The sequence below is a fragment of the Corythoichthys intestinalis genome, chromosome 4 (assembly GCF_030265065.1).
Source record: "Corythoichthys intestinalis isolate RoL2023-P3 chromosome 4, ASM3026506v1, whole genome shotgun sequence".
Classification (NCBI taxonomy): Eukaryota; Metazoa; Chordata; class Actinopteri; order Syngnathiformes; family Syngnathidae; genus Corythoichthys; species Corythoichthys intestinalis.
This window is the reverse complement of record NC_080398.1, coordinates 60,991,138-61,063,226: the sequence shown is the minus strand read 5'-3', so window position 1 is coordinate 61,063,226 and position 72,089 is coordinate 60,991,138. Positions and strand designations below refer to the sequence as shown.

Genomic DNA, 72,089 nt, shown 5'->3' with positions numbered 1-72,089 from the left:
ATATTACCCATTAGGCCTGGCGCCCCCTAGTGGGAACAGGAAATGCCATTTTGTCTCACCACAAATTTTGAACAGCCACAACTTGGCAGATATATATGCATGACAGCTGCGCCAAACGTCCCGGACTTAGTGGGAGTCGTACCCTGAAGGATCCTGTAAGGGTCATTTGCATCAACTCTGCAGCGCCAACTCGTGGTAGCAGAATTTGAGGCCTTAACATGCTGGAACAACAAAATTTGAACATCCATGTGGTTTGCCATAAATTTCAATAATTTTGCATTCTTCTGAAAAATCGTAATAAATGCTTTAACAGCGCCCCTTTGAATTTTTCAAAAATGCCCCTCCTATCAGTTTTTTTTTTTTCAATAAAGAGCATTTAAATTTTGGGAGTTGATACCTTGTGAAAAATTGAACAGTAACCTTTTAACTATATTCACAGCTAAACCATCTGCAAATATCAAGTACATATTATTCTTATGTTCGCAGTACATAATTTCATGTGAATGTTTCATACCTGGTGGAGACACCAAGAGGCGACCACAAAATAAGGGGAGCAGAGAACAGGTACATATTTTTTTTAATATATGGAATACACAAAGTCACAGAAGGTTACAAAGAACTGACTGGGGAGAGGTATGGTGAAAACAATACATTTAAAGCACACAGTCAAAAATTTAAATTTAAATTATTCCATAAACTAAGAATGCAGCAATAGAAAACTAAGAACTAATAATAGCTGAAAAAGAACAGTACAAAGGGAGGAGAGGGAAGAGACTGAGAATATAACACAACTTCAACCTGCATTAAAAACGGTAGGAAACACAGAGCAGTAGTACTGTGAAAAATTAGATGGGAACAAAGATCACAAATAGTTGGAAGAATCATTTCTGAATATTTGGCAGGGATGGACTGTTGTAAGTAAGGGGGGGGGGGAAACTTCGTTTTTTTTATATTTTTCCATTTTAATTTGTTATTCATAAGTACATTTATTTGTATATTTGTTATTTTTACCTCCAGGAAAATGACATAGTCAGCAGGACACTGCAGGGAATTGAACCCCTTTTGTTATTTTGACATTACCTTGAAGGGAGAGCAAAACCTACAATACAACAGCATATTGATCATTGCTGTTGTAATGTAGGCAACCCCCCCCCCCCCCCCCACACACACACACACACTGTTATTCAAATAATTGATTTTAAACTATTATTTATATGTATATATTTGTACGTTTTATTTGTTATCTATATATTTCATTATTTCACTTATTTTTGTCCCTAAAATGACAAACAATGCCCTCATGGTCGCTAAAGTAGGTAGGCACTACTGAAGTCTCAACCTCATACTGTGTTGTTTTCACATACACATGGTCAATCAATGTGCCTCTTTCTGTTGTGGGTTGTGTCACTAGTTGAACATACCCCCCTATCTTCCGCAAATTTACACACGCTCGAGGACTTCAGAATGTCTTCATTAAAATCTCCCATGACAGCAATGGTGTTACTTAGTGGATCTAACATATCAAATAACCTTCTGAGGTTCTCTTTAAACAAATACATGTGATAAGATGAAGGTCAATAAATGACAGAAACTAATATATCGTGATGAACATATTTTCTAACTGCACACTCCAAATTGAATTACGTCAAAGGTGACATTATTTGCACTAAATACGCCAACACCTCCATGTTGTTGGGATTGCAATTTTTCAAACAGAGAATTATTGCCAGAATATGATGAAGTTCGTGGACAGCTGTGAAAAGTATAGCCATCAATCTTTATGATCTCAGATGCTGGAAGGTCCGGTAGCCATGTTTCTGTTACTGCAATACAATTAGGCTGTAAGCGCTGTGTGCACATAGTTAAATCTGGCGCATGCTCAGTCAGGCCTTGCACATTCATCAAAAACACCGAGAAGGTATGTGGTTGGCTTGGTGCGGGTTCAACAAAAAGGGAGGCATCCTCTGAATTGCCTCCTAATATTGTTTTTACAATAAATGTGTTCCTCTGCAAAATCTTGAATAATTAAGACAAGTTGCTCACACGGCTTAAGGCCACATAGGCTTGTCCTGCAGAAAATATTTTATTCAAAGACACCACAGCACTGTCTACTGTTAGGCCCTGTACTTTATGTACTGTACAAGCCCAAGCCAGTTTAAGTGGAAATTGCCGACGTAATCCACCTTTACTAGTGACCTTCTCCTCTTCTGGCTCTATGTATGTAGAGGCCGTCAAATCAACGGAAGCAGTAGCTGATTGGTTCACAGAGAAGGAAACAACCTGATCTTTATCAAACTTGACATACACCTTTTGAGGAAACCTGTGGCATATACTACGAAGCCGGTTTTCTGGCTTAGCAGGGTAACTTTGAGACCAACTTCATCACGTGCGACCTAAGTTTGCAGCTAAGCGAGACTGCGAAAGGTGGATATGTTGGAACCGAGAAGTGTTGCCATGGCAACACACGCCAAACCTGGTCGTCTCAGAGTTAGATCTTGCTTAACCCCAGAATTCTAATTAACCACGCTATATTTAAACAGCACTCCTCCGCGGACGTGTCCTCCTGACAATGACAGCGTACCTGGACGACCCATACGACATTGGCGCGCGGATTGTGAGGGGCTCTCTTCGAAGGGCACTGGTTTTTGGAGACCGCAAGAATCCGCTGGCATACCCGGAAGATGTTCTCCATGAAAGATATAGATTTTCAGCTGAGGGAATTTTTTTCCTGTGCCAACTGATCGAGGCGGACGTCACTAATGTAACCCACCGAAGTCAGGCCCTCACAACCGCACAGATTGTGTGCCTGTCCGTGCGCTCTTTCGCCAGGGACAATATATGCATTCCGTCGGTGATGCTGATTATCTGCACAAGAGCACTGTATGCCGTGCGATTTGGAGTGGGGTATGGAAACGCTTCAAAATGATTGCTGAAATCGCTGAATATAAACGAATGCGGAGCTTTGCTCTCATACAAGAAATATGTAGACTATTTAAACATTGAGAAAACTTGCGTTTTTTTCTGCCAACTCGAAGAGATTAAATTAAATGTCAAATCCACTGATAGGACAGACGCACAAATATAAGTGATATAAATGTTTATTGAATATGCATCTCACAGTCTTGTTTAACTGTGAAAATTCGTTAGAAAAGACGGGCTTTAATTTACTTAACAACGCATGTCATCCCGCATTTCCTACTTTTCCTGAGTCCTCACATACATAACAATTTTGGGGAGGGGAGGGGGGGGTTCGGGCCTTCAAATCAAGTTAATTGATTGGGCTCGTGTCGGGCTGGATTTTTTTTAGGCCCAAACTAAAAAAAAGGACATACGTGTTCATACAGACAATGGGACTAAACATACAATCATCCTGCTTCATGTGGTGATGCGCGATAAATTATTTCTTACTGTTAACGGACTAAATCTTATTTTATTGTCCTGACAGCAGGCTTTATTTCTTTGCATGGACATAAGTAAACTGGCATATTGACGCATTCACAAATCACACGATCTGTAAAATCGCTGTCAACAGACCCGTCGCGCTCTACTCTCCGAAGCGGTGTTGGATTTCGCGGTGAGGGTGGATTGTAATTCCTAATAACGCCGCATGATCATCGCGCATTCCTCCTCCGTGAAGTAAGGTGCCCTTTCCATCGTCACAAGTAGTGTTTGACTCTGGTCTCCACCCCCTTTTACGTGAACGCGCAGTAACTCTGACTAGGTTGACACAGGTTCGACTAATCAACCTCATAATCAGCATCGTAGCACCGATTGACCACAAACTAGACAACCAGGTTTTGTCAACTCCGGTTACCCGCTGGTAAACTGGATTACTTCTGGGGAAGTTGAACTCCGTTCGTAGTATAGGCCACTGTTGTCTGAGGTCACGATATGTGTCACAGTGACACAGACCCCATTTACTAGACCATCCACATTCTTGCACAACATAACACGTGCATTTATTCCCAATAGTAGAGTTTCCTCCAAACATGTGTTATATGCCTTTGCACGATGTCCACTAATCAACTCAAGATTTCCTGTTTTCTTCTTATGAACAAAATCTCGAGCTTCCACTTTAACATATTCAGGGTAGGTCCTGAATAACTCCTGAAAATTGTGTTGATTTACTTATTTGTCAGGAAGATATGCAACTCCTTGAATAAAGACGACCATAGGTCAACACCTGCATTAGTAACATACAGGGGTTTCCCTTTAACGGGAGGCAGCTGGTAAAAGTCCCCTACTGCAAGGACACTGACATTTCCAAATGGTGAAAAATCACCAGTTTGTTTGTCTCAGTCTCCCATGGATGTACGTTAACAACCTGTGATCTACCATGGAGATCTCATCAATGTTTAGGATCTTCAGATCATTGTATTTGGCGCGTAAAGAATTTAACTTCTCTTCACCTAAAGGAGTATACGGCAAGCGTACATCCTTTCCTATGTTAAAGGTGGCATGGATTGTTGATGCCTGAAGATTAAAAGCAGCAATGCCTGTGGGAGCTGTTAATAAAACACACATGCTATCAGGTTGACTACACACAGTAGACAACAATCTTGTTGCCTCATACTGGATGGCCTTGATTAAATGACTTTTTCCAGTACCAGCACCACCTGTAATGAATACATGCAATGGTGCTGGTTTTCCCCCTAACACGTTTTGAATGCACCACTGTCGAATATGATAAAAAATACAACGTTGTGTATCATTCAAAGACCGAACCAATGCCAAACCATCTTTTCTCAACAAGATGTTTCTCTTTTCTAAATGGGAAATTTGTGGGCAATTGACTGCTAAATCAGGAATACATTCTACATGTTCCACATCTGGCTGTTCTTGTTGGGTCCTCAATTGCAGAGTCTCTAAATGCTCTAATTCCTGCTCAGTACACAATTTATACCAGGCATCTTCCAATGCACCATTGCTTTCAATGTCATCCAGTTTATCTTCAAGTTCAAATTTGCTTCTATTGGTCTCAACAACAAACTTGACAGGATGTCTGGACCCATCGAAAAACCTTACTTGGCCATTCTTGTAAAACTGTTCAAAAGTTTAAGTTGCGCATCTGCACGGTAGGGAAGGAACAACTGCATGATAGTACGATAAAATAATTCTGGATTTTTTGTCTCCGAAAAGCGCATGTACCGAACAACAGCAGGCTGTGTTCTAATTCTTTTTGTGGCAAATCCACAATCATTTTTCAATCTAATCTGTATTTGCGATTTCTCGTTTTTGCACAGAATACGATATTCAGAAGCAAAAGTTGCCAGGCACATGTCAGTAAACACAACATCATTTGGCCTATTCTTGTAACGGTCAACCAAACTCGTCATCCAAATGTTTTCAGAGGTAAGATCATGTGATCCTGCCTTTTGCTTTAATACACTTAAAGTTATGAAAAAAAATGTAGCATTTTGTGTAGGTTTGTTGCATTGCAGCCTTGGTCTTTAATTTTTAACACTGAATATGCCATTACTTGTGGAGAAAAAAAAAAAACATCAATAATAGTCCACTTTGATTGACTTTAAATTTTTACCCATATAAACTATTTTGATCAATAAAATAATGTTCACAATTACTATACTGATTGGTTATTCCGCATAAGAAAGGAACTCTGCAGAGCGCAAAAGTGCGTGGACGTGCTGCATTTACTGCCACTTGTTCAAGCACAACAAGTTATATGGAAAGTCTACAGTATGAGACTATGCAGTAACATATCCATTGTATTTCAGAAAATGGAATCTCCAAATAAATTGCCAAAGGATGCTGACAAAAACTTCATGCAGCTGAGACAAAGGCCCCAAATGTGTTGTGTAAGTGAATTTTATTGATGGACTGTAATGTTTTTCTTAAACGCTAACAAGTGTGTAATAAATGGTCACCGTTGGCCAACACTACACTGATTACAACACAGATAAAAAAAAATAACATCGTCTTCAATTGTTTCATTTCGCATAAACTTTCATTTTTTTGGGTGTCTACACTACCTCTTTGTTAAAGAAGAATTATATTATATTCAACACGAACTGTTAAACTATGAAGTTGACATGTGCTATTTCTGTTTCTATGTGCAGTATCAATGCAACGATGAAGGTCTGCCACGCAACCACCTTCATAGAGAAGCCATAAAACTCTCCCACATCATCCTGGACAAAACTTCAACCGACAGTTGAAAACTGAAAGCTGCCCAATGCAGCATACAAGCAAAGCACGGAATTATCAAAACACAACAAAAAGAAATTGAAGAATTAAAACATGAAAAAACTGTTGTTAGGTGAGTGCTTTAATAATACAAAAATGTGGTTTAACATATACAAATATACATTTATTACCATGATGTATGCATGTGTAACTATTGGTGTGTATGAAAACTAAGAATTTTGTTTTTGTGTTCAGACAACTGGGATGAAGTGTCCTGTGAAACTACAGAAACGAAATCACCGTCAGATGAAGATGAAAATACAGCTGGACCATCAAAAAAACTAATTTGTTTAAACATTTTTTGACAGTGCGTATTTGAATTTTAAAATAAAAGTGTGTTTAAATAAAACTAAAGGTGTGCGTTTCATTGCAAACATTATCAGTGCTTATGTAGATTATTGATGACTGTTTAGTCAAGCCAAAACTAGAATATCTACTTTTATTTAATTAAATTTGGTGTCAAAGTACATAATTTATATTTGAATGTTGAAACACTTGTGGCAATTGTGTGTGTGTTAGATATAGGTGACGCTAATTATACCATTTTGAATAGCTAATCTTAAATTTAAATTTTTTTTTTTTTTTTTTAAACACCCCCACACACACACCAGTGACAAAACCCAAGTATAGAATGGAAAACAATGGAAAACCAAAACCCCAGAAATAACTTTTAAAACAAAAATTAATTTAAAAAAAGCCTTAATGATAATTACAAAAACAACAGTGCACTCACATAACGACAGTCATTTTATTTATAGACCATATGTAAAACCACCAATTATTTGGAATTTAGAACAAGAAAAAACTGACCCATTCAAACAGTATCATGAATTTGACCCTCATGTCAAAAAGCCTCATACTCATCACTACTGCTAAAGAAGAAAACAATATTTTGGTGAAAAAAGAACTAAAGTATAAATAAACAACATCAGAGGCAAATAATATGTGCGTCAGTGTTACTTTGTGTAATGTACCGTTGCTTTGAACTGAACTGACAGTGAATCGTTAGCATGCTAGCATCAGTCGCTATTGCAGATGTTATCATTTTGACTGTAAAAATAAAAAAAACAAAGTTATTAAGTTATGTTAAATTCCGTTTTGCTCGATACTAACAAGGTACAGATTTTAGTTTCTTGATCTCATCTCAATCATGGTCACCATCAGCTCAAACCATAACTACATCAAAACACACAGACTTCCTTCCTGTCCGTCAACTATATCAGGGTACCCACGGGTTATTAAAAGTATTAAAAAAACATTGAATTTAAATTTTCCATTATTAAAGGTATTAAAAGTATTAAATTAGCTGTCGTAAGTCTGGAATTTTTTCACTGTGGTTTTAATTTTCAAGAAAATCTCAGTGCAACCTAAATTATATCCGTGACAAAGTTTGTTTTTCTTTAATCCATAACGAAGATGACGCGTAGAATTTTTACGATGCACTGCACCTCGTGCATGTGCGCCGTTAGCATCATTAGCATAAACATCACAACAGCAGGCAATCGCACAGTACTGTGTGCTAACGCAAGGAACTGCTCAGATGCCTTAGTTGTTATGTTGAATGTTGTATGAAAGCCTCAACAAGACAACCAAGTCGAAACAGTTGGACCAGCATGTGAGGTATTGGATCGGCGACCAAGTTGCATCTACTTTGGGTCGCAGTTTATGGGTCATGTGAAGGCAGAGGACATGCTTAACATTTCAAAGTAAGTTGCCAATTTCTCCAATTAAAATGTGTTAGATGCAATAATGTATTTCTGCATGGTTTGCCTTTCGAATGAATGTGAATTTCGCTGTTTTAACTCAAGAGTTAGCCATGTTCAATGGGGTATTGGCAGGTGCACTAGCCTTAGCATGGATAAACCGGAGTCGTAGATTCACCATCACTCTCAGATACACAACACGGTTGACACTGTCTATTATTAGGCTCGAATGTATGACTTGGCACTCGCGAGGTTTCCACCCCTCTCGCCATGTTGGAAGCAGGAAGTTCGGTGTCAGAACTCCGGGAAACAAACAGTGAGGCATTTCGACTCAGGTCGCTCTTTAAAAATGATTGGAAATTATTGTTTGGTAAAGAATTGCAACAACCGATTGAATAGAAAGGAGAATGTACAGCTCGACGGAACCCCATTGAGTTGCTTCCGGATCCCTACATGGAGAAAAGGGGCGAGGGAAAGCTCATATCTGAACTTACTAAACGTCCAAGAATGGCATGGGTGGCCTCGATCTGAAGGATGGGCATAACGTTTGATTCTCCAGTTACACACAGAGTTTTCTCTATGCAGTTCCACTCCAGTGAGTTAATTTCATTTGTCTACGCAAATTTCGGTTACTTTATGCCCCAAGTCGGCCTGTTGTTAGCTATAGCTACAGCTAAACAACTAGCATGCATACATGTGCATTGTCTTCATAAGACAAAATAATTCCTGTCGTTTCTAAATGGAAAAGCTGTAACATGTTGCCGTGAGATAGTGGCAAAGAATTTGTACACAGGCTACATTGTCTGCAACAAATCTGTTTTCTAAAACACAGCATTGAGTTGTCACTTAACTATCACAGCTCAGCACAGCACAAATTCAGATGTTCATGACAATGAAAATGTAAACACACATTGCCTACCTTTGCAAGAACGATGGTGTTGCCGTTTGCGACGGTCATAATGTGCAGGTCCTGCACCGATCCGCAGCAAAACTGTTCGTAACTCTGTAGCGATTTGTAGTTTCGGAATTGCTGATGAGTGTAGTAACTTACACCAAACACTTAATACAGCATGATTTCCATTTCGTGTAGTGGTGGAAGCTTGTCGACATCTTTAATCCATTTGTGTTCGGCTTGCTCGTAAGGGTCAACATTGTTCACATCCTTAAGTTTGCTCACATATCTGTCCTTCGCCGTGGTAACAAGTTTGTCTCTGTATTGAACTGGCAAGTTTTCCTTACTTTTTCCATTTTTGGCACTCGTAGTTGAATTGTATTTGCCGTTTAATGTCCCGTGATGCAGACGTGCTTACAATATGGCTGCGTTGTCGCAAATCTCGCATGATCCCGTGCTGCTGTGACGTAAACGCTCGAGCCTAATTGGAACGAGTGCGGGGTAACGTTGATCTGAATAACATGGCATGGTGATAGGCAAATTATAATGTAGGTGATAGTAAAACACCTCCTGGTATATTTAAATGTTTTTCTTGATGAAATAAGAGTATGGATTTTCTGTGATTAAAAGAAATTTCTTCATGGAGGAAGTCGGCTTGATGTCACGATGACGTCACCTCGCTTAGCAACGTGTCGCCATTTTGTGAAGGGGGTACGCACAGCTAAACATTCCATAGACAAACGTCTGAAATTCATACATTTCAGGTGTTTTGCATCTTTTTTTTTCCTAAAAACGTCTTAAACGTGGCTTACTATTATCACGAGTCACTGCCGACAGACGCGAGGAGGCGATGCAATTTAAAATTAGCGTTTATTGGCTTACAAAGCTGCCGATACAAAGTCGCAGCTGATAGCTGGATAAACAAAGGAATGGCCTGCAGTGGGGTTCGGAAACATCTACAACTACCTCATAAAGTCACCCAGTAAGTTGACCTTTATCATTTACATGGAATATGTACTGTGTGGAACTGAGAAATTTGGTAGTATATACGAAGTGATTATTTCTGCCGTTACCGGTAATTTGCCTCCGAGAATTATTTAGCGTCAACACGTCACGGCAAAATAACCACCATAATTTCCACCACGCCAATAATATACCGATTGACTACTCAGAGCAGAAAAAAAACGCTTTGCGAGTTGCCGGTTAAGGTAAAAATAACCACTGCCTAGTCTATTGAATCGTAGCAGCTAATTGGGGCCAAAAATAATTGATTAAACTCACCAGTAATAAAATGTCGGCTGCAAACGTAAATGTGCTTGGATTTAAGTTCCCACAGGCGAAAATAGTCCACGGAACCGTCTTCTTTTACTGTTCCTCGATTAATTGCGCTCAGCCATTTGTTTCTCCTTTTTTTCCTCACGTGGAAGAATGAAGAACTTCAAATGTGGCTCCGAACTCTTCCTTGTGTGACAACCCGCAACACAGCAACTTTTAGTTATTCCGACGGAAAAAAGGCGGCAATTAAGAGGAAAGTTCAATGCGTTTATATTATAAGTGACTGGTCTTTTATGCCATTGTCAATATGGCGATGCTTTGTTGTGGCTGGTGACGTCACTAAATGCCCGGATGTCCGACTGCCTCTATAGCTAACAAAGGATTAACATGCGTTTTGTATACTTCTTGTAATGTGATTAGGAAAAAAACTATTACCAAGGGAAATGGTCATGTGAAGCTTTTTTATTTTGTGGTAATTAATGGTAAACTACTGCCATTTCGTAGCTGTTTTGTAAACTTTCACTGCCAATTGCAAGCACTTTACAGTTAAGGTGGCCAACTTGACAATCACCTACCTACCTACCACCTAGACTAGGTCCTCTTAAAAGGGAAACCTGTTGTATTGCAAATGTAATTTCTGAAGTTGCTTTACAATAATAGTGTAAAATCCATTTTATCCTGGGGAAAAAAATTCTGTAAGACCTTCTATTTAAATGTGTTTTAATGGTATCTTCAATAAATGTGCATTCTTTTGTCAAACGCACTTAGTAATTGAGGTTAAATTTGATGTTCAGTGCTTTATTTTTTTAAAGATGATTCAATATTATCTAAACAATGGGTGCGAGAAAAGTATTAATTATTAGTTGAAATGGCATCAAAAAAGGTCTTAAAAGTCTTGAATTTAGATTTATCAATCCTGGGGGGACCCTGTATATCTGTTCTACGTGAACATCAAAACAAAACAATAGTTCCTATTTACAATGTACAGGTACACGTGACTCCGCATCAAAGGCAGAATTCGCACATCTTTACATTGTTGGGAGTATTTAAAATCCATCAATTTTAGGACCAAAATGGCTTACAATCCACTCACAGATGCCTAAACTGTAAAAAAGTTATTTTTATATGAAAGCCTGCCACGTGTAGCAATGGCCTAGTCCTATTATAATGACGTAATCACAAAATGTCTACACTACTACACTTGATCTTCGTGAAACAACAATATTAGCTCACTTCTGTTTAAAAAATAAAATGCTAACTGAAGTGCAAAAACAATTATGAAGCATATAATAGATGTTTTGTGCTCAAAATCTATCATTCCTCACTCAGACTTGTGGCACAAATAATACGCCATAAAAAAACAAAGGGGGGGAAAAAAGGCATAGATACAAGAGCTGAAACTCGAGTTTAAAAATTGATCAGTGTAATTTTATTCACCTCAAGGAATCGTTTAATTTTGCTAGCTCCAAGCATCACATTTTGCCCAGACTACTTTGAATGCATGACAACAAAAGAAAACGTCACGTGCGTAGAGAAAGAACAATAAAACCTAACTGCAGCCAACAGCCACAACAAACTAACATGGCAACAAACTACGCCCGCACTATGCTACAGTGGAAGCATCTTATGCAACTCAGAGATATCACATATGTATGGAACTAGATGCGAAATGACAAACTCAACAGCGTTAGCCATGTATATAGAACTAAATGCGAAATGACAGACAGCCACTATCTTAAAGGACACTTCTCAGCTCTGATTAATAACATTAACGTAACTTTACCATACTGACGTAACGTTAGCCCTGCGGAGGGCTAAGTTTCTATTGATAACTGTCAATGCGTGGCTAACGTGTCTTGCATGCAAGCTTTATTTAATCTGTAAAAACACAGCACTGTAGTGTGATAAATGTAGAATAAATAAAACTGTTAATTGTAGTTTTTAAGTGATATGTGTTATCAAAAATAATGACATTTTTGGGTAAAAATAAGTTGTTGTTTTTTTAATAAAATCTAGAAGCTTTTTGAGTAAAAGCCAAGAATTTTGGGGGTCAAATGAAGATGGCCATTTTTTTTATAGGATCTAGAAGCCTTTTGAGTAAAAGCCTTGAATTTTTGGAGGCAAATAAAAATGGTCAATTTGGAGGCCTGAATATGCACGACAACTCACCAAAATTTGCACATACATGCAGCTTTGCGTAAATTTCAATAATCTTGCAACGTTACAAAAAAAATTAACGAAATGGCTCATTGACGCCCCCTTGAAATTTTCAAAAAGGCCTCTCCATTTGGGTTATTTCAACATAGACCGATGAAAATTGGGGAGTCTATACCTTGTCCAAAACCGCTCCCAATAGATTCATTTTGGCTTTGCATAAAGGCATGGCTACGCAGCTTAGTAGCACCTGCTTTTTTAGGAGGACTCTCTTCAATAGGGGCTTTTTCACCAAGGTGTTTGAATGTATTTCTAATCCCAAAAAAGAGGTTCTCAGAATAAGATGTGAGGGAGACGATCTGCCACTACCCTGACCTGCGTGCCGTCCAACATGCGTAAGGTCCGAGTTGCGCCAAAGTGCGAGGGCCCGTTCAGACCAGGCCTAGTTTTTTCTTGTTTCAGGTGAGAAAAAGCATCATTTGACTGTGTATATTAGCGGATTGCTTTAATTTAGGATGATTGTGATGTGTACTGTCTGTTAATATACTGTAGTTCAGAAATACAGTGGTACCTCTATCTACGAAGTTAATTCGTTCCAGGACCTTGTTTGTAAGTCGAAATGATCATATGTCGAGCAGGATTTTCCCATAGGAATACATTAAAATTCCATTAATTCCTTCCACAGCCCAAAAACCTACTCTAAATCCTCAATATATACTGCTGGTACTATTACAAATGGCAATTACACATAGCAAAACAAATAAGTTATAAATAAAAATCGGAATAATATAATAAGAAGAATAATTAATCCTGTAAATAATGTAACGAATCAGATTCTAATGTGGCGGACTAGCGTTTTTTTGCTATACCTGAACGCACTGCATGGCTGACGTTACAGTGAGAGGTCAGTACGGTTGATATAATACTTTCATTTTCTTGAGAGCACAGTCAACTGCGGCGGACAATAGGCGTTTTGTGTTGGATAAGTTCTTAAATAAATGATAAAAACGTGACGACGCTGGCGATTTCCTTGGCGATGTTACCACAATAATAGTTGTCACTTTAACTTGTAAAGACTGGCGAACGGTGGTCGGAAGAGGACCGTGGAGCCGTATTGTTGAGCCACTTCACTGATGCGCACCACACGTTCATATCTTTCTATAATTTGCATCTTCATTTCAAAGGTAAGTTTCACTTTTTTCCTTATTTCACCAATTGTACCAAATTTCTTTGAAACCTGTGTTGATTTCTCACACAAGAAAATCCGACGTGGGTTCTTTTGCGGTGCTGTCATGTCGTCGTATTTCGAAACAAATGGAGTGTCAAATTTTACATCTGATGTCGAAAAGGTCGTGTGTCGAAGCACTCGTATGTCGAGGTACCACTGTATGTTAATCGTTAAGTATGTTTATGTATGACTGCAGATGTGTTCACAATGGTGAGCGGACGACAAGTGAATGCTAGTGGTGTCTAAAATGCAGAAATTAAGTGTTTTGTCAAAAAAACTTTGTTTATTCGTATAATTATTCAAGAATTCGCATTTTAGCGCGAATAAGAGTAATGAGCCGTCTGTGTGCAGCAATGGGAGATGGACGTTGTTTTTTTTCTTGTATCATCTGTACAAGAAAAATGAAAATAAAATTAAATGTGTAGCAACAGACTGAAGCATTTAATCTGTCTGCACCACACTACAGATGCATAGCTATTATTTCAACCGATTGCCACACGCATCATCAGACTTTTCAGACGTTCTCCACCGGGGCCGAATGTATGGAGGGGCCGGGGTGGGCACGGTCCACCTAGACATGAGTCGTGCCCACCCAATCAAAATGTCGGGAATATCTATTGTAGTGTCGCACTGGATATAGAGAACGCACGGAGAGTTGGTCTCACCAACTTTTTTATAGTACGATTAACGGTTACTGTTGGCAGCAACCATTCCGAACAAGCAATCACCAAAACAAGCTGTTTTTCCAAACTAATTTGTTATCCGCGCGCTTTCTCTCTCTCCTCCAGACACATTCTCGCAGTCGGACATCCGGGCATTAATGTCAATATTGAAATGGGGGCAAAATACGAGTCACAAGCAGTTGCTCTGTCGTGCATTTTAGTACAAACGCCTTGAACTTTTGTCTTATTTGCGGTCTTTTTTTCCCGTCGGAATGACTAAAAGTTGCGGTGTTGCAGTTTGTAACACAAGGAAGAGTTCGGAGCCGCATTTGAAGTTCTTCATTCTTCTCGTGAGAAGAAAAGGAAAAGCAAATGGCTGAAAGCAATCAATCGAGGAACAGTAAAAGAAGATGGCTCCGTGGACCATTCTCGCCAGTGGGAACCTAAATCCAGGCACATTTACGTTTGCAACTGACATTTTATTACTGGTGAGTAAACTTTAATAGATTTTTTTTTAATTAGCTGCTAGGATTCAACAGACTAGGAAGTGGTTATTATTACCGTAACCGACAACTCGCAAAGCTTTATTTTTCTTTTGCCGTGAACTGCTCTGATTGGTCAATCGGTATATTATTGCCCTGGTGGGAATTGGTTATTTTGCCGTGACATGTTCACGGCTAAATAACGCTTAGAGGCGAATTATCGGTTACGGCAGAAATAATCAATCCGTATATACTACCAGTTTTCTTAGTTCCATACAGTACATAATCCTCGTAACTGATAAAGGTCAATTTACTGGGTGACTTTATGAACTCCACTGCAGGCAATTCCTTTGGATTGTTTATCCAGCTATCAGCTGCGACTTTGTATGGGCAGATTTGCAGGCCAATACACGCTAATTTTAAGTTGTATCGCCTCCTCGCGTCTGTCGGCAGTGACTCGTGATAATAATGTCATGTTTAAGACGTTTTTATGAAAAAAAGACGCAAAACACAGCTGAAATATATGAATTTCAGAAAACGTTTGTCTACGGATGTTTACCTGTGCTTGCCCCCATCTCAAAATGGCGACACATTGCTATGCGAGATGACGTCATCGTGACATCACGCCGACTGCGAGAATAAGTAGCTAAAAGAATAGGAGCAAAACAAAAAAACAAAAAAAATAAACCCCCCAAAAATTAATGCAGCCTCAACGGGACACAAGCCAGTGTCCTACTTGCGGCGGTCCCAAGCCCGGAGAAATGCAGAGGGTAAATAAAAGCCTGCATTGGGAGTGCCCCCTCAAGATTTCTTAGTGCCCACTCTGGTGGGTAAACCTAGATCCGGGCCTGTTCTCCACTGTCGCACCTGTCTTGAATGTTGCCTGATCGCTAGCTTGCCAATGGAAAAAATGTGAGCGCCCCTTACTGGTTGCGCTTTTTAACGCTACCCTTGTGGCCTTTCCACCCACCAGGTTTTCCCCGAGGTCCTAGCGCCCTTCCAATTAGATAACGAAACTATTTTTGTTAATACTTGAAGATTTGACGGCTGCATCTCGCTCTCAGACAAAAGAGCCATATCTGGCTCGCAAGCCATAGGTTCCCAACCCCTGTTATAGAGCAATGTTTGGCTGGAACACTTTGCCAAATGAAATAATTTCTGCAAATAGTAAACAGTAGTTTAAGTTTTTTCTATAGAGGCATTTTATTAGTAATAAATTCTGAATTTGAAATAACTAACCACCATTAGCCTGAGAATCTCTATGAACGTCAGAAAAACAGCAAACTGGGTCCTTTCTGTACATGTGTGCATGTACTATATTGATACGGATATGGATATATGTATGTAATGTGTATGTATATGTGCATTTATATGTAGATGTGTGTGTATGTGGGTTTTATTGATTGGTTTATTTTTTTTATTCTTTCTGTATGCATTTTTGTTGGTGACGTGAGCACTGGTGTAAATGTTTTGCATGGAGCAGGCTGACTGGACTCCAGGAAGAGTAGCTGTACAGTTAATGGAGATCAAAATAAAAAAACAAATTTGATGTTCCGTGTTTTTGAAAATTTACAGGATTATCAATATAATCTGCCAGCGGAGGCCCAGTCGGTACCCGCTAAAGATTTTTCGGGGCTAGTCCGGGATCACTTAAGCGCCATCGATGACATCAAAAGCCAGGTGATATTGATGACAACGCTGACCAGCAACTAGGAGGACCAACAGCCCTATCCAGCTTTGAAGAACGCAACGGTGGAACAAGTGGACTTGCTTGATCCAGAGCTGACCGTCATCACTGAACTGTACTGGCAACCAAGCGTGAGACAAGGTGCAACCATGTCGCATCACGTTAACCAAGGATATCTTCCTCCAGTACGTAGAGACTTAACACCGCTGCAATGGGAAGGCTGAGTCATGACCAAGAAGAGCATGTTACAAGCATCCTGAATGATCTGTGTGAGAGAGAAAAACATGTCCTCTATTTGTGGAATAACAGGAAGCAGCAACTGGATCAGTGTCGCCAGTATTTGGCATTTGAACGCTGTGCCATACAGGTCCAGAACAGAATTCAAGACATGGGTGAGGTTTACCTGTCCACGCACTGCACCACTGGCTCAAGCATCTGCTTCAGGCAGGAGCTGCTGAAGGAGGAGGAGGACTTTAACATCATCAGCAAGCAAATGGAAGAGTGCTCAAAGCTGCTCATCCGACTGTCAGACGACTACTGCGCCAAAGGTCACAGGCATGCCGGCAAGATCAAGAAATGTGTTTTGACAGTTGACCAGTGCTACCAGGATTTAAACCTACGAAAAGCACCGCTGCAGTCTGGTGAAAAGTAAGAATGTCCAACTAGGCATCGTTCCTGCTACATCGGACATCAAGATGAGGGATGACGACCTTGAGCTCAACATTGGGACAAGAAAGTCTGCAAGCAGTAAAGTGTTTATTTTGGCAGAGCGCTGCCACGGGAAGTTGACTGCTAAGTCCTCCACTGCCCACCACTCCTGGGAGAAGAAACATGAAGACACCTTGCACGAAGAGTACATGATGCCAAGATCGTGTCGTGCACTCAAGCGTGGTCATAAACTGGAGTTTAAAGGAACAGGTCTCTCTTGGAAAAAGTGGCTCAGCAACTGTATGTCGTGGCAAAACCATAAATAAGTCAGTTAGTAGTAAGGCGGCTGACAACAAATACAAGAATGGTTGTGATATAAGAGCGCAAAGAGAACGATGAGAAACACTTGGACCACAACATCATCGTGGTTTGATGAAGAGATCCCCTCTCTGGAACCTGGTGTCCATGATGGACAACTTTAAAATGTAAAAAAAACAAAGCTGTATGGTACCTGTCCAAAAAGTCAACTTTTCATTTATTTTTATACTTTTATGCTATTATACTATTGTATATAATTATGTATTTTAATAAATAAATTGCCATTGATATATGTCAGGGGTCCCCAAACTACGGCCCGCCTCCACATTTGGACCGGCCCCCTGAACAATAAATACCAGAGAGCATTTTTTTTTTTTTCCCCCAGGCTTTTTTTCTGTGAAGAACCCAGAGAGGGTTATTTGGTTATTATCTATTTAATTAATAGTGTTATTGTAGGAAAGCCCCATTGCATGTTTGTACTCTAATTGTTACTACGCTGGCCCTTTAAAAAGTGCGACGTGCGCTGGAGTCACTTTCTCTTCTCCCTTCATTGGCGCGCACGAGTTACCGTCTCTCCTCCCCTCACTGCCGGTATACACGGTTCCCGTTTGACGTCATATCCGCCCCTGCGCCGCCGTTGTTGTTGGCAACAAGGAGCAAACTATTACATAATACAACAGCACTCAAGATGGTTGTTGGGTCCGTGGATGTGTGAACAGAGCAGATGGGACGAAGAAAATTGGATTGTACTCCATTCCAAAGGTCAGACAACATGAAGGGGATTTCACTAAATCGCTCACAGAGGAACGTCGTCGTCTCTGGTTGGCAAATATTAAGAGGAAAGATGAACCCTCGAAACATGTCAGGGTCTGCTCGGACCACTTCATTACAGGTAAAATCTAGTGTGTATTTTGTCATATGTGAGTATCTGAAAAGTACTGGCGTAAGGCAAGCAAGCAAGCTAATGCCAGGGACACACGGTAGGATTGGTTGGTAAAATTCCAGACAGACGAGAGAACCCCATGCAGAACGAGCACATTCCTTGACAAAAAGTTTGGCTCCTGACGATTCTCTTCCCGTGTGTCGCTGGTTTTTAAAGCCGTTATCACACAGCAACCTTCTCTTAATTAGTAATGTTGGGGATAAGTGAAATACTAAGCTGATGTTATTCGTGTCTCTCTAAACGATGTTCAGGTCGCCCTGCTAACATGTACGACCGAACAAATCCTGACTGGGCGCCAACATTGAAACTCGAGGAGATGACTCCTACTGAATCTCCGAAAAAGCATGCTGAGCTTGAGAGAAAGCAAAACAGGTATGTGTAATTCTCAAACCCCCAGATCATTAATTTTTTCGGTGTCTGACTGTAGCCTATAAAGCCCACATGACTTTCTGCCAATGATGTTCAAGTTTTTTGTCAGTAATCTTGCATGGCAACATAATGGTTCCATATATAATGGCTCCTTGGGCCCTCTAGTACTAATAATTATCATTATCAAGGACAACAATAGACACATCACTGTCAGTTTTCATCTAACGGTATTAATGTCACTTGTTTTTTCTCAGCTATGAACATTGGTGTCATTAACATGAACAGCCTATGTGGTTTTGTGTCTAAACAGATTTCAGAGAACAGCAAAAAGGCAGGAAACAAAGATGAGGAACGATGCAGCCAGTGCTCTTCTTCACCTCCAGGACAGCTGCCAGCACACCCCCATGGACATTGTACAACCAGCGTCTCCTGAAGGTCTAGCCGATACTGATGGTGCTGAAGCATCCACCAGCTCCATCGTCCAAGTGACTCAAGTCCAAGAAGACAGTGAAGTCCAGAGACTCTTATCAGAGAACATGACATTACGGGCAGAGCTGGAATCTTTGCTGTTGATAATGCTGATGAAAATGCAATGAATGTACATTAAATATTGATTACAGAATATACTTTTTGCACATTACAGCTTTCTGCAAATGAAATTACAAATGCAAATAACTGATGAAATGAGTTAATAATCAGACAATTAGTGTGCATGTAAATTAACAGACCTCTTCAGATATTCAAATCAAATCCTAATCAATAACATACAGCCTCCCCCAACCCCCTGGTTGGGAGGTAACAACAAATGTAAACAAAAACATCAGATGTGGGCTGCCAAAAACTGTTTTGAAATTATATCTTGGTCACATATGGTGGTCAGTAGTGAAAGTATTTGAAAGAAACGTCATGATTTATGTCTTATGTAAATTTTATGTTATGATTTAATGAGATATTGAAGGCTCTAACTTGTCCATATTGAATATTCCAATTTAAATGTTTTTATATATATATGCAGATGACAGTTAATTTTGCTCTTAGCACAATATTGCTTTTATTGTCCATAGAGGGCATCAACAATAAATAAATAAATAAAAACTATATTTGTATGGATAGGTCTGATGCCACTGAACATTTTGAGTGGTCGCAAGCAAAATAATATTCAGAAATGACTGATATTACACTTCAAAGCAACGTCCCAAAATGGGACGTTTTTTTCCTATGTGTCGCAAAAACAAATCAGCACACAAGGGTTAAGAGGAGGACGCCTTGAGCCTAAACGCGTTTGTGTTTAGGTCATGTGCATCAGGTACGTGCATCAGGTCACGTTGCCATTCCTGAAGTAAGTCATTTATAAGTCCTAAGTTTCGTTGCAGTTGTTAATGCCCGTAGTAGCGAGCGTTCTCCCAACAAACATGGCGGACCGGAAGTGGCAAATTTTATCATGGGAATGGTGTATACATGAGTCCCTTTTTCCTCCTTTCACTGCCTGCAGTTCGTTTCTCAAGCCGCCGTCCTGTTTAGTGGCAATCCAAGTGTTGTGTGTGAATGAGAGAGGTGGGTATATTGCAGAAGTGTGCCTTGGCAGTGCATAAACACATTTGGAAGATGAGTTCGTTAGCCGCCATGAGCTAACCGTTAGCGGCTAGCGCTAATCGTTGGCCCTTTTGGCTACATGGTGGAGGCTGAATTTTGTTTGTTGCCAATTCACTTATCTAAATTGTTATTTTCTTGCTTGATGTGTATGCTCATCATTGTGAATGATTAGCAGTGTATTTCATTTATAATATATTTAATGTTGCTGTTTAGATATGTTTATAGTTCAGTATATGTTTATAGGTTATGTTGTATTCACTGTAACCACAATACAATAAAATAAATCTTATACTCCTTACATCATCATTAAAGGAAACAAATCCTAAACGTCCCCTGCTGATTCTCTGATCAGTCACAACTCCATAGTGTTACGTGCCAAAGACGGCTCGCGAAGGGCGTAACATAAAACAAGCCACACAAATGTACGAGTGGACACAAATTTATTTACAGAGCAATCAAACTCGCAATGAATATATACAGAATGCCGACGAAGCGTGACTTCAGGGTAAGCCAAGGCCAAAACAACAAACAGAAGGAACTACACTTAAACCTCACCCGCTAACTAAACCCTGATCACGTAAAAGGAACAAAGAAAAGACAGCGTCTAACCTAACTTCCTACTCTATACAAAACAGGAGAAAACGGGCTGAACAGAAATGGCGACTTACCCTTACTTGCTTCAGTGCTCTTATTTACAGTGGTGAACAAAAACGATCCAATAATAAATAAACACAAAAGACCTCACCGAAAAAGCGGGAGTGTATCAAAGTAGCGATCAAATGCAAACGAGAGTGAATGGCGAGCAAATAGCTGGCGAGGAGGACCGCGACAGAATACTGTCAAATGCGACCTCCTAGAACGTTGACAGCGGCAGGTTTAAGAAGCTTGGCGCCTTTTTCCGTGGCCAATCAGCGGCGGTGACGTCGTCGGTCCGTCCTGCGTCGATCAGCTGTCGTCACAGTGGGAGGGGAAGCAGCCAATCAGCTGACTGGAAGAATCTCAGAAAATTAACTATTAAATGGCCAGGGCCGTCACACCCCCCACCTTAAAACAAATCTATACCCAGTTATAACTGAAATAGGTAGCGGTAGCGGGTTCGACCCCAAGTATACTTCCAAATTTTGGAGGGCCAATAACGATAGGGTCTTTTAGTCGAGTGGGCGTGCACATTAGCGTTAGCAGGATTTTGTGGCCCCACAGAGTCCCACTCCACGTCACCTACAAAAGGAGGGAACCGGTTACTGACTACAACAGCGTTCACTAGATTCGGCGAACCGGCAGGCCTCGGCAGGGCGGCAGCTTTCACACACGAATTTTGATTTGAATTATAATGCTGCGCCCTTACTAACCTATCCCGATCCTCATCAAAGTTTACTCCAGCTCCCGTAGGTTGCAACTTAACACAATCTACGTTAGGTGCTGTTGGCGACAGCAGTGATTCACATACGGGGTCAGTACTAACTTTCGGAATTGGGAAAACGCTATCTTCCGCCAGATCGTTCCCTAATATAAGATGAACCCCATCAACGGGTAACTGCTTACAAACGACGACCTTTATAGGGCCGACGACTAGCGGGCAATTCAAATGTAGTTTATGTAACGATGCCAGAAATGGAATCATTCCAACACCTACAACTAACGTGTCCTTTTTACACGACGAGACAGCCGAAAAAGGTAACACAGAGGCTAAGATGAAGGACTGGCTTGCACCAGTGTCACGCAAGATTTTTATTGGCACCGAGTTACTGCCATCCGCTAATAGTGAAACTTGGCCTTCAAAAGTGAATGGCCTATATGACTCCTTAATTTCACTAAATTTAACTCCCTCTGCTGCTAGGTTGTGCGGTGCAGAAGATGGTTGGACGCAACCGATGGTTTTGGGCGGACTAGGGGTCCGCCGTTGCTCTTTCCTTTTGAGGACAGGGCAGGCAGCAATTCTATGACCCCTTAAGTGACAGTAAAAACACTCCCCAGTAAAATGAGACACCGAACTAGGCCGCGATGAACCACTAGGCGGCACTTTGTCTTTTTAACGCGGATTTAACCGAAACTCTATCGTGGCGATCAGCAGACCACACGCCCCTATGAGTCAACACAAACTCATCTGCCATAATGGCAGCCTTAGACACGGAGCCCAGCTTTTGCTCATTTAAATACATAACTAAATTTTCGGAGAGACACGATTTGATTTCCTCAAGGAGGACTAATTCGCGCAGCTGCTAAAACGTAAAAACTTTGCTCGCCACACACCAACGATCTAACAAAACTGCCTTCTCACGAGCAAATTCTACAAAAGTTTGAGTAGGCGCTTTTTTACACTCCCGGAATTTCTGCCGGTAGGCTTCAGGTACAAGTTCATAGGCTTTCAGTATTGCAGCTTTCACAGTATCGTAATCCATGCTTTCGTCCATGGAGAGACTTACACACCTCTTGCGCCTTCCCTACTAATTTACATTGAAGCAAAATGCTCCACAAATTTTTAGGCCAACCGAGAGCTGAGGCGATGCGCTCAAAGGCGTTAAAATACGAGTCGACCTCACTCTCGCGAAACGTCGGAACCAAAGCAATATACTTACTGGCGTCAACTGGGTCGGGCTGCTTCATGGGTGCATGCAGGGCTAAGGGGGTGGACGTTGATGGGGTTCGCTCCAGCTCCAAGGCCCTGATGCGTAGGTGCATAAGCTCAACCTCCCTGGTCTTCATCTGGAGCTCCACCTCACGAAGTCGAAGGGCCAGCTGTAAGTCTCCCCCGTCCACCCCTGCCTGGAGTAACGTCGCCGGATTGGCGGCTGGCGGCGGGGCCGCGGCGGAGTCATCAGGGATCATCAGAGTCATCGCTTGGGATCGTGAGCCGGCAGCAGCCGCGCCCACATCCCCCTCAACAGGCGTAGCCACACCCATCTTTACCAGACGCTCCGACAAACAGGCCTTTATTTCTGTCTTGTGCGCGTTTAAAGGGACGGGAATGTTGAATAGGTTTGCTACCAACAGTAGGTCGGCTTTAGTGCAATGATCCAATTTCTCGATGGACGGAGAACGCGCAAACTCGTCCATGTCGAAGCTGGCGGACATAATACTGTGAAAACTGAATACACACAAACGGAAAGCGAACAAAAAATACCACGGCTAAACGAGCACGGGTATCGCACACTGCGAGGTCAAAAAATAAACAAAAAGCGAACACAAAACACCACGGCCAAAAGAGCACGGGTAACGAGCAATGCGAGGGGTCCAAAAATGACCCAAACGAAAAGAACACAAAACACCACGGCCAAAAGAGCACGGGTACAATCACTGCGAGAGGTCCAAAAATGACCCAAACGAAAATAACACAAAACACCACGGCCAAAAGAGCACGGGTACAATCACTGCGAGAGGTCCCGGGTTTGGCTCCCGGACGAGCCCCCAATTTTATGTTACGTGCCAAAAACGGCTCGCGAAGGGCGTAACATAAAACAAGCCACACAAATGTACAAGTGGACACAAATTTATTTACAGAACAATCAAACTCGCAATGAATATATACAGAATGCCGACGAAGCGTGACTTCAGGGTAAGCCAAGGCCAAAACAACAAACAAAAGGAACTACACTTAAAACCCACCCGCTAACTAAACCCTGATCACGTAAAAGGAACAAAGAAAAGACAGCGTCTAACCTGACTTCCTACTCTATACAAAACAGGAGAAAACGGGCTGAACAGAAATGGCGACTTACCCTTACTTGCTTCAGTGCTCTTATTTACAGTGGTGAACAAAAATGATCCAATAATGAATAAACACAAAAGATCTCACCGAAAAAGCGGGAGTGTACCAAAGTAGCGATCAAATGCAAACGAGAGTGAATGGCGAGCAAATAGCTGGCGAGGAGGACCGTGACAGAATACTGTCAAATGCGACCTCCTAGAACGTTGACAGCGGCAGGTTTAAGAAGCTTGGTGCCTTTTTCCGTGGCTAATCAGCGGCGGTGACGTCGTCGGTCAGTCCTGCGTCGATCAGCTGTCGTCACAGTGGGAGGGGAAGCAGCCAGCTGGTGGAGGCGACGATCAGCTGACTGGAAGAAGCTCAGAAAATTAACTATTAAACGGCCAGGGCCGTCACAATAGTGTCGCAGGCTTTATACCACACACCCAAAGAGGGATCCCCAGTCAAATTAACTGGTCTTTTTCAGTTATTATTATTTTATTAACTTTTGTTCCGTGAAGAATCCAAAAAGGGTTATTTGATTGTGGCTTTCTGAAAAACAATACATTTTTACATTTAGGCACTCCTGCAATCGTCACACTTTTTCTGTTAGAAACTGACCCCGGCTCCTCATCAGAGAAGGGAAAAGTTATGTGGTCCCCACAGGAAAAAGTTTGGGGACCCCTGATATATGTGGTGAAGGAACAAGTTGCAGACCATCCTGTGTATGTCATTTATCCAGAGGGAAATCCTAATGCAAGAAACAGAACCATGCACTGACACCTGCTACTGTTAGTCAATGATTTGCCAATTGAAAACCCAACACAGTCAACAGACAGGTAAAAGCAAATGCAAATGAAACCTCGAGTAGGGACCAGATCTGCTGATAAAGATGATGTACAAGACAGTGATGATGAGGAAGATGATTGGGTGAGAGGTTATTGGTTGACAACACCGTCAATCATGATGGAAAAGTATCAAGGTGTACATGAGCAACCAGAAGCCTCAAGAAGAGAGGATCAAATTGGTAGCAAAACCAGCTCTTCTAATGACGACTGTCCGGTTGCACAGACGGCATTCAAGTCCATTGCCAAGAAAAGAAACTGGCATGATAATAAACCCACTTAAGGACCATTAAACACCTGAAAAATAAAATACAGAAATGAAAGCCAAACCATTCCCCTAGAAGACTGAGAGCATTGCCCAAACAAAAACGAAGTTGATGAGATGAATCTCGGACAGACGAACAACTAACTGCCATTTACCTACCTCAGTTTCAGCAACCTTAAAAACTTGGCCAGACTGACCAAGAAGAAATGGGACAACATTGCTCACCCTCGGTTATGACTGGGCCTGTCAAAGATGTGTGTGGAGAAGTTATGAGGTCAACCCGAGAAAGAAGACCAAGACAGATATTCAACTATGAGAGATTAGGCCAACCGTCAATTCAGTGCAATGTAAGCTCAGGCCATGCCTACACTAGGACGGATAATGGCCTTAAACGTGTAATTGTTGTACTATAAGGCATGTCGGCCACATTAGTATGCCTATTATCCAGATTAGTTGTTAGACGGATAACGTAGGCGGATAATGTTACCCAGCGCCTACGCTCCACCTAATATGGACTGCTGTCTCCGTCCAACAATCGGAGACTGGAAGTGACGTCATGAAACGCGCCATCGCAATGCATGACGGAATTGTAAACAATGGACGTGAACGAACAAGACGTGACATGGCTGCTACTCTTGCTGGTGAATCTTACAACAGCATATGTACGGAGAAGGCACTGCACAAGTGCTGCAATAGCAGATACAGCACAGCATCACAGACGGCAACATATTGATGTTGAACGGCGGTTTTGGATATGGCCTGGAAGAACGGCGGCCTGGTGGGACATGTTCATCAACGAGCGTGTTCTGCCAGACAGAGGAATGTCCAGGTCAGCTCTGCTTTAACTTGCGGAAAAACTGCGGCCATTTGTGGAGGGGGAGACAACAAGATTGCGATCTGCGGTGGGTGTACTCAAAAAGGTAGCCTGCACCTTATATTACCTGTGCGACGAGGGAAGGCTCTGGAAAACCGCGAATGCTTTCGGACTGGCAAAGCAGACTGTGTCGGTTATTGTTCGCGATGTATGTCAGGCAATTACTTAACATTTGGGCCCAATGAATTTTAAGTCGCCGAGATCTGCGGCAAGAAGTGGAATATCTTGTGGCCAATTTCTACCAGGCGCACGGCATGCCGCAGTGTTTGGGGCCATCGACTGCACGCACATCGAGGTGAAAAAGATGCCGTACAATTCGATGGATTTCATGAACAGGAAAGGGAAGTACTCCTACAATGTGCAGGCAGCGTGCAACTACAACTACTACAAATACCAGATACATTTCTTTAATGTGGAACACAGATGGTATACCCATTTTTAAGGCTTCAAAGTCTTCTGTTTGGCCTTTTTTTGTGTCATAGAGTTAAATTTTGTGGAACACACTAAACGAGAAAACTTGATATTTCCAGGTCTTTGGTTTGGGGACTCAAAGCCGTCAATGTTGACATTTCTTGAACCACTATGTGACACACTTAACGAAATCGAAAAAGATGGAAATTTCTGTTCGGTTTGCAGGAGCTCAATAACCTTTCATATGCAAAGCATTTACCATGGCAGGAACCTGCGATTTGCTGGCGAAAGCATTGCTGCTTAATAATGTTCAGTTAAATGGACCGTTTGGGCGTCTAACGTGTGAACAGCCAGGACAAAGAGGTCATGTCCACGCCTTTCCTTTCCAGAAGACAGATCCAAAAGGTCTGCCTCGTACTCACAAAGGGTTTGTAGATAATGCTAAGATGACTTATGATTCAAACAGCCCAGATAGCAAAATATAACTGGGGCGGACTTGGGCCAGATGTACTGAAAATTTTGTCCCAACTTTGTAAAATGGATTCGTCCCAGTGTGTTTTTGAACAATGACCTAAACTCAGTAAGGAGTCACTTGCCGGATCAGCAACCAGTTTTGGGCCAGAACTGGTCCAAAGTAGCAGACAACATTAACTCATTTGCTCCCAAAAATGTATAAATACGTTCTATTTTTAATTGTTTCAGTGTCCCAAATATGTCTTTTATTTTATTTTATTTTTTTTAAAACAAGAGACATCTCTAGGTTCTGATTTAACTTGGCTCCAAAGCACCAAGCTGAAAAACCATTTTAAAGCAATAAAACTGGCCACTGGAGGGCAGTTTCGCATTTGCTAAGACCCCAAACTCGATTCAATGGAACGAACGGCCGGCCGCATAACCAGAGCACCGGCGGAAGATGACCGAATGGATGTCCAGGATGCCAAGCGGAAGACGACCCAGCAGAACAACCGGGACCACCAATGCAGCAGACGAAGCTGTTGAGTCCATGCTGGAAAGACCTATAAAAAATCCATCTTTATGAGACAGGTGGCGATTAGGGAAAAGTTTACCCTGTCCGTCACGGCCATAACAGCATCATCTCTCAGTTAGTTATGTGTAAATAAATTGTTACTTTGCTATCAAAAGCTCTGTCTTGTTGTCTGTTATTTTGTAAAAGGAAAACATTAGTTACATCCCAAACATCTGAATAAAGCAAAAAATAGCGGTTTTAAATGTATGCGTTTACAAAAAGCTCAATTTCTCGTTTTTTCATCAGAAATTGGAAAATTGCTCAAACTAAGCTATTTTCTAATGTTGATTTCTAAAGAATGGAAAATGATATGAACTTTTTTTTTTCCTGCTGAAAGAAGAGTAATCTTTCTTTTGGTGGGTTCCATGTTTATATAGCAAAAGCACAGAATTTTCTGTGGGCCTTGCAAAGTCTGTCAAAATCCAGTAAAACGGCCGGGAGCGAAGGAGGTTGCACCGGTGAAAATGGCTGGGAGTGAATGAGATAATGTATAGCCCGGATATGGCACACATGTTACCCAATCGGGCCAGATTTGTATCAAAACAGTTTTCAGGATAATTTGGAGTCCATTTTGTTCAATGTATCATGCTGTAATGTGTTTATATTGTGAATTAAATGTATCTATTAAAAGCAATAATGACATTTCATGCCATTTATTAATGCTAACATATTAATGCAACATACAACATAAAAATATTTTAATTGGAAGAAGCAACTCAACATTAAATATGACCCATTTTTAGACTGTAAACAACATAACATGTTATATTTGATAAGGTGCTGGGGTAACTTAATTTATTGATGATGAGAGGTAGATAGTGTCCAAAGAATCTGGTGGGCAGTTTGGTGATAGAAGAGGTGAAAGGGCAGGCAGCCGTTTTGCCAGACAATCAGTACAGGACCTAGGGGGAAAAACAAAAATGAGCTCAGTATCAGGATTACAAGATTCTTTGTTAGCTGAAAGTCACATACCTGTAGGTGAATTATCGATCTGGCGATGATGTGAGGCCAGCGATCAGTTTAAGTAAGCTGCTGACGATGATAAGCGGCACCTGGTCCCGTCCCAGGCTCACCCAGCTGTTCAATCAAGGCGACAATTAAAATGCCTGTGACAGGAAAATTTTTTAAAAAATCTTAAACAGCATTATTATTGGAATTAAAATCACATTTTGAGACGATTCTACTATATACAACAATTTGGCAAAGCGCAGATGACGAGAAATGAGTCTTTGAATCTGCCGTTCGGTAGTGATGTCACAAGGTGCGCCGAGCCTTCGAAGCGTGTGTCGAGTAATGAAGGGACTTTTCTGCGAAGCGCGTACCGAGGCTCTCTTCATTTAGGGGAGGTTCCAAAAATGATGACGTCTGAAGCCTCACTTCCCAGCTGTACCACGTGATTGCTTCAGGGAGTGCTTTAGATTTGCTGCGCGGTTTGACAGCTCGCTAGTCTATCAACATCTCTGGCTGCATTCAAAATGTGGGTGTTAAGGCCCAAGTACACTGCATGCGTGATCGTTGCGGTTCCGGTCCGGTTCAGTGTTACCTGCGTGCCACGCAGTCCGTCAAAAACAGGCAAATCATACCGGCTGCTGCACGGCTGCGGTCCGCCAACCTCGTCCCCCCCGTGAGCTCTCGCGTGATCGCGCGCGATAATGTGCCATTTAAAACAACGAAAAACACACGGAGTCTATACTCATCAGAGAAGCAGAGAGAGAGCACATATTTTCTTTGCATATTGATATTTTAGTTAATCTGGAATTAAGAGACAGACATGACTGCATCATGATGACATCAGGACAGAAAAACACACATAATAGGACACCTTGCAGCTTCCTTTTTTATATTGTCCTTATAGAAAGGATCTGCTGCATCATAAATGATTTTGTGGGTTTCCACCTCCATGATGAAGCGCTCATCATCCATCTTCGCTCGTGTTTAAACCGTGATTAGGCACCTGGGTTGTTACGTCCAGGCCCAGCTCCGCCCATTTTGCCGGATGCGTGTCCGGCAAAAATAGAAAATAGCCTATACCATCCGGCGGGCATGCGGCACGCCGGAGGTGGTTCGCAGTCAAGCCGGAGCACTGACGCGGCCGGTATACGTTGAACAATAGGATATAATGGGAACGGATTGGCTCCGGCGCTATTTTTTACCGGAGTCGGACCGGAAACGCAACGATCACGCATGCAGTGTACTTGGGCCTTTAGATGGAGTGTTGTGATCAGGTGAGAGTTTGGAGAGTGAAAAGTTTGAGTTGAGAGAAGGGTGCAGTAGCTGATACTAGTATGAAGCCAGCAAGAAAGACAATATTCTCTCTGTGGAAAAAATATTTTTTTTTAATAAAACAGATTGAAAATCCCCACCATCCTGTCGCTACAACAACGTCCAAATTGCATAAGATCATCAGTAACCTTTTTCATGTTACTTGAACACATTTACTGTTCTCTCTGATAACGTCTAACGGGTTCACACAAGTCCATTGTGTCGAAACATCCCATTCTTCATGTGGAAGCGCTGGCAGGTAAAGGGGGTAGCCCAGGCTCCTGGCTTGGTGGTCAGAGCATCCGCCTGCCGTGCTGGACGCGTCGTGAGAGTGGGTTCGAGTTCTGTCCTGGGTAAGGGTACGGATTGCGTTGTGCAGCCCGGATCCATGCAACAACGGCTACATACGCATTATCAGTAAAAATAACATTGCACACCCTGCCACATTATGATAATGCCATTTATGAAATTATTTTCACACATACACAGACTACATTAAAAATATATACATATACTGTAGGTTTTACTTCATGAGTGACAGTGACTGTTTGTGGCCACTCCTCTTACTGGCCTCAAAGTTTCATACAACAAATTATTCATATAAACGTAAGTAGATTTTTGGGGAGCTGCTTGGCACTGCTGACCTGCAGGAGACATCATATATATTTTTATCACTCTGAGGTACTGTTTATGTCTGTGTACATTTTTGTTTTATATGTATAGGTCCTTTTTTTCCCCTTTTTGATTCAGGGGGTACTGCCCCCTACATTGTGGATTTGGTCAGACAATATGTTGCTAAATAATACCTTCCCAACAGACACACTCACAAATATTAACAAATCACTCATGTGGTTGGGAGACAAATGACTGATTATACACTTAGTCAGTAGGTGGTTCCGTGGACACATGAAGCTCCGAGAAATGAACCCTTTCTAGAACCAATTGGCTCAAGTGGTGAAATGCCTCATTAGGCTTCAACAGTGCCATATATTTAGAGAGTTGCGACACTCTCTCATGTCGCCGCGGGTGGTCACGTGCCTCACGTAGGCGTGTATAGTTACAAACACAAGCAGCGCTGTAATAGTATTCCATGAACCAGATAGCGGTGATTGCTCCATTTATGGTAAAAATGGATAAAATCACGTATTTTAAGTACTTGTTTGATTATGTCATTGCACTATAGTGTTTATAAATGCTAGTTTTACATTTGGAGTGGTAAGGCAACAACTGAAAACTATGTAAACTGTTACACAGAAGGGAAAGTTCCCATGTCTTGGAGTTTCATGTTTGTGTTAGCAATAGCATTGGAAATCAACTTATACATTGAAATGCAAGATGGATTCCCCCCCCCCCACAACTAGAATACTATTTTTCCAGAGAATTCCCAGATTTTCTCAATACACTTACCTGTGGTAATATATTACATAACTTATTAAATATTTTCTTTATCAAAGGGTAATATTACAGTAATATTTATTTTTTATTAAATAGATAAAATTGGTGTCATGATTCACTGTTCACACCTAACATTTTAGAGATCGTGATGGTTGGTTGTGCAGCTTTTGGATGCACCAATCGATCCGAAAAGGGCTACCGAATGTATGGTTTCCCGAAGGACAAAGACCGGCAGAAACGATGGCTGGCAATGGTCAGCCGTAAAAATCTGAAATTGAAGGGGGCCAGCAACAACTATAAACTCTGTAATGTAAGTCACAGTTTTATGACTTTTTAAAAAAAAAAATAATTTTAAGTAGAATGGAAACTGATCTTGTGAACCAAACATCAGGAACACTTTGAGGAGGACCAGTTTACGCCAACTAAAGTAGGGCACACATTAAAATTGAGGCCAGATGCTGTCCCAACCATTTTCATTCATCGTTCAAAGCCAAAGAGGAGGAAACTTCCCTTTAGGAGTGTGCCTCCAACCAAAATTCAAACGGACCATACATATTGCACCAGGTTAAACTTGGGTATGATACAGACCAGCTGTCAACAACATTTCCCATGTCAAGTAATTCAAGTAATTATCTTATTAGGAGTGTAGTTTTTCCATTTATCATATTAATACATTCAGCTTCAAATACAAGAGGTCAGGAATTGTCCTGGGATTTACACACAAAATTTCGATCTACTTCATTGTTAGTTACTTCATAATTTAGCTTTATTTATGCATTTAATTTTCACCTATAACTAAACATTTCTGGTGGATACAACAGCAAAGCAGAACCAACTCCATGATATCACCAGACTGTTGACACATGGCAATGCCATAGCAGTTTCTGATTGTGGCAGATGATTTGATTCATGTAACAGTAATGTCCGTTATTTTTTTTTTCCCTTTAGGAGTGTAGTGTACCCTTACTTTGGAGATGACAATAGGTGCAAATGTAAAAACACTGACTGCATATAAAATTAAGAATGCCTTGTTATTGTTACAGATATTCAGGGAGAAATTGAGGTGGGAAGGTTGGGCGAAAGTGAGCACAATGACAATGACGTATCCAGGCCAGGTGATCCAGGGGTGGATGAGCCGGGTGCCGACCAATCAGGAACCAGCGGTGGCACCACAACACTAGGCCCAGATGCGCCAGGGACCACGCTGTCAGGCAAAATGGCAACTGTGGAAGAATTAATGAAGGAACTTACAAGGGAGAAAATACTGAGAAGGAGAGCAGAGAGAGCTCTTAAAAAACAAACAAAAAAATAATTTTCAAATGAAGAAGAACAAATTATTAGATCATAAATTCAGGCAAATCTTTACAAGAGACCAAATTCAATCCCTGGGACTGCAAAAGAGGGGAATTCGATGGGGGAAAAAAACCATTCAAAAAGCAATTCAAATACGATTTACCGCTGGCACTACTGGTTATAAAGCCCTCCAGCAAATGCAGATTCCACTGCCCAACATCCGCACGCTGCAAAGGAGGATGCAGCATGTAAAGATGGAGCCTGGGATTTTGGACGAAGTGTTTGAGATGCTGAGGCTGAAGGCAGAAGTGCTGACTGAAATAGAAAGAAAATGTGTGTACACACACACACATACATATATAGGTGTGTGTGTGTGTGTGTGTACAGACATACATATACATCAAAGATTTCAATATTAAGAAAACAGGTTGCCATGCATTAACTTTACAAAATCGCGCTAACAAGCACATAAAAGCCGGTTGTCTTCCAATACTCACAGATAAGTATGTCACAAAGGGCCTCTGAAAGAGATTTTAAAGAGATAATTACTTAATCAATATATCACTGGCGATACATTCCCAGTTAGTATAGCCAGCTTTAAAAATAAGAATCACTCGTCAACCGAGACAAAATATATAATTACGCCATGCACATACAAATAAAGCTCAACATATACATCATAAAGCACCTCTAATAAAATACAGACGGTTGAAAATTCAAAAGAAGTCTGTTTTTAATCAACTTTCCTCCGAATTTACGTTCCCAGTTAGCGTAGCCAACTTTAAAAGTAAGAGAATCCCTCGTCAACCAAGACAAAATATATATATAATTACGCCATGCACATACAAATAAAGCTCAACATATACATCATAAAGCACCTCTGGTAAAATACAGACAGTTGAAAATTCAAATGAGGTCGGTTTTTAATCAACTTACCTCCGAATATACTTGACAGCCTGCCGTTCAAATTAATGGTTTCCGCCCTGTCAAATGCAATGTTTGTAACTATCCAAGGCTCCATAACCCGGAAGTACCCGGAAGTAAAATCGTATAATGGATCCCTATGGGAGTGTCGCAACTCTCTAAATATATGACACTGGGCTTCAACTCACCATCACTACCGTTCGGCCCCAACCATTTTCCAGCGATTCTGGTTAAAATGTGGATTTTTTAATACTATTGTCGATCCAGAGGAAGTATGCGACATACAGCCATATAGGTTTGAGCCATATTTGGAAGATTTGGATCAGAAAGCAGCGACAGACGACACTAAGCCCAATTCCCAGGATAACTAGAGCAGACTGGGCAACACTGCATAGTGAGTAGCCGAAAACTAAAACTGTTTAGGTATATTCTGTTTTATTCACATATATCTGTTCATTTTATATAGTAAGACATTTTCATTGTTATTTGTTAATTTTATTTGTGGACACCTGGGAATTTTATTTTCCTACATTTTTCTTACAAGAAGTCTTTCACTACTCACGCCATTTTCCGCATTTAAATTTAAAATGTCATTTTTTATTTTTCTGAAGGTGTTCATGTGAATACTGTGCAGTGATGCCCACCATGGACGAGTGTGTTTGCTGTGGTGAACAGGAGCGAGTCCGAGAGAAGATGGAAGGTGCTGGGGTCCAGTGTATCACCCAGCACCCTGGATTTCAGCCCCTCTGCCTGAACACAGATGTTCTTCAGACAGCCTACTATGCCTACGGGCAAAACTATTAGGACAAGTCAGGAAACGAGTATGTGTCATAAATATATGTGCACCAATCAGTTGCCACGTTTACATGGAGCCAGATATTCCAATTACAAATCGGAATATTTGTTCAAACCGAATAAATGTGTTCCATATAAACACCTCATTCGGAATGAACAGGCCCAAACCGAATGGAATTTCATTCCGATTCACAGGGGTGCAATATTCCTTTTCCCAAACCGATTAGAAGTAAAATTATATCATGTAAACAGGGAAGCGGAATGGTGTCTGGTTGCGTTCTTTCTGCGCATGCTCCGTACTGACGAGGTAACGTCACTTGCAACATGGCTTCCAACCACACGCACAGCGCACCCACACAACTTTTTAAATGAACGGCGTATCATTCTGAAGTTTTGTTTCCACTCGAAAAGTTAAAACAGCAGCTGATCTGACGATCGATCTCCATGTTTTGCAACGTGACGCTTTGTTTTGATTAATCTGCGCATGTCAGACGGCAGTTGTCAAACGTCCTTTCGGAATAAAGGCAGTCACATGTAAACAGCTGATGTGAAATTTCCATTCGGAATGATTTGAATCGGTATGAATAAAAGTCAGCATGTAAACGTGGCTAGTGTTTCATAAACCAACCTGATTGCCAGTCATTTAGGTTACAAACTAGGGTTGTCTCACAAATTACAATGTAAAATAACGGTTTGCATTACTGTGCTGGTTTTCCGTTGGAAAGGGAAATGAATGACCCCATTCTATGCTTCTTTCAGCTGGAAATGGTACACAGCTTATTGTCAGTTTGTGCGTTGGGTGTATTAGTTCCTGGGGCGGAGGCTCAGGGTTCCTCTACCAGCCTGTGTGGTTAATAAGATCAGGACAACTTTCCCATCACCAGACTTTGTTGGATTCAAACCATCAAATCCTCCCTAAAACCGCCACAGTTTAATAAAATATTTTAGTTGTTTCCTTATACAGTTATCCTGATGTGATTTTTAAAAGAATATCTCAACTTCAATATTTTTGCAAGATTTTCTTTGTATATGTATTGATGCCAGCCTCAGTGGTTGGTGCAGGTTAGTCTTATTACATATTATTTACTGTTATGTACTTCCCTGATCTAAGTACATGTAAGGCCGAGACTTGAATGGAACAACACTTCTTTATTCAGTGTGCTTCTCATCATATATGTCACAGAGACATAACAGAGATTCCTTTTTATACTGTGATACCACACCCACAGGAAGTGCACACTATAGCAACAGCAGTGTGACATTAATATGTCACATCTCCTCCCCCCTTACATAACATGTCCCAGAAATAAACACAAAAATACCTCCTGTTTTCCCCTCATTACTTATAAATCCAATCTATCAGGTGGTCGCCTGTCGCGTGCAGGATAACGACATTCAACAGTCACTTCCGATTTCCCACTTGTGGAAACAGGTTCCGATACCGTTTCAGGTTCCGTTTGTGCATTGGTTGAATTAGACACCATTACAGCGGGATTGTTTGGGTTTGACACATCCGGTAAGCTAGACATTTCTGGTATTTTTGGCACATCCGGTAAGCTAGACATTTCTGGTATAGTTACACTGCCAGTATCATCACAATCAATAGACAGTTCTGGAGTAGTGTCTGGTGTTCCCAACAATTGATCCACATGGCGACGCCAAACACCATCAGCTGTCTGAACGGTGTAGGAAACAGGCCCAGTTTGAGCAATGATGGTGGCAGGGGCCCACTTTTCCTTACTCTGGTAACTCCGGGCCAGAACAGAGTCACCAGGTGCAAAAACTCGGTTCTTGGAATGCAGGTCTCTGTACTTGACTTGCTTCCGTTGATCCATTTGAACAATCTCGCTCAGGGTTGGTGGTTTCAGAAGACCCATGCCAGTTCGTATCTCTCGAGAAAACATGAGGCTCGCAGGCGATACTTTGGTAGTTGCATGCACAGATGTTCGGTATTTGAGGAGAAATTCGTGTAGTCTCTGATGGAGTGTACTTTGCACTTGTGATGCTTTGAGAGCATGTTTGAGGGTCTGCACAAACCTCTCTGCCAAGCCATTGGTTGCCGGGTGATAGGGAGCCGACTTAATGTGTTGAACCCCATTGGCTTGCAGGAATTCAACCATTTCTTTTGACACAAATTGGGGCCCGTTGTCTGAGACGAGTTGTGCAGGGGCTCCGAAACGACTAAACATCTCCCCTAACTTCTCAATTGCCTTTTCCGATGTGGTTGATTTCATGATAGCTACCTCTGGCCACTTACTATGGGCATCGATAGCAATCTTCTGGCAAGATGAACAACTTTTTACCGTCTCTTCGATCTGTTTATCTAATCCTGGCCACCAAAAATAACTTCTCGCCATTTCTTTCATTTTAACAATACCACTGTGACCTGCATGCAGTTGCGCAAGCATTTTAGCACGCAATGACTGTGGCACAATCACTCTCCTCCCCCACAGCAAACAACCCGATTGAACAGAAAGTTCCCACCTCCTATCCAAAAAAGGTTTGAGAGCGGTGTTCTCACACTTGGTTTGTCCTTTAATGACCATGTCCATGACGACTGACAGGTCGGGGTCGTTCCGAGTTGCACGTTTCACTTGCGACGCTGAAATTGGTGCATGTTCAACATTTCGGAAATAGAATATGTCCACTGAGGTAGGTTCATGTTTTGTGACAGGAAGCGGCAACCTCGAAAGTCCATCAGCATTGCAATGCAAATCAGATTTACGATACTTGATGTCGTATGAGTGAGCTGATAACAACAAAGCCCACCTCTGAAGACGTGCAGCAGCCAGTGAAGGGATTCCTGCAAGAGGTCCCAAAATCGTTGTCAGTGGTCTGTGATCCTTTAACAGAGTAAACTTCCTTCCATACAAATATTGGTGGAACTTCCTCACACCAAAAATAATGCTCAATGCTTCTCGTTCCAATTGAGCATAGTTTGACTCTGCTTTGTTAAGTGTTCTCGATGCGAAAGCAATTGGTCTTTCATCTCCGTTCGGGAACACGTGGGAGATGACAGAACCCACCCCATAGGGTGAAGCATCACATGCCAGCTGTATTGGATATGAAGGGTTGAAATGAGTGAGAACCTCTGATGAAATCAGGGCGTTTTTTGCATTTCGAAAAGCTTTGTTACACTCATTCGTCCATTTCCATTTTACATCTTTGCACAACAGCTCATGCAATGGTTTAAGAAGTGATGCCAAATTGGGAATAAACCGTCTATAATAGTTCAATAGACCTAAAAAAGATCTAAGCTGACTCACATTTTCTGGGGCGGTTGCATCCACAATTGCCTTTGTCTTTGATGGAGCCTTGAGTAGTCCTTCGTGGTCTATCACATGCCCGAGATACTCCACCGATGGTCTCAAAAATTCACATTTATCCTTGCGCACTCGAAGACCATACTGCCTTAGCCTTTTTAAGACAGCATCCAGGTTGCGAAGATGCTCCTCGTCGGCACCGGTGCAGAGAATGTCATCCAAGTAACATTGTACTCCTGGCAATTCACTCAAAATTTGATCCATAGCCCGTTGAAACAGAGCAGGAGCAGATGTGATGCCAAAAGGTAATCTGCAATATCTGAAAAGTCCCTTGTGCGTGTTAATTGTCAGCCACTCCCGTGATTCTTCATCCACATGCATCTGCAGATAAGCTTGGTTGAGGTCAATTTTGCTGAATTTTTGACCACCGCTCAGACCTGCAAACAAATCATCGATCAATGGAAGTGGGTACTGCTCCACACAAAGCACCGGATTCAAAGTCACTTTAAAATCGGCACATGTGCGAATTCCGCCATTCTTTTTCGGAACCGGCACAATTGGTGTCGCCCATTCGCTGGTGTTGACTGGTTCCAAAACACCACTTTTGACCAACGCATCCAGGTCAGCCTCGACTTTGTCACGAATAGCATACTGCACTGTCCTAGCCTCACGGAAAACCTCTTCATTCTTGTCCAGGATGACTTGTAGTTGTGAAGAACCGTCTGACTGCTGCCGAACTTCTAGCCAATTTACACGAAGTGCATTAATCCACAGTCGTCCCATTATGGAAGCAAAATTCCCTTTTGTGACATACACTGGAGGTTTAGCAGTTTGATCCTTGCATTGCACAGTAATGTCAGTCATTCCTTTCATGTGCACTTTGTGTCCAGTGTACGCTTTGAACACAGTGTCTGACGGTCTTAATGGAAGGTGTCTCAAACACTGTTTATAGACTTGATAAGACACAAGCGATGCCTGTGATCCAGTATCTATTTGCATTTTGACTGGGTGACCCTCTAACTTTGGTGTGACCCAGTAACACCCTGACTTCCCGTCCACGCTCATTACATGCACGGTGTGCACGTCACTTTCATCTTCGGAAGTAGAGGCACTCTCTACCGCTTTGACATATTTCTTTGTTTTCTTCTTGTCATTCATTTCCTTATCTTTGTCTGTGCTTGTTTTTTTCCGACAGGCACGCTCAACATGACCCTTCTTCCCAGAATGATGACAGTTCATTTCTTTGCACCAGCAGGTGGAGGAAAGGTGCCCTGTTTTACCGCACCTAAAACAGGGACCAGCAACATTGCTTTGGGTACTTGCCACTTGGTGTATTCTGCTCGCAATGTTCAGTTGTTGAGCCTCCTTTGAAGCCATTTCCATAGCCACGCTTACATCAAAGGCTTTCTTTAATGTCAGTCCACTTTCTGAGAGTAACTTCTTTTGTGTTGCTTCGTTTCTCAGTCCACATACCAATCTGTCTCTTAATGTGTCTTCTAAAACATCACCAAACTCACAATGTTCAGCCACCTTCCGCAGCGCCGCTACGAACATAGTGATAGATTCCCCCTCTTCCTGATTTCTCCTGTGAAATCGGAATCTCTCTGCGTGGACGGGAAGTCAGGGTGTTACTGGGTCACACCCTGACATCCCATCCTCGTCGCCACTTTTGTTATGTACTTCCCTGATCTAAGTACATGTAAGGCCGAGACTTGAATGGAACAACACTTCTTTATTCAGTGTGCTTCTCATCATATGTGTCACAGAGACATAACAGAGATTCCTTTTTATACTGTGATACCACACCCACAGGAAGTGCACACTATGACAACAGCAGTGTGACATAAATATGTCACATTTACGAACTGCCATACACATGATATTTCCATGACATAAGTATTATGCTGAATGGAATATGGAAATATGACAAATGCAAGGGCGTTATAGGATACTTACTGCTGACAAGCTGATACAAGTAAATAACTGAGTCGCTACTATATCAAGCTCAAGACAAGATGTAGCAAAATATACAAAATGTTTTTAGAAGAATTCAACTGTGCCATCATATTTTATATATACGAACAAAGGGTTCGAACCGTATATACCTTAAAAATACAAAAGTAGCTCACATACTCATATTTTTGGAAAGATGACAATGTAAGAACCGGTGAACACAATTATACAAAATTAAAGGTCTTGAACAAGCTCAATCATGGCACATTAAAACGTGTGACATGATCCCAGACTGCCTGTTCTTTGTCAGGTTGCCGACGGCTGCTGCGGAGGGGTAACCACCCGGCCTCGGGCACAGCCGGTATCGCCTCCAGTTCAGCCGGCTCTATGTCACTGACGTCCTGCACCAGCCTCTCCACCGCCGACAACAGCTCACGAACATAATCTGATAACGGGGGAAGCAAACATTACTGACAAATACACCAACTATGTACCACACGCACAGTGATAATTCCACATGAAATCCATTTTATCTTGCAAATGTCAATTACCGTAATATCCTGAATATAAGGCGCACCCGTGTATAATGCGCACCCCAAATTTACTTGTAAAATCTAGGGGAAATTATTGTACAAATTATAACGCGCACCCTAAATTTTAGCACCAATAAATAGAAAAATACAAGAAAACAGAGCTCGTGTACAGATACAGAAATGTCATTTTACTAACTGGTGAAACACAGCACAAGCATAGCACATTGGTAGTTCAAAACATTACCATAAAGTGACAATATTTACGGTATTAATATGATTTGACAACTTCTCCAACTTACCAGAATCTAGGAGAAAATAAAACAGGTGTGAATTTTCTTTTAAAGGCTGCTGTATAACTTGCTCCTTTCATCATGATGAATAAATGTTTCTTCCATGGATTGATACGGTCTCATTTTCATTTTACCGTAAGTCGGAAATCCGTAAGAGCTCATCACTGTCGACACAACAGTAACAATAGGAACTATTGTTATTTGGGTTTGAGTTTACCGAGGGACAGATATAGTTAACAGACACAGGAAGTCTGTGTGCTTACGTTTGTTATGGTCCAAGTTGCGGAGCTGCAATAAACATTGACTCAAATGAGTTTAAGAAACTAAATTCTTTGCTTAATGAAGAGTGAAAAAAGCAGAATTTAACACAGACGAAATCATTCAGCCGATTAGAGTGAAGTATTACCGAAACAAAATGGTGACGTCACGTACCGTGATGGTCGGCAACGGGTCGCCACATACGTTTCTTTAACACAACATGGCCGTATCAATAAAAAAAAAAAATGTGTTTATATATATATATATATATATATATATATTTCTGTCTCCATCCATGTACCCGTTTATAATGCGCACCATGATTTTACAAGTTGATTTTGAGGGGGGGGAAAGTGCGCGTTATATTCGGGAAATTACGGTAAGCAAAAATGGGACAAATTTTAAAAACACGAACACTTGACATTGTATCCTGTAATAAAGTATCCCAAGGTTTATACATTAAGATGACACCCAGAAATTTACACCAATGAGTTCAATTGACAGGATTTGTAATACGTTTATATACCAAATGTGGGGTTCTCCAATCTGCGCACAATATGGCCACCTTCTTTTGACTTTGGGAAGTGGATGCTATAAATCCCCACTCCTCTCGGGTTAAGCTGTTGGCTTGATGGGCGTTTTCATTGAAGTGAAGAACAGCCACAATGGTCTAGTGATGGAAATTCCGGCTCTTTTTAGAGAGCTGGTTCTTTTGGCTCGGCTCCTCAGTTTTTTGGTTGCTTAAATTAATTTACTTCCAAAAATAATGTAAAATTATGTGTAAAATGAATTACTAATGTAAAAAATAAACAGTATATCATTTTTTATATGGCTTTATATTCTTCTGAACATACTCAACATGGGAGTACAACAAAAAAATAAATTATAAAGTACAAAAACAAAGACCCATCTCAAAACAAGGTCAACAAAAAGTTCCAATCGCTGTGTATATTTATAAGCTTATGACTATTTACAGTAAAACAACGTAAGTAAGCTATGATTACCACACAACGAATTATAAATTAAAATTTGTAAAACAAAAAGAAAAAAGCAGCATCTAGGTAAACGTTTTAGCTAGTCTTTAGCGAAGATTGGCATTAAGAGAAACCATATAACTAAGTATATTATATACAGTATATATTATTTATAGATATGTATCTAACCCCTCCCCTCCCTCTTCTACCACGGATCTTGACCAATCACGTGCGGCCTTAACCGAAGGGGAAAAAAACAGAAGAAAAAAGTTGGCTCCTATTAGGAGCCGGCTCGTTTGCGAACGACTCATCACTATAAACGCCGTTAAAAAAAAAAAAAAAAAAAGGAAATAGTATTTCCATATTAATACCCATACTGAAAAGGTCTTTCAATCGATCAAATTGTTATTGGGACCACAAAAAACAAAGACACAATAATATACTGGATAAATCGGCAGAAACGTGTCACAATAATGCCTGCTGAGCATCCCCTTGTAAGAAAAAGGCGAACATTTTGGGTGTAAAAACTGCACCCCTGACGGCTCCACCCGGGCCCGCGCAGGAAGCTTCCGTGCACACCGCGGCCGCCTTCCTACTTGGCGGGGCCTGGGGTGAGGGGAGAGAGCGAGCCTCTCCCCGCCGCTGCCCCACAAACAAAAATACACGAGCTCGCTGGCTGAAAAGGAATAACACAATGTGTCCGTGATAGTAGAACCGAGGAAGAGAGTCCATCGTCCATTTTTGGAAATGTGTGGTTTATTTTGTACCCGATGTTAGGGCCCAAGTACACCAGATGCATGATCGTTGCGGTTCCGGTCCGACTCTGGTAAAAAAATAGCGCCGGAGCCAATCCGTTCCCATTATATTCTATTGTTCAACGTATACCGGCCACGTCAGTGCTCCGGATTGCCTGCGGACTATCTCCGATGTGCCGCAGCCCGCCGGATGGTATAGGCTATTTTCTATTTTTGCTGGACACGCATCCGACAAAATGGGTGGAGCTGGGCCTGGACGTAACAGCCCAGTTGCTTATTCACGGTTCAAACACCAGCAAACATGGACGAAGAACGTTTCATCATGGAGGTGGAAAGTCACAAAGTGATATACGATGCAGCAGATCGTTATTATAAGGACAGCATTATAAGCGAAGCTGCAGGGTGTCCTATTATGTGTGTTTTTCTGGCAACGATATCAAACACACGACGTGCTGACAACTTTGAGCGAAAAAAAAAAAAAAAAAAAAGCGTATCTAGAAGTGGTCCCACTGCAGAAATTCTCGTGCCCGGCGCACACACAATGTCTATTTGTATACAGATTCGAGGGGGAAAAGTACGAAAGAGAATAAAGAGACACCCGCAAGTTTCGACCAGGTGGTCTATTCAAGACGTTTATCTTTCTTTCCTACATTTTACTTGACTTTTCATAGAAAAACCAACAGTTTGCGCTGGGCACAGGAGTCTGCAGTGTTGAGACACCAATTCCAAGTACGCCGTTTTTTAGTTCGTGTAGTATATAATTCGCTATTCATTTTATAAATATGACAGATTATTTAACAGTTGTTTATAAAAGCTCTGAGATGTTATGTGCCATAAATTTTAAATGTGCACGAAGATATAAACCCACCGACACAACCAAGGGCATAATAGGGCCTGCCCCCCTTCTCCCCACACACGGAGCCCTGATCTCAACATGATGCAGTCAATCTGTAATTAAGAGACAGACATAACTAAAATATCAATATGCAAAGATTAAATGTGCTCTCTCTCTCTCTGCTTCTCTGATGAGTATAGTTTTTCGTAGTTTTAAATGGCACATTAGCGCGTGATCACGCGAGCGTTCAAGAGGGAACGGAGTTGGCGGACTGCAGCCGTGCGCAGCCGATATGATTTGCCTGTTTTTGACGTACTGCGTGGCACGCAGTCAACACTGAGCAGGACCGGAACCGCAACGATCATGCATCTGGTGTACTTGGGCCCTTAGGCTCCGCTACTGCGGAAACAAGGTTGTACTTCAAAGCAAAAAACAATGGAGGGAAGCGTTCAATGGTTTATTAACCCTTTAAGGTCTGGGCCTATTTTGTCTAATTTTGCATGTCTTTGAAGTTGCCTTTATATTTCAAAGACAGAATTGTCTACGATGGCCTGGTTTGGTCCCTTTTTTTGTCACACCTTAAACTTCATGTCCAAACTGTTGTTTCCTTCACTGACCAATTATAAATAATCATTTTGGGCCCAAAAAGACCAAAAATTCCAAAATCGTTTAGTGAAAATTTTTAATATTGATGTCCAATTGACAACCAAACATGCGTAACGAACCGTTTTGAAACTTTATAATATTTATTCAACATGTTAGGATGAACATTCAACCAAAAACATTTAGAATAAATAGTCTTATATTTGACAATTCAACATACACAACAGGTATAGTCATAGGAGTTTTTTGCTTTTATACATGCTCCAGTCAAAACAGGTTATATACAGCAGACCAAACAGTGAAGAACAGTGAAAAAATATATACCATCTAACACAAAAAGTGTTTAGAGGCCATCTCTTTATGAGTTTAGGTATTGCGGCCCCATCACCTGATGAAAACTATGTACACACAATCAAGCTTCGTGAACACACATTTATATACACAAATCGAGAAGACTGATTGTGTGTGTGTGTGTGTGTGGGGGGGGGGATATATATATATATAAAACATTGGAAAAAAAGTATTTTCAAAAATATTTACAATAAAAAAGTTACATTTTTTTCAGGCATGCCACTCCGAAAAGCAGTTTCGTCCTGGAATTCCTTGCCTTCCAATAATCTTGCACAGTTGGAAGTGAAACCAAAGACATGTACAAGAGGAGTCCAATAAATTTTTCAAGCTCCTCCACTGTAGTGTCTGTCCACACAAACTTTTTCCCAATCTCTTTTCGGACTCTGCCATACTGGTTTGTGTGTTTGCACATATTCATCATTGTCGATGAGGTGAAGAACAGGTCAAAAAGTTCTTTTGGGGTGTATGCATGATCACGATTCACCTGAGGTCCTGGTGGTCTCTGGGGTGTGAACCGGCTGCACTGTTGGGCAGTGTCTGTGTCTTGTTCTGTGCTCCATGGCACAGGTGCAGGCTGAGCCAGTGGTGATCGGCTTCTGCCGCGCTGACTTCTCCAGCCTCTCCTCCGCTGACATCTCATCGCTCTTCCGTGATGACCCCTTCTCCCTCGTCCTCTTTCCATTCGGGCAGTGAATGTCAATTTTTCATTGTCACTATAAATGTACATGAAAAAAAGTCAGTATTTATGAAAATAATAAAGTATAAAGTAAAAATATATACAGCAATAAATAATAATGGAAATCTATATGTATGATAATAGAAAGAATATGATGAATATGTGCTACATCCCTAATCTTCATATAGAAAGAACAACACCACAAATTATAAATTCCTGCCTGGGATACACACAGTGCACATACGACTTTGATCTGATATGCACATTTTATTATTATATACACAAACACACTTTACTGCATCAAAATTAACTTTGTCTTGCAATATGAAAAGAAACTTTCAAAAGAAACTTTTTCAGCATAAAAAAAAAAAAAGTGAGTTGGCTTACCTCTGCTCGTCGATGGCGTCACTCACGTGTTCAAATTTGTCACTATCTTCACTCGAGGACTCTTCCGAAGAAGACGATGATGACGAATTTAGACCATCCTTTTCCTCAAGTTGATCAAAAAGCACAATTGCTTGCGCTAAGTTTAGTTTTTCGTTCATTCTCAAAGTCACACAAAGTCGCTCGCTCATCCAAACGGCCGTCGCTCGCCACCTCGCTGCTTCGGAACACTCCTCCCTCTCGTTCGGTGGAACCTCGCACGGCAGTTATATTTATTAAAAAAAAACGCATTTTGTGCTTCCACTGTGACTTCGAAAGGGTTAGTTTGATTTGTGTTTTTTTTCATGGAGCTTCCGTTTTGAAAAAGGAAAAGAAATGATCGAAATATAGACATAAACAAATGATCCATGCAGCGTTTCAATGTTTTTTTGAGAGGACAATAAAACTATAAAACTTAAATGACAATATCTCACGTTTTAGTTGGTCGACTGACTTCAAATAATGACAGTAAACCGCAACTTCCGCACTTTAAAACGAGACCAACCAACGGCACGTGGGTGACGTAATTAAAACGTGAGGGCGCTTCAAAGACGACGTGCGCTGAGGACGCGCCGGCGCGTCCTTCAACTCTCAAGGGTTAAATACAAAAATACACATAGCAACCTAAGCAGTAGGCAGAGTCGATAAGACAACAAAACAAAGCCAGCGAGATTCTTCGTTCCCAAGCCAGCAGGACCATCTGGCGGTGGGCGTACAGGGTCCTGTGCAAGTTGGACATGGAACGCTTCAGCTCGTAACATATACGATCGGCGTCTTTTGGTTTGAGGCCCGATCGTTGGGAAAATCTTGCTCGTAAGAGTTTTTTTAGGCAAGATTGCCCCGGCTGACGAAGCTGACGCTGCTGACACATCTGCGTCGGGTGACGCCGCTTCAGTTCGGCTCTCCTTCAATTGGACAAATTCCTCCTGGAACTGCCCGCACTTCCGTTTTAGGGACTTAATGGCCCGCTCGCATGTTGTCAGTCAAAATTCCACGTCACATTGTCGGACGGTGGTGTGGGATGATGTCCGGTCTGTGGTACGAGTGTAGCCGGTCTAGTACTGACCTCTGGCTAGATAAAACTTCTGCGTTGTGTTGTGTTGACAAATGATGACAGGAGGAGGTCGCTTTATTGCCAGACAGAAGGAGTTTATTGACACACAGCCATCTGATAAAAAAAAATAAAAATGAATACAGCGACCTCTCTGGCTGAAGCCCTCATGCACACCTTCAAAGGAAAAAGAATGTGGCGGGACCATGAGTATTAACTCCAGCTTCGTCGGCTTTAATGTCTTAAAAAGAGCATTACACTCGCTGTACCACAGTTATATGAAACACAAATACTCTCTGAACAAACTATGCTACATTGAAAAGCGAGCTCAACTTTCTTATTTAGTGTCTTTTGCACCTAGCACAACAAACAAAAGAGCAACTTCATATCGTACCTGCCTCTCTGCAGTCTCGTTAACAACTGAAGAGAGCGTGACCACAGGAGGAAGTGACATCACCACGAAGTCAAAGGTCATGTAGGATAAATTAAATGAAAATAAATAATAGTACTTCCTATAACAATTCTCATAAATGTTAAAAAGCTGTTTTTTGAAAAATGCAATTTATAAAAAAAACGAACTTTGGTGAAAATTACTTTTAACCATTTTACACATCGGTTACATCCTCCCCTCCTTGAATTCACCAAAGTTCAGGCAACACACTAGAAAATCTTTGGACCCGAAACAATTGGAAACACTCACAATATACATAAAAACCCAGGCAGTATACATTTGAAAATTCCAAATTTTCAGTCAGCCATTTTGCACATCGGTTACACGAGTAAAATTTAATAGCCGTTTGGCTATTTGGGTCATCGGAGCCTTGCTGACATTGGCGCGGGATCTTGTGCAGGGCTCATTTGCAAATGCTCGCAGCTACGGCTGTCGCCCACCTGCAGCGGCTGTGCTGCTGCCACTGCAGGGCGGGACCTTGCAGATTCAGCCGTTGTCGCTGAGATTGATGCACTCCGGCCGCACACCCGCCAATGTTAAACATAATTACCATTTTATGATGAACAACACTTCAAAAACACTGGATTATTGCCCACATTATTTTCATTAGAAAACTTTTTACAGTGCTTGTGTGTACGGTACGGGATAGCAATTGGGTACCTTAGGAAAACAGAAAAAAAAGAAATAGTGTGAAATTTTAAAAATCATTGAAACAGAGATAAAATGAACTTACACCTGACAGCACATCCTGCAGTTTGGAATTCTCCACAAAATTTTCCACCTCTGCCTTGCATGTCTCCCAGGATCGGTCTTTTGTTGATTCAGACAAATCGAAACATGGTTCTCTACATTCTGAAATTGGATCTCGCGCAATGATTAAAGTATCTGCTTGAAGAAGTCTTTGTTCAGATGTACTAGCCTGGCTTTAGTTTCCTAAGAACTGCAGGTTGTTAATGTGGATTAGGACTGTGCAACATTTTGATTAAGCTTTCTTCGACAGTAAGAGCTGGTGGAAGTCTTTGCTGATCCAAAATGCCAACACAGGCTGCTGTTGTGTTAGCTCTAAAAGGTGTGGACAGTGCCATGTGAGGTTGATGATGCTTTGAATAGTCCAAAAGGCTTGAACAATATGGGACTGAAGACAGAGTGGATGCATACAGGTGGATTGACTGGATAGGTGAATGCAGGTAATATTGAGGCATATGTGGCTATGACTGGGAAACTGGAAGTTGGTGCTGTGGCTGGACAGGTAGAGATGACTCAGCAGGGGGAGGCTGGATGGCATTGTATCCATAGTATTTGGGTAATCCTGTGCAGAGGTGGACTGGCCTGTTTGAAGAGGGGATGGAAGGTTGTAGAATCTGAGCAGCTGTATCTCTTTTTTTTTTTCATGTCCTTCTTGGTATCCACAGGCTTGTCAGCTGTTCCAATTAAGTTAACTGTGGCATTGTAGAACTTGCTGTCAAACCATCTTGCAAGTACTTCTTGTCCTGGCTTCAGCTCGCTGAGGCAAGCGATGGGTTTATCATCTTTGTTTAGTATATCACAGACATTGAAAATGTTTGTTGTGTATCCCTCTTCAAAAAGGTTATAAATGCAAAAAGTCCTGAAAATGAACATAGAATAAATAAGAGATTTTGAGTAAACCAGCACAGGCTAAAAACATTCTAACTTAAAACATGCTACTATATCTTAATGGTCTCATTTCTAATCCCCTTAGCACAACTAAAAAGTACAGTCAAGGATGAATATTGCTCTTCTATAGAGGTTACTGATAGGTTTGATTGTTCGGTAAGTGTTTATACCATGCTAGGCCCTGATGCGGTTAAAAACGTTGCTAACGTCCCCTGTCTGATAATTCTGAGCTTTTCAAGCCTAAGTGCTAGATAAAATATATAAACAGACGGCGAGCTGTTGAAAAAGATTCCTGCCAGGATATCAGCTTTGTGTGCATCTAAACAGGTTTTACACTGACTAAGTATAAATACTGAGAAATTAGTTTACAATTAATATACTGTTGAGAAATTAATTTTGGAACATTTTTGGTTTAGGGTGTGCTGCAAGATTTTTTGTAATGTAAAAATGTACCGTGACTCAGAAAAGGTTAAAAACACTGCCCTAGAAGACCTGACCTTGAATTATTACAATTATTAAGAGATCATTTAAAAAGGAATGGTTTTGTATATAATGAATAATATTATTTACAGATAAAAGATACAGTGATGGATAAAAAAATTCAAAAACAAATGCTAACATATTAATCCAAAATACTACAACAATACAACACTGTTTTTTCACAAAATATTTTAATTGGAACAACCAACCCCACATTAAAGATGAACCATTTTTAGACTGTAAACAACATATTGTATTTAAGGTTCTGGGGTAACGTGGGACCTAATTAACTGACAACGACAGGGAGTGTTTGATAGTGTCCGTAGAATCCAGTGGGCAGTTTAGTGATAGAACAGGTAAACGGGCAGGCATGTGTTTATCCAGGCAAGCAGTACAGGAGGGGAAAAACACAAAAATGAGCTCAGTATTAGGATTAGAAGATTCTTTGTTAGCTGAAAGTCACATAGTTGTTGATCTGGCAGCAATGTGACGCCAAGGACCGGTTTAAGTAAGCTGCTGACGATGATTGGCGGCACCTGGTCCCAGGCTCACCCATCTGTGCAATCAAGGCAACTATTAAGGCAAAGTGACATAAATACACAAACACAAGGAGGAGGGGCTCAGTTTGAATGATAGTATTCAAACATTGAAACATTTACTGCAACACAGAATAAATTCTTTCTCCCTCCATATGTTGTTATGCAACAAATTTTGAATTACTTGACTTGCAAACATGGCAGATCACTTGAATACACCGGCCATTTTATTAATGCTCGATTGAATAACTTGCGATTATAACTTTGAATAAAGCACTTACCATACAAATTTTCCGTCCGCTGATGTGTCGTGAGCAATGTCCCCTCTAATTTTTCATGTGTCTGAGCAGACACACTAGCTCCCTGAGCACACTGCCGACCACGGTAAGCAACATCAGATGTGTAAACGGTGGCCACACACCAGTATGACGCCTGTTCAAAACCTCGGATCTTGGCAAGTTACATGGCTTATTGAAAGAATGAAATTACAGCAGCAATTTTCCCTATTTTACTTTAAATATAATTGATTTGGCCCACTTAAAATAAAAAAAAAATAAAAAAGACCAAAATTGTGTTGTTCATGATATGTGTACTATGCCAACCTTTTTTGCACCACGGACCGGTGTTATTTGGGTCTTTTTTTCACGGACCGGTGTTTTGACAAATTTTGCAACCTGACATAAATTGCAACGATGCGGTTCTGCGCGTGCGCGTAACGTTAAACATAGCCGCAAAATGCGCAAATGCAGCGATTCCAAAGTAAACACTACAAACTTTCTTGAAAGAAAGGAATATTAACTTACGTTTGATCATGGAAGGACTTGTAGAAAAGTTCTCCTCAGATACATCCTGCCAAGTAAGCTGCACACAACAACTTCACACCGATCTCACTATTAACGACTTCGCCTTGTTGTTAAACATTAATTAAGAAGCCCGCTTCACAAAGATACGATGTTGGAAATTGTAGCAAGGTTTTCAATGTTCTTGTAGCGATGTCAGGATATTCCAGAATGACTTTAATCCAGAACCTCAGTAGATTTGTTGTCTCAAATGTACATTTAATAAGGTCGCTGTCAGTTGCGATCTCTACAAGTTGATCTTACTGTTGCACAGACATGCTCGAATTACTCGGTTTATTCACAAACGGGTCACGAATCCACTCCTTCGCAGTTCATGGGTCTTCGAGGTTGTAGGCTCGTCAGGTGCCCTTTTCGCCGTAAAAATATATCCAAAGACGTCTGTTTTCCAGTCATCTTCGCTCGTGTGGGTGCTAATTATTTCCGGGATCAAATGTGCTGCTGCTGCGCCCACGGCCTAGCAATACGTTATTATCGAGGACAAGCGCACATAGATATATTATATACACAAAGAAGATGTACTGCTAGCAGTCCAATCAATGGATTGCTATGACGACATTCTAATCTATCCCATAGTATTATATCTACAGTAGACAGGGATATTGATGTGTTAAGCAGGGGCACAGGGTTAATTCTGCCAGAATGCGGTCGTTATTAAATTATTATTTCTGTACGGCCCGGTAGCAAATGCGGTACCGGTCCGCGGCCCGGGAGATGGGGACCCCTGTACTATGGTATATGTGAGAGTCCTGCTTTGGCCTGGGTAAGGTCCAGTTTTGGCATGGGTGAGTTAATAAATAAAACAAAATGAACAACCATAATGGGGGTACATTATATAAATATACAATACAATATAAAAGTATACTACAGTATACTTATGTTAAGCAATAAATTGGTGTATTTATGGTAATCTTTAAAAAGCTTTGAAAGGTCAGAAATGTTCTTAATTCAAGAAAAGCTATTGTGCAAAACATTATTTGTATGCAATTTTTTCTTGATTTAGGTGAAAATTGACAATTGTAGATGTATGGGTTTAACAAGAACAAATAGTTATATTGATTTAAGGTCAGTGGAATAATCTGACGCATTAATTTTAAAGATAAACGATAATTATCGGCCGATAATGGCAATTATGACGTCACACAGATAATCCAGATAATAAGAAAATTCAACCGATAATGCAATCTGATAATTATATACTTGATTTAGCCTCCAAATGTGCGCAACCGAAGAATTCAGCACGCCGCCTCCTCAACCCCTCCCCTCTCTGAAGCCCCTGAGGGAGGAGGGGTTGAGGAGGCGGAGTTACACGACAAGAACTAGTTGAATATTATGGTGGCTGTTACTAAAAAAACGACGCTCTCTCCATCTGCGAAACATGTACCGTAGAAGTTCCACGAGGCAGAAAGAAAGCGTCCTCATTCAAAACCACTAACCCAGCAGCCATTTAAAACTGCATCACAAAGTTTTTTGGAACGAATACGAGGCTGCTGCTAGCGGGAATGCTAAAGCTATTGTAAACACTAACTAAGTTAAACTGCAGGGCTTGTGACGATACAGAGTCGGGCTGTTTGGGAATGCAGCCCAAGGCGGGTGGTAAATTTGCATCTAAGGCTAAACACCGGCACGACTAGAGACCGATAGTCGGCAAGTAGCCGTCTTCCGACGGAGCCCGCCGCTCTGGCCGGTCTGGCAGGCTGCCGCCGCCTCGCCATAGACGGGGCGGGGCGGGCCTCGGGACCTCCGGCGAACACCCCGGTTTCTCGAGCGTTCCCCCACGGCGTGCGAACAGAGCCAGGACCCAAATACACCACGGCGAACCGGCCGGAGCGGGCGGATTATCCGGTACGAACGTAGCTGCCGCCGAGACGAAACGAGTTTTTTTTCTTTTTTTTTACCTAAATGACCAGAGAACCAAAGCCCTGGATAAAAAAAATAATGCAGTTTATACGACCACCATTCTTCATGAAAAAGTGATGTCCAGTAAGCAAGCTTATCATGACGGCACAGTGCTTAGATGATAATTTAAACATGGAGAAAACGAAGTCAGCCAGTCAATAATGCATTCAGTATGTAAAATGAAGAGCGGTCAGATGACTTTGTAACGCTGCCTTTATTTTCGGCTTAACAAAACTCAGGCACAAAACAACACGCACGCGGATGCGAGCTCCAACTCCGTCCAAATAGTACTGCCGTGTAGCAGTTTAGCTGCTGTAAAGCAAATGTCGTGAAAGCCGCAAATGTAAACAAAGCGCTGCAGAATGGGTACATGACATCTCGCTCTTTTGAGTTAATCATTTTTACAGTGTGCAACAAAGCATATAACACAAGCACTTTTCAAATTATTTAACTTATTTCTCTGCTAAATTACAGTCACAGTCAATAATCAAATTCTTAAATCAATATTCTGTAGTCGCAAATATTATTCAAAATCTTTCCTTCTTCCAAGTTTTTTTTTTTTTTTTTTAGGATTAAGTATAATAATGTATTGCTTAAAACAAGGCTGTTAAGATTATTTTCAGCTAGCTATTTTTCTTCCAAGAAATCTGAGAGAAATACACTTGAAGCGATGGCAGATAATTTCACTTATTGCCAATAGATTTACACTTAAAACTGACTAGTTTTAAGGAGGTGTGTTTGGCAGTGTATTGATGTTATGTTAGAAATAGCTTACTTTTAAAGGCATTTTTGTGCAACTTAGGTATTTACTCTGTAAGTAATTGTTGCCAAAAGTTTACCATTACACAATGTCAGACAATGTCATTATTTAGATGTTTGACTTGACAACTTGTTCATATTTTATGTTGAAAAAAAAGAGCAATAAATGATATTTTTGCACAGTAATATTCTCTTTTGTGATACTTTAAAATTTTACATAAATCTTTTAATAGAATTATCGGCTTGACATTATCGGTTATCGGTTGGAATGAGGGGGAAATTATCGGTTAAAAAATGTATTATCATGCATCACTAATTAATTTGTTAACTAGTCATTAACACTCAAAACAAGATGGAGAAAATTATTTGACTAGTTTGCAGTGTGTACAGGGCAGGTATAAAAAGAAAAACAACAGAAAAAAATCTCACTCAGTTTCACTGCTTGTTCTTCTGTTTGCACATACTACGACAGCCATTCCATTTGAAAAGTACCGCATTTATTTTATTTTTTACATTAGCTTGATAAGGGTAGTATCACTGTCCGTTCCTTTAGCTATGATGAAGGGTTAGCATTTAGCATTTTTGTCTCTGAACTTCGCTGCACTGTTGTTAGCTAGCCAAATTGCATGGTGCGTATGGGCAGGGCACATATCACTTATGCGGTATTGTCTACCATTGTGGTCAATTCGCTAAATGTTCCCTAAATATTTTGTTCAATCAAAGGCAAAGCATTTCAAAAAACACTCGGGGTTAAAATGTCCTCGGACGTGTCTAAAATGTGCTGAACTTCAAAATGTCACCATGCTGACCTTTCTAACCCTTTGCTGCTGGGGTTTAATAAATTTGATGCTGGGGTTTAATAAATTTGATGCTGAAACATAGCAAATCTACCAAAATGCCAGCGTAGACACCCATTATAATTCGTATTTTTAATATACTGTAAACCTGATGTGTAAAAATGCATTTCCCACGATTACCACATAAATCGCTTCAATTTAGGCTCAAATGACGTGTGCATGGCAAAAATGTGTGTTGAGAGTGTTTACACCCCTACATCATTATAGGGTGCTAGATATTAACAAATGATTATGCTCCGTTGCATTGGGCTGCAAGCCGGTTTATATTTCTGCAGGAAATATGGTCTGGATTGCTACTCGAGGCGTGTGTGTATGTGTGGGTGTTGCTGGTAAATTCCTTTCCCCCCAGAAAAAAAAAAAAATTCTCCTTTGAAAATAGTAGTTTTTTAATTGTAAAAGCATGCACTTCTCTATTTTTGAATGCGAGATCGGCGGAAATGCTGGCTCAGCTTTCAAGGGATGCATAAGTCACGTTGTTTGAATCTCAAACTCTGATCTGTTAATAGTGTTCTATTTTGAACTTGAATTTCTGATCCCCCGATTGGTCAAGGACTCGGCATATAACTCGCGAGTAACCACCCACTACAGTACACATAGGAGCAATGGCGAAGAGGAAGCCCATGCGGCAATTTTGGAAAGCAGTGATGATGTGATGGATAGCAGTGATGATGATGAAAGAGAATATGAATTGGAAACGCCAGAAGAGCAATCTTCCGGTGAGTTTTCTCCATATTGACGACCAAGAGTCTTCGGACTCTGAAGAGGACGAAGATTGAGAGGATCTACAGCAATCCGACGGCGAGCAGCAGGGCATCGATGACCAGGTTTGGATTTCAAAAAATAATATGATCTGGCATTCGAGCCACGATGTGGCGGGGCATTTTGTCGCCCCTATGATTCCAGAACCCGGAGCTACAATGTACGTTATAGCCAGGGTAAGCGACATCGAGTCAGCTTTTGGATTGTTCTTTAACCAAGAGATGCTTGAGAAAGTTGTCCAAATGACAAACCTGCAAGGGCACAGGACCGTTACTAAATGGTGTACTCCTACCGTGCAAGAGCTACGTGCATACATTGGACTTTTGATATTGGCTGGGAGTGTATTGCTCGAGGCATGAGGCAACGCAAAGTTTATGGAGTCGCCAAACCGGACGTGCAATGTTTTCAGATGCCATGTACCTGCGTATATTTTGTGACATAAACCGTATGTTGCGGTTTGATGACAAACTAAGAAGACCACAACGTCATCATGCAGACAAGCTGTTACCTATCGTGGACTTATGGAGGAGTTGGAACTTCCGTCTGCAAAAAATGTTCTACCCCGGCCGCGAAGTCTGCGTGGATGAACAGCTGATTTCATTTCGGGGGCGTTGCGGGTTCAAACAGTACATGCCTTCGAGTACGGACTGAAAATTTGGGTCCTTTGCGACGTCAAAACTGCGTATGCCTGGAAGCTGTAGATTTACACAGGCAAGCCTCCAGGGGGCACTCATGGATCAAACGTGTGAATGCACGTTGTGCTTGGACTGAGTGACTCTCTGAATGGTCATCCATCACCACTGACAACTTTTTACATCAATCCCCCTGGCAAATGAACCCAAAAAAAGGAGAATTGCCCTTGTTGGGACTATCAGGAGGAACAAGCCGGAGCTTCCTGCAGAAATTACTCAAACCGGAGGAAGAGAGCTCTACTCAAGCCTCTTTTGCTTCACAAGGGACCTGGTTCTTGTGTCATGTATCCCCAAAAAAGGGAAAATGTTCTTCTGCTGAGCACTGTACACAAAGAGGCAGAGGACATTGGGGGGAAAAAAATCATTGTGGATTATAATAGATCCAAAGGAGTTGTGGAACGCTATGACCAGGTAAGCAAAGGTTTTGTCTTTGTCACAGTGTTTATCAAAGCTGTCATGTCATCTGATGTTTTGTGTGCGTGTACTTTTTGCAGGGATGTGGCTCCTATTCATAACGCCGGCGGCCACAAAGATGGCTGATGTGCCTGTTTTACCACATTCTGGACATCTCGGCCAACAATGCCTATGTTGCTCCTCTGGGGTTCAGAGGGCAAATTAGGTGAACCAATTGGGCTTGTAGTGTGACTATCTGTGATGACAGAGTAGAGGACACAAGTTGAGCTACAAGCCGTTTTTACTCCACAACAAAAGAAAAGTCATTTTTTTTACAAATATATATAGATATACATATGTACGTAACAAAAGAAATGGCCTCCAAAATTACATGAAGTCCAAATGGGCAATAAAAAAATTCAACCATTCGCATACACATTTTTGAATATTTAAATACACAATAAAATGTGTACTTTGTTTTTAAATTCAACATAAGAAGCATATTTATACATTGGACATTCTTAATAAATCTGTATGTAACAACCGTTTTTAACATATACGCTAATATTCTTAATAGATGTCTGTAACAACCGTTTTTAACATTTACCAACAGGTTTCCGCTGGGGTATGCTATAGACCCTACCCACCGACGTCACAAAATCACGTGCTCGCTGTATGGTTCCGCCCCCTTGTCCGTCATTTTGTGTCTGTATTATCAATGGTCTCAATTGATCGAGCAATTTATAATGCATTTCATGGAAGACCCGGTGCTTTTGGATGCCGTAAACTCACTTGATGCGTTGCATAAAAGGCGTTATGTGGAAAAGCTTCAGTTTATCCATTCGCCAGATCCATATTTGATGCCTAAATCCATGTTTTTCGACCCGCTGTCTCCGCCGTATTTGCCTGACATCTGCTAGCTAGCCTGATATGTACAACTATCTTGTCCACACAAAATCAGCCTATTCTCACGAAAGTTTGAAAAACTTTAAGAGCTTGGAGGCTTATAAATACTTCGTTGCTGGTTGGGTGAAACAGGTCCTCGTCCACGAAAATTCGGCAGGAATCTATCTTGTGCTTGGAAAGGTGAGTTACGAAATTTTCAATTCAAAATCTTTTGTTATTGCTAACATCCACTGTCAAGTCTAATGTATTTCATGTCGTTTGTCAATGGAGTTAGGGCTTTTAATGTTTATATGGTTTAGCGATAGCACTCTCACTACATACATACGTGTATGTTGTCGGCGATTAGCCAAGCAATGATCTTAATTGTGGTTGTCAGCCCAAAACCCTCTAAATATATATTAAATGCATCTTACCAGATATAAAATGACTACTACGTAATCTGTGGTAATCGTTTGGAGCCCAGTTTTCTCGTCGAATTGCAGCAGCCTATCTCGCTCTCTTCTCTCCGGGTCTCTCGGAATCCGGTAGAACTTCAAGTCTCTCCGTCTTCTCCGTCTATCTTCTCTGTTATTGCAACTGACCGCCACACACGCCTTCACCATTTTGATTATTAATGTTAACGAGCAGAAAAACACGTCGTAAATAGGAGGAATGTACGTAGCCGTAACAGGTAAACATGATGTGTTGACGGACAATTGGGCGGCACCAGTCAGGAGGAAGGAGTTGTGACGTCACGTGGGTAGGGTCTATATCATCATCTTCCTACGCTAAGCCGTTAGCTCCGCAGGTTAGCATACAACCCCATCCCGTTTGACTCAAAACCGCTCAACTCACATCGGTTTTTTTCATTTCACATCGTATATTATCACCCTAAACACTTCCTGAGAGTGATAATATATGCTAAACAGATGGATGCAGTTTTCACCAACCTGTGATGACAGTGTAGAGGACACAAGTTGAGCTACAAGCCGTTTTTACTCCACAACAAAAGAAAAGTAATTTCTTCGTCCGTGGAGCCTCCGCTCTTCCCCGTCAGAGCGCAACATGCGCCACCAGCAGGCCAAAGTAGGAATTACATTTAACTCAAAAGAGCTCATGTTAGAATCAATTAAAATATTTCAAAGTTAAATAATTTAACACGAAGAAAGAAAGAAAAAAAAAACAGTTATGGGGGTGTTTAATTTTCTTTTTAAATTCCAAGCCTCTACACCTACGTGGTGTTTACTGACATCAACCCGGGGTGGAAAAACAATAACCTTAACAAGAGACGGCTGTTTCTAGAGGAACGGGACGCAGCACTCGTCATGCCGGAGGTGAGTCGAAGAAGGCCAGCGAAGCCAGCAGAACCAATGTCGACTGCAGAGCCAGATGTAGAGCAGCCCACAGGTATCCGCAAAAGAAAGCAGTGTGGACTCTGCACAAGGACCCTAATTGCTTCAAACATTTGTGAGAAATGTAGTACACCCATGTGCCACAAGCACATGAAGAAAATTTGCAAAAACTGTTAAAAAGTTCTAAAGTGTTCATGTTGTTGTTGTTTGTTTGTCCTGAAAAGTGTTTGTTCTAGTTTATTTAACCACCAAACTGAACAATACTGAATAAGAACAACATAAACTCTGTTAGTTATAAATTCTTCATAGGTGTTGTGACTTTTTTATTACACTTCTAACACATCTATGATTTTGGTAGAAATGCCATGTTTCAGGGTATTTCCCCCAAAACTGCCATTGTGAAAAAATGGGCACGCAGAAGAAAATTAAGTTGTTATGACTTTCACGTAGGGCGTAGGGGTAGTAGTTCCAAGCACAAGCAGTGCTGTTTGTTGTTGTTGTTTATTGTCATCATCATCAGAGTGGTTTGCAATGAAACTGACAGCAATAATTGCGACATTTATAGAAAAATGGATAAAATAACGTAAATAAGTACTTGTTTGATTATGTCATTGCATTATTCTGACATATGTAAGTGCTAGTTTTACATTTGGAGTGGGAAGGCGACAACTGAAAACCATGCAAACTCAGAAGGGAACTTTCCCATGTTGTAGAGTGAAAGTATCATGTTTGTGTTAGCATTAGCACGGGAAATAGACTTTTACATTGAAATGCAAGATTTTTTTTTTTTTTTTTTTGTTCCACAACTAGAATACTGATTTTTCGGAGAATGTCTAGATTTCCTTGATTCCCCTACCTGTGGTAATATATTAAAGAGAACACCATGTATAACATATTTTGTTTCCAAGTTGTAAGTGGTAGTTCCTAGTTTGTTTTGTTGCATTGACATATAAAAACACTTTTGTTTCCCAAAAGGTTTGGGTTTGTCGTCACGACTTTAAAATTACTTTACTGTTGCACTTTGTAATGTGTATTAATGTGTGTGTGGGTGTGTGTGTGTGTGGGTGTGTGTGTGTGTACATTTTCCTTTTTATTTTATAGACTTAGTTTGACCTGAAACACAAAGAAATTATTTCCTCCATAACTTGACCAAATTTTGAATATACACTAATTTTAGCAAAACCAAACCTGTACCTCTTTAGGTATTTTTCATTTTGGACCCAAGCAACACAAAATGATTACAAGACAGGAACAAAATTGTATTATTTTCTGTAGCATGGTGTAATGTATAACAACAACAAGTTATTACCTTTTGATAAAGAAAATAATTTTTATTGAACAATTGGTAAACTTGGTGTCATGGTTCATTGTTTACACCTAACATTTTATAGATCAGTGGCCTGTGATGGTTGCTTGTGCAGCATGGTTTCCCCAAGGACCAAGAACAGTGCGTAACCTATCATTTGGACTGTCATAGTTCTGATCCAAGCCGCATTTGGCGCACTGACGTTAAGCGGGAGTTTTTGCACGTCCGGTCTGCCCCGGAACAGTGTGTAAACTATCATTTGGACTGTCATAGTGCTGATCCGGGCCGCATCTCGCGCACTGACGTTAAGCGGGTGTGATTGCTATGTGGATCTGGCGAGCTCAGGCCGGATCCGGCATGCAGTCGCCTGCTATTGGGGTAGTGCTGCACGGATACAATTTTTTGGCCCCGGTACCGATACCTGGCTGTGCTGTATCGGCCGATACCATGCCGATACCACTCTTTATCAAATTTTTATATATATGAAGTGCTACATACTTGGATGTGAAATCATTGCTATCATGGCTTTGTCAGGCTGCTGCTTACCTTTGTGAAACAGGTAAAAGACTAATACAAAGTGAATACAGTAGACCTTTTTATTGCAATACAATACAATACAATAGTTGAATAAACTTGTTCTCAAAGGCCAAAATAGTTCTAAATTTGTGAAAGTAAAAATACATTAATAATACTGGTGTCAACAATAATCGATGCGGCGATGCATCCCGATGCGGGCAACAAGCCGAATCGATTCAGCACATTTTAAAATATATAAGACTAATAGCCTAGCTCTTGAGCCCTAACCCGACCCAACCCGACCCGAATTTTGGGCCCAAAATGTCAATGATTTACGTTCGGGTCGGGTTGGACTTCTCGCTCGCTTTTTTTTTTTTTTTAATAAATATATATTTGTTTACTAAAACGATGTATGGATGTATGTAATGTTATGAATATTAATCTTAGGAATATTAGTTCTAAAAATAAATTGGATAAAACAGAGAAAAGGCGCTTTGGTAATCCCAAACGTGAGCCGCAGCAGAGCCAGTGCATTGTTTGCGCACATGAACGCCGTGGCCCCGCCCTCCTTTTTAAGTCTGCAACTGCATCCTCGTATTTCCTTTTCGAATTTCGATATAGAGCAGCAAGAGGTGAAAAGCAAACTTAAGACGGGGGGATTGAAAAGGCAAGAATCCACGAGTGGTGTGTGGAAAGGATTTAAATCGATAGTGGAAGATGCTACAGAAAACCGTGTCGGTCCGGGCGCGGGCCTACAAATAAAACGTAAAATTTGGGGGGGTTTTTGGGCTCGGGCATACAAATAAAAAATGAAATTTCGGGGGTTTTCGGGCTCGGGCTGGGTCAGGCTTTGATACGCGCAGGCCGGCCCGGGTCGGGCTGGATTTTTTAGGCCCGAACTAGGCTCTAATATAAGTACGTTTAAAAATCTTCCCTGCGCAATTCTGGTGATGCAACGGATTTGGTTTCCTCATTTGTATTATTATTCTCATGTTTACCTGTAGAGGAAGCTACTTTACATTCAAAGCAATGCAGGGGGGACGAGGAACCCAAATCCGCTTCTCACCGGAGTAACATCACAGACATGCGCAGTTGCAATCGAGAGAGCAGAGAGATAGGATATAACATAACAATAGCTGAGGCGGAGAAAAGAGGGAGTGCTACTGTGTGTAAAAAAAGAGAAAGCCCTGGTCTCATTCAAAGCACAAATTAAATGCTGTGATGTTTTTTTTTGTTTTTTTTTAATTTTATATATATATATATATATATATATACAGTATATCTGAAAGTATACCATTTTCATTTGATTTCAACCAGGAGTGACACAAGAGCCAATAAAAAGTTGTTTATTGTCTGACCGCATGTGTTGCCTAATGATTCACGAAAAATATGCTTTGCTTTAGAATTTTAATGCATCCCAGGCTTTAAAGCATAAATCGAATCGTGAGGGCAGTGCCGATGCACACCACTAATTGATAATAATAATAAACTCTGAATGAACTGAATAAACTCTTTTAAACCCTGAGTTTTGGCTCTCAAAGGCCAAACAGTGCAACTTTAATGAAATTAAATAACATGTATAATACTGGTGCAACAGTAAGAAAGTAAAATTAAAATAAGAAATAATATGAGGTATATGTGAGAGTTAGCAGCATTAAGGGCTGGGGTTAGCATTGTTAATATCCTCACAAGTTCTTTAAGTTCAAATTGCTCAATCCACACTTAACTAAAACAAGGAAGAGAAGAAAAAAAGTTCACATTGGTGACAGATCTGTCACATACCACCTAATAGTGTTTACTCATTCCGCTTGAGGATTCAGGTCCTTAGGTACATTGGCAGAATTTTCTTGTGTTTTCTTAGTGTTTCTACAGTACATCATCTACAGACAGCCTATTCCTCTTCTCATCAAGTATGTTAGAAGCTGTGCTGAAAAGCCTCACTATCTACACTGGTGGAGGGAGCGGAGACTCACTTTGCAGCTGTAGCAGCTACGGAGGGGAGACGTTCATTATTCTTTTGCAAGTACTCAAATGGGCTCTGTGCGGTGAATCATTTTCTCAGACAGATATGTCTCCATCTGTACCTGTGTAGATGTGCTGCTGGCCCCACCTTTTTCAGCATCATGATCTTGCAGGTCTTCCTCATACAGCCCCGTAAAGCAGCTACATGTGTTGGGCTCTGCTGTCACCCGTGGGTTCTTACTGACTGGGTCTGCTGCCTCTGTGGAATTTTTTCTGCAGTGATGACTGATTTCTCTCCACTTCTTCGGTCAGTGCACTTCTCGCAAGCTTGCTGGTCTCTGCGCTTGTGAAGTATCCGCAGTAACATAAGAAACAGAATAGCATAATACAGCTATTAACTCATATATGCTGTTGTTTAGCCCTGCATTGATTTGATTAAATTCAGATTTATTTGTCATTGACAAGAACTGTCATCTCACAAGATGTCAACAGATGCAACGAAATTCCGTTCGATGAGTGAGCATCGGGCCGCTGCAGGCTTTGTTCCGCGCCGTATTTCTCTTTCTTCAGAAATTACAGAGCAAGTTACAAGTAGACACACATATATCATACAACATAGCATGGGTATGACACAATGCACAGGTCACATGCAGGGATTTTTGTACGAAAAAAAAGAACTACCAGTCATGGCTGGAGGAAAGGGGTGAGGATCAGTGATAGTGAGAAAAAGGCGGTGGCGGACAGAGGGGGGGGGGGTGATTGTGTGTATGCGCAAGTGTATCAGTATTTGTATGTGTCTGTAGACAAAATAAGAGTCGCAGAGCCCTGCGACCGGCCTTGGGCAGAGATCAAGAGCAAAAGATAGGGACATCTGCGCGGCTCTCCCCAGGAGAAGGGAGGGGTGGAGGAAGGTAAGGGTGTTCGGGAAAGGAAAGGAAAATTTTAATCAAATTAAGCTGAATAAGTGATTTAATATGTCCAAATACTGTTGGTCTTGAGTCAAATTCGCGCTCCTCAGGTCCCTTGAGTCATTGCCAATAGTCGCGATCTGCCTCGACAGTTCAGTAACCTGCCCCGACAGTTCCGTTACCTGGCGCAAGATAGCATCGACTTATTTCTATCCTTCCTCGGACCGGACAGTGAGTCCACGGAGCCTCGACGCGATATTCCAATGCCTTGAAACACACAGTTTGATCCATGGTCAATTTGTTGATTTCCTTGAAATCTGCCATCTTGGAAACTCTCCAGTAGAGCAGGGCACCTCCTAAGCCAAGCCGAAGGAACCCCACGACAGTCACGCCAAACAGCCAAATATCCTCGATATCTTCCACGGACAGGACAGTAAGACGCTGGTTTCCAGTGATCCCATGAAGCTCTCACGTAACCAGCGCCAGGTGCAGTCTGGGTAAGACTGCTCTCCTGGTGCACCGTGTCTTGTTGAAAAAATCTTGTCAACTGCACTGATAGACCAACTAATCAGATCCATTTTTGTATGAAAGACCAGTGCAGAAAATATTTAAAAAAACAAAAAAACAGACAGACTAGACTGGCGAAGAACAAGATAACAGCAAGCAGCAGCAGGGAGGAAAAACACGTCCGCCCCCGTTGAAGGCAGGAAGAAGAAAACAAATATAATAATATAAAATTAGAGATATAGATTTCACTCTAGACACTTTTCACTGCTGTGGTATGTGCATACAAGCTTACATGCATTATTTTGACTCACTGATTTAATAATAATAAATAAATACGATTGAGTGTTGTTGTTTTTGACGTTTTTCAGATGTAGGCAATTTTCCAAAAACTGGGACCGCTCAAAGCGCGCCAGGTGACTTTACGCACTGTAAATAATTATAGTCATTGGGGCCTCAGCGACCATTGGGTCCTAAAAAGTGACAAAATGGTCACAACAATCCTCGCCGCCCTCTCAGATGGCAGTACTGTCTGCAAGATGGTGCTGACTGAGAGCGTGGCGGGGGCTGTCCTCCCTGGCCGGACATACACGATTAGGAACTACGGGATAGGCAAGAAGGAGAGTGAGCTCCTCCTCACGAAAAGAAATACAGAATTTTTTGTCACTTCAAATATTTCAATTAGCCCAGACATTGTTGTAAAAACAAAGGAACTACTTTTTCCACCAATGAGGTTGGTGGACCTCAAGGAAGTTGGAGTCGAGGAGGAGGGACTGTTTACTGTTGAGGGAGTCTTAGCTGATATGAATATACAGTGACCATTTCTTTGTCTTTTAACACTAGAAAACCCAAGGAGGGATCAGTTGATGAATATACCTTTTGTGCCCAGAGAGGGATCATCTGATCCTAATTTGCACATCTATTGTGGTCGTTGATGGTGGTCGTTGGTACTCACGCCTACGGACAATTTGGAATGATCAATCAGCCTAGCATGCACGTCTTAGGAATGTGGGAGGAAACCGGAGTATTTTTCTATCTCTACATAGAGAAAGAAAGAAAAAAAAAAACAAATGTGTATGTATGTGGGAATGAAGCATTTAGCTACAGTAAATATGCCACAGACCTAATGTGGATGTGTGTTTTGTCATTGTTATCCTATGTTGCTTTACACTAGAACCACCAGGGGTTTTGGTGCTTCCTAAAACTACCAAGGGTGTCCCATTTTGGGACATCCTGGGATCCGCCCCCAAGCCGAGCCCATCTCATTTCTACCCCTCGGCCCACCCCTCGGCCCACACCTTGGCCCTTCAAACGAAGCAATAAGGGGTAGGGGTAAGGAGTAGGGGTAAGGTGTATGGCTTGAAACATCAGCCCTAAGAATTGGGACACCTCTTTACACTCGCGTACGTCATAAGTCCGTTCGAACAGTTGTTACGTAACCAAAAGCGACGATAAAAAGTGCACTAAGTGCACTTGTGCGTTTAGCAAAACTGAAAAACAAAACAAACATTACTAATGAAGAAACACAATGAACAAGCATTACAATAAGTGGTGTCGATTTTTTATTTAGTACACCCCTAAATAGTGCACTTTTTATCGTGATTAATTTTTTTTAACTATCACTTTTCTGACTGAAGAAAACACACTGAGAGTAGATAATACTGGTCATCAGCTGTTAGAGTATTATTTGGCTGTATCAAGCTTGTTTCATTGAATTTAAGCAAAGCAAACAAAACAAACACTTGTAACAAACGGAAGGGTCCACAACACATGCACACAGATGTGGAGCACTAGTTCAGTTTAATTTAGTTTTGTTTCAAATTCAAATATGATTTCAAATTCAATGTAATATTTACACTATTGTATGAAACCTGAATGATAGTTTGTTTCTGAACCAAGAGTGGTATTTACTAGTCTTGCATATTTTCTTCCCAGCCATTTCATGTGAGGTGCTTTTCTTGTTACCACTGTTGCTTGGTGTGCTTAGTTGTAGTATTTCTGAATATCAATGTATATCCACAGCTAATTGTTAACTGATCTTTTCAAAAATGTTTTTTTAACACGTAGAGGGTATTCAAACAAATACATCCGAATGAATTAGAATTATTAAAATACTGTTATCAAAATATTCTCACAAGTTTAGCAGTTTAGTGTCAAGTAAGAAATAAGTGTCTGATAGTCAGGCTACTTTAGCTGAAGAGGGGGTTGGGGCGAAACAGGCTCAGTCAGGCTACTTTACCTGAGGGGGGGTTGGGCGAAACCTTGCTGAGTGAGGCTGCTTTTTCTTTTGCTACTACGACTAGTCAGGCTACTTTCAGACACTTATTTCTTACTTGCCTACTGTAGGTTGATAAATTTGTAGGTAGATTTTTGTATGTCTTAGTCAATCCAAAAAAAGGTTCCTTCAATCAAAGTATATATTTTCAATAGAAAATAAAAGTCACTTGAATGAAAGCAAACTGTGTTTGAATGCAAAAGTTGCCTGAACGATAGCTTGTTTCTGAACCAAGAGTGGTATTTACTAGTTTTGCATATTTTTTTCCAGCCATTTCATGTGAGGTGTTTTTCTTGTTACCACTGTTGCTTGGTGTGCTTAGTTGTAGTATTTCTGAATATCTATGTATATCAATGTATATCCACAGTAAATTGTAAACTGATCTTTTCAAAATTGTTTTTTAACATGTAGAGGGTATTCAAACAAATACATCCGAATAAATTAGAAGTATTAAAATACTGTCAAAATATCCTCAGAGGTTTAGCAGTTTATTGTCAAGTAAAAAGTGTCTGAGAGTAGCCTGACGCCAGACCCCCTTCCACAGCTAATGGCTGGTTGCAAGTAAAGAAACAGCAGCCTGACTTGTTCAAACACATTTTGCTTTCATTCAAGTGACTTTTTTCTCTCGATTGAAAATATATATTTTGATTGAAAGAACTTTTTTTGGCTTGACCAAGAAATAAACAAATCTACCTACAAATTTATCAACCTACAGTAGGCAAGTAAGAAATAAGTGTCTGAAAGTAGCCTGACTAGTAGTAGTAGCGAAAGAGAAGGCAGCCTCACTCAGCAAGGACTCGGCAAAAGGATGACCGGAAGTTAAAAAAAAAAAAAAAAGGACGACACTTTTTATATTGCTATATGTGCTTTGTGACTATCTGTACGGACCTCTGTGAAGACCCCCCCCCCCTCCATCAGACGCAAATTTATATAGAAATGATGTCAATCGTTTGTGCTGTAAAAGTTTTGTTTGAGCTGCTTTCGTTGTAGAGATACTTACAATTCTTATATAGGTAAATCTGAGGTCAGCTAGCCCCCCATTTCAATTAACAGTTGTGTCAATCGTTTGTGCTGCAATGGTTTTGTAGATCAGTATTATGCTTTTATTCAGATATTAATTTCGAGTGGTTACATCACTCGTAGCTTTTCCTTAGCTTAGCTCCCGCGGCTAATGCAGCATACCAACTCCCAATAACAGAGAGGTGTCCTAGCTACCTACCTAACAAGCACGATCATAACACAAACAAATTCGGGTCTGTTTCGCAGTAAATTGGGGGGCTTTAGATATTAATTTTGAGTGATGACGTCACTCTAAGCCCCTCATTTACTGCAAAATTGTCCTGAAGTGCTGCCATTCGTTTGTGCTACGTTCATGTTAGTTGTTAGGACACACCTGTTATTGAGAGAGTTGGTATGCTCTATTAGCCATGGGAACTAAGCTAAGGAAAAGCTACGAGTGACGTCACCACTTAAAATTAATATCTCAATAAAAGCATAATACTGATCTACAAAACCGTTGCAGCACAAACTAGCACAAATGACAGACACAATTCTGAATTGAAATGGGGGGCTAGCTGACCTCAGATTTACCCAAAAAGAATTGTAAATATCTCTAGAACGAAAGCAGCACTAACAAAGCTTTTACAGTACAAACGATTGACATCATTTTTATATAAATATGTCTGATGGGGGGGGGGGGGGGGGGGCAACTTCACAGAGGTCCGTAGAGTTGGTCAGATAGCACATACAGCAATATACAATATGTCGTCCTTTTTTTTTTTTTTTTTTTTTTTATCTTAATTTTTTTGTACTTCCAGGTCATCCTCTTGCCGTCGTGTTGTGGGATTTTGCTGTTCTGTTGCGGGATTTTTGCTGCTGTGTCTTTGCATTTGCCTTCTGAGCCATTCGTGCTGCGAACCATTTGCTGTTGTGTTGTGGCAATTAGGGTTCGTGCTTTTGCCAATTTTCAATCGCGCTTTAGGAACTGGGGATCGTGTTGTGGCGGTTTGCATTCATGCTTTTTTTCTTTTGCAAAGTGTTTGCAATTGGGGTTCATGCTTTTTTTATTTGCAAAGTGTTGAGACTTTGCATTTCGCCTGACACCTCTCAGCCACCATAATTTCCTGCTCCTGTTCAAATCCACCCCGCCAGTCGACTGTCGTTCGCTCACACGAGCTCGGTCATCAAGATAAGCACATCCCCCGCCCCTTGACGTAGTTAGCACTTTGCATTCAGAAAGCCACATGGCAGAGCTGATCACACTTGGGTTGGGTTGTGAGACCAAAACATTTGAGATTTGTTTGTCGTCACAAATGTATTGATTATTTCATTCATTATAACTTTATACACGTTGCAATGGTCTGTGCGTTTGTTTATTTCATTGCAGTAATTTATACATAAAGTTGCCTGTGTGTGCTATAGGAGAAGAAGAAAAAATGGGCAGAGCAGTGAATGAATAAAATAAAACCATATTCAAAAATAAAACTCTCAAATAATAACTGAAACTATCATGGCAAGAGTCAGTGTAAACTGACCAACCCTTGTGGGTTAGAGTAAGGTTGTTTGCTTGTGTACTTGAGTGGCCTATTTGAGAGACAATGACACACTCATTTGCACATATACAGATGCTAATTCTGGATACCCAGAGTTGTGGGGATCATCTGATCCCCTTCTGGGCTTTCCAGTAGGCTAAAAAAATGTTGGGTTTTCTAGTGTTAAAAGATGGAAATTACATTCACTCATTATTTACCCCATTGTATGTTATTTCCCAGTATTGGTTGCTGTGCTATGTTGGGATAAAGATCCTCTACCCGGAAAGGTGGATTTTCATGTTGTACCCTGAAGATTGACAATGGAATATTACTTATTATTTAGACTTTAATATTGATACCTAATATTGAGGAATAGATTTCACCTTTTGAGAAAACAATACATTATTGAGGTTTGTCACATAAATATTGAACATCTTGATGTAAGATGCCCTTTGACTATAGTTTCTACAGATCAGAAAGAAGTATTCCTTTAAAAAATTTTTTTTTTTTTTTTTAATAAATTAGTATTGCTTTTTGCTAACAGTCCCAATATGGATCTTCCCTAAACACCACAGAGGACACAGAAATAAAAGTATGTTACCTGAATAAACTGATATAAATTAATACTATCATAGTTATTACTTTTATTGTGTTATGTTGTAGTTAGCATTATTATTTTATGTTTTAATAGTTTGGTATTTCTCACAATATTTTGAGTACGATGCAAGGGTCAAAATGTTTTTGTTTTTTTTTTCTTTCTATATGAAGAAGTGTTTTATTTGAGTAATAACTGCAGGTTAATCCCAGGTGCATATTTTAATTCTATTGAGTATTCATCACTCTGTCAATCTTGCTTTTTCACGCTTGTTGAAACTATTTTACCTGCTACTCCTAATCTGTTCTACTTATTTTTTCAACGGGAATGTCATGAAGATATCACATTCCTAATTGATGGCTACTTTATTACGGGAGGAAATGTAGATGTCGTGAATATCGATGGAGAAAAAAGGTCCATCTCTCTGGATGTCTGGAGAGATAATTTTACTTGTGACCCAGACATTCCAGAGGGAGGGTTGCAACTCAAATTGAGGGTAGTTGAGGGTGTTGTTTGTTAAATTTGTAACCCCTGTAGGGGCCAACAAGAATTTTTTCAATTGGGCACATGTGCTTAGGTTGGTCTCTGGAAGGAAAATTTTGTGTGTACTAGCAAGTAATTTATCACACAATAAAAACCGGAGCCACAAAAGTGTTAAAATTTGAAATTATAACTGAAATATAAAACTTTGTACAAAAATTTACAATCGCTGCCTATTAAAGCCGGCTCTCCAATGTACAGCAGTTCTAATTGGTACCAGAAAAGAAAAAAAAAAAAAATTTAAGTGTCCCTTCAAAATTAATGAAGAGTGATCACAGTTTATATAAAAATAAAAGTGCACTGTTCAGTTCAGTTGATCCTATCCACTGCAGAAGCAGTTCGCAATCCTACCACACTGGAGAGGTGGTTGAAAATTGTGCTCCTTGGAAAAAGGAAACAGTCGGTCCGTCGATCAAGGGTTAGCTCGCAATCTCCCTCGTTAGGGAGAATCCAGAATTGAAATCCAGTATAATTCAAGGGAGATAAAAAAAACTAGCCTGTATTAAACAAGGCTATTGTAATCTAATTCTTTTTCTAATACTTAAACTGTAATAAATGTTAAAAATACAGTTAACTCAAATTTTAATAATTAAGTTGAGTCTGTTCTCAAACTCACAGAAACACTAATACAAAAATACGTTCGGCATTGTAATGTTGCATTTGTCAACAATATAGTGTCACAGACAATAGGTTTCATGAGTGCATATAATTCAACTGCTGTGACTACATTTTTACACTTCAGTATCGTTGGCACATTTGCAGTAACTCACCAAGATACTTTCAAAGAGCTTCACTTTTAAAGTCCTCAAATGTTACTGTCAAGTATTCATCTGAATTGAAACTTTACTGTGCTACTTCAGGCCATGTTTGTAATTTATTTCTGTGGATATATGGTTGTTAGTTTACCTGAGCACACAGTAAACTATACCGAACAATTTTTAGAGTTAAAGGCAAATCACTTAGCATTGGTCCATAAATTACCAGTAACATTTTTTAAAGGAATGCTTGGGTAGCAGGTCTTACAGATAGGCTTCCTATCGCCAGTTTACGAGGTGGATACATGGCAGACTTGGGAGAAGAATCCACAGAGTGATTCCTGCATGTGCAGTTCTTAAAATAAGGCAATACTACCCAGAACCAAGTTCAATATATGGCAGAAAACACACACAAGGCTGAAAAAGCAGTTTCTGCTCTTGCACCCCTCTTTAAAATAAACTGCAGTATGTTAAGCCAAAAGAACTGTTGTATTTGATTGAACAATATGTCTATATGCTGCCATAGCATATTTATGGCGCAATAAGCCCCCGAACTATTTTTAATTTGTCAGTTTTACCCTGGAAACCCCAGTTTACAGAGGTCGTGAAACTGCTTTTGTTCCAACGTAGCCATAAAAAGAAGGTAGTAATCGTATTTATTATTCAAAATGTCATTTTTTAGCTTAGAATCATTAATTGATGTCAATTATTCAGTTTTAAAAAAATAAATAAATAAAATATTCACCTCGCATAGTTTCAGGGGGGAAAGTGGGCGGGAACGGTCAGGAACGCAGTTCCGGTATAAGATTCAGGGTCGGAACGCAGTTCCGGTATACGGTGCTTTGATTCCGAAAATATAACGGCAACTGTCAAAACGCTATGTAAAAAAACAAAAATACAAAAGCTGCCACACATGCATTTCATCTCCAAGGATAAAAAAACAATTTACCAACATCAGATTTACATATGCAAGTGTTAACAAGCATAATAAAGTGCTTGTGTAGCATAATGTTTCCACCGATATTTATTATTTATTTTATTCCACAGACGGCATGGCGGTTTCACCAGCTGCTGCAGTTGAGTCTGACTATAACGAGTCACGTCAATGTGCGAATGCACGCAGCAAAGCAAAATGGTTGCACTCATTAATCAGTTCAATTGGCTGACATACTGACATGCTATCACCAGAGATAGCGCTGATTGGTTCAAATGTGCATGCTTTCTGACACAGTTAAAAAAAAAAAAAAAAAAAAAAAAAAAAAGGGGCAATGCAACAGAAAATTGATCAAATCTTTAAGAGCGTGGAAAGAGTTAAGGTGGCTTATTTATCATATTTTGTTTTATTTGCTCTGATGTGGAGGTTCAGAACATCTTAGCTGTCAATGTGCACTTTGGACTCATATTTGTTCGGCTACATATTCATTTGCTTATGATTTTAAAAAGTCAACGTTGCGCGATCTTCAAAATATATTCCATTTCACTCTGCATAATACAAGTCATTTGTACCTATTTTTCTGAATGTATATTACTTTTAGCTTTATTATTAAAAAAAAAAAACAACAAAAAGTAAATGTTTACATTATCTTCAGTTTTAATATACATCCTATGTTCTTAAGTAGTTAAAAATTGAGATTTGGCATTTAGTATGTGAGGAAATGAGGGAAAATAAAAATTAGGTGATGGAGGTTGGGATTATTGCTGTTTTTGTTAACTTTTATTTTGCAAATCAGAGAGAAAACAAAACAATTTTTAATGAAAATCAGTTTTTGTATGTGATATAGAAATAACCGACCAAAACAGTTTTCTTTGCATTTCAGTAGTTTTGACCTGAGCTGGGCTGATCCAGCTCCTTGTCTCAGTAATTATTTGTCCAGTCTTTGAGAACACCCTCTCTGACGGTACAGATGTTGCTACAATGCACAATCTACTCTCCATTACACGGCATTCTGCCCTATTGAGCACCGGACGTATGAAAATGCAGGGATAGGAAGAACATACAGTGCCTTGCAAAAGTATTCGGCCCCCTTGAACCTTGCAACCTTTCGCCACATTTCAAGCTTCAAACAAAAAAGATATAAAATTTTAATTTTTTTTTCAAGAATCAACAACAAGTGGGACACAATCGTGAAGTGGAACAAAATTTATTGGATAATTTAAACTTTTTTAACAAATAAAAAACTGAAAAGTGGGGCGTGCAATATTATTCGGCCCCCTTGCGTTAATACTTTGTAGCGCCACCTTTTGCTCCAATTACAGCTGCAAGTCGCTTGGGGTATGTTTCTATCAGTTTTGCACATCGAGAGACTGACATTCTTGCCCATTCTTCCTTGCAAAACAGCTCGAGCTCAGTGAGGTTGGATGGAGAGTGTTTGTGAACAGCAGTCTTCAGCTCTTTCCACAGATTCTCAATTGGATTCAGGTCTGGACTTTGACTTGGCCATTCTAACACCTGGATATGTTTATTTTTGAACCATTCCATTGTAGATTTGGCTTTATGTTTTGGATCATTGTCCTGTTGGAAGACAAATCTCCGTCCCAGTCTCAGGTCTTGTGCAGATACCAACTGGTTTTCTTCCAGAATGTTCCTGTATTTGGCTGCATCCATCTTCCCGTCAATTTTAACCATCTTCCCTGTCCCTGCTGAAGAAAAGCAGGCCCAAACCATGATGCTGCCACCACCATGTTTGACAGTGGGAATCGTGTGTTCAGGGTGATGAGCTGTGTTGCTTTTACGCCAAACATATCG

At 40.8% G+C, this 72,089-nt stretch overlaps 1 protein-coding gene and 2 long non-coding RNA genes across 3 annotated transcripts; all 3 read right to left on the bottom strand.

Annotated features, from left to right (window-relative positions):
- Positions 1-31,394: 31,394 nt before the first annotated feature.
- LOC130914982 (uncharacterized) lies at positions 31,395-33,492 on the bottom strand. Its single transcript, XR_009063033.1, has 4 exons — positions 33,149-33,492; positions 32,710-32,733; positions 32,376-32,527; positions 31,395-32,142 (listed from the first exon to the last, which is right to left on the bottom strand). It is a non-coding gene; the product is annotated as an uncharacterized LOC130914982 (long non-coding RNA).
- Positions 33,493-35,060: 1,568 nt separating this feature from the next.
- Positions 35,061-37,977, bottom strand: LOC130915358 (uncharacterized protein K02A2.6-like). The gene has a single exon (XM_057835316.1). The coding sequence runs from the start codon at positions 37,975-37,977 to the stop codon at positions 35,275-35,277; it is 2,703 nt and encodes a 900-aa protein (XP_057691299.1). The 3' UTR covers positions 35,061-35,274.
- Positions 37,978-45,464: 7,487 nt separating this feature from the next.
- LOC130914329 (uncharacterized) lies at positions 45,465-55,546 on the bottom strand. The gene is made up of 3 exons (XR_009062882.1): positions 55,307-55,546; positions 47,081-47,953; positions 45,465-47,007 (listed from the first exon to the last, which is right to left on the bottom strand). It is a non-coding gene; the product is annotated as an uncharacterized LOC130914329 (long non-coding RNA).
- Between the last annotated feature and the right edge of the window lie 16,543 nt (positions 55,547-72,089).

What these genes read in the sequence shown, in the direction of transcription:
- LOC130915358 (XM_057835316.1), bottom strand. Translation starts at nt 37,977, where the DNA reads ATGGGACGACTGTGGATTAATGCACTTCGTGTAAATTGGCTAGAAGTT.